A 72,089-nucleotide genomic window follows, 5' to 3' on the forward strand; every position below is an offset into this window, starting at 1 on the left:
TGAAACTTGACCTTTAATAAACTATTATATTTATGAACCTGAGATGAAATTTTAAATTTGGCCTCTTATCCCTAATGTATGTGCCTTGGAGCAATGGATAAGGTAAATTCCATAATTTAAATGTCTTAATCACCCAGCAGAGAGAGAGAGAGAGAGAGATTCATAAGTAAGTTAGTTTCTTCACAGAATAAAAGAAACCACTAGCCAATTTCTGACTGCAGTTCTAAGATATCTGAGCAGAAAGTAACAGCTACTTTATAAGCATGCAAGTCATTGTAATGTGAGTTATAGGCCTCCAAGTACTATTCCTTAGAGAAAACACAAGACTGTATTTTAGAAATTAAAGCCACACATGTACCAGTTTGTTACTTTGTGAAAAATGGGGTCATTATGAGAAAATGGAGACAACTGATGTACCTGCTGGTGATTAGTGGTCAGTGAGCAATTGTTGTTCCTAAGACAAGAAATGCATAGTCTAGCCCATAAAACTCCTTAAGCTGGTCATTTTGGTATCAGTAAGACTTATCACAAGATCCTGAATCCTTTTTATTTGCCGAAAATTAAAAGTGATGTTTATAAGTACCATAGATCTTGTCATACTTGTCAAATGGTAGGAAATCCGAGTCAGAAGATATATAAGCCACATCTGCAACCTATTACTGCCTTTGACCATTTGACAATCCATTTAACAGAAAAATGGTAGACTGTCGGTTCTTTTCCTAATACCAAGTCACTCAACGAATACTTGTTGACCATAATGTGTGCGTCCTTAAGATTGCTATAGTCTATTCCTTTGAATAATATTAAAGCAAAAACTATTTTAAAAGTTTAGGGAATGTTTTTAACACTTGTTTGCCTCCCCAAATCTGTCCAGCAAATTTTATGTTTGATTATTTCCAACAATTTATGCATGAATTAGACATCCAACAGTTTAATATTTCTGTCACCCTAAAAGTAACGGGGATAGCTCAAGACTGTCCAAAAACACTCTCACTTACCCAGGATACATGTATACCATTATAATGAATCAAACCTTAAAAAGGAAGTGATCAGTAAAATCATGCATTGTATAATTACAGAGTAAGATCAGGAAAGTTTTGTTTCCCCATATTGGTGTTTATCACCAATGAAAGACCCCATTACTACCCTAAAACAACAAAAGACTATCCCAAAAACCCCTCAACTACCCAGGATACATGTAGGCAATTAAATTGAATAAAACCAAATAAAAGACAGTGATCTGTAAAATTCTAAATTATAATTATCGAGTAAGATCAGTACAGTTATTCTTTAGCTGATACTTGCTAAAGACTGTCCCAAAACACACTCATCAACCCATGATACATATATACAATTACAATAACTTAATAAAATATGCAGTTTTGGTGCATTCTCTCTCTCTTTTACTTTCTCTCTCTCTTTCTTTGATCATGGATAATTCACTAAACTACTCTCATACTGCAAAGAGCAGCAAAATTAACAAGTCAGAATCAAACATCACTACATTCATATTTAAAAAAGTCTTTAAAGCATTTTTTTTTAATCTTTCATGTGACAAAGAGCAGCTGAATAATTAGAACTTAAGGGTGCTATATTTATATTTTTTAAATTCTTGAACTAAATTATTAATTTTAATTAGTTTGATAATGGTGAGAATTTCAATAAATAAAACTAAAATCTCATGTAACATCTTTTGTCTCTGATTATTTCCACTTTTAGAGACAAAAGTTTTAAAGGATGCAAACCAGTTTTAAAGCTGTTTTTTTTTATTTTTTTTAAAAATACATTCAAAGGTTGAGGTTCTGTACATTAACAATGCAAATAAGTATTGGAAAACAATTGTACACTAAATCTAATCTTTCTAATCGCAAGTAAACACTTTTATCATGATACGATCATGATTTTCCAGTTTGATTATTTCGGTTTTCGCTGCAAAATATGTTCCAAAATGAAGATAGTGATAAGAATAAGAACACCTTTAAGGAATGCTTAATTTTCTTCAAATGCCATTTTACCTATAAACTTTTTTTAAATGTGCTATTGTTGTTGCTCTGAAATATTTTATTTTCGCGGGAGCTTATGTACAAGAGTGTCACAGGAAAAGAGAGACGTCTGTGAGGTGCGTCAAAATGGGTGACGTACAATACAATCCTTACAACCAGAGTTCGTCTGATGAATGCTTGTTAAGAAGAGTACGAGGGAATATATCATTGTCATTTATGATCCTTACTTTGTTAAAATAACTAATGTCTCCAAAGTAGTGAGAGATATCACTATGAAGTAGATTTCTTAAACGTTGAAGGAAAATACTTAAGTGCGTCAAAACAGGGGTTGAAAAAGATTGACCACCCTGGTGTAGTCTATGCGTTTTTGTTTTCGGAAAGGTGCTATAAATCACTTAGATCTTCGAGAAAGCATATGGTTTTAGAGACGATTAAAACTGATGCTAACATAACACTTTAAAAATGGGATTGAAAGAGTTATCGACACAAAATGAATGTCGTAAAGCTCCGTGGGGAGCAATCATTATTTTTGGTAAAGGAAAAACAATTAGAAATTTATAGCGCCGTCTGTTGTCATAATGCCATGCTAATCTCTAGTATGCCATTATGACAACAGTTGGCGACACGAGTTGGATAACAAAGACGATACTGATAAAACTTAGTATTTACATTGTTGCAGGGCCAAATCTGTATGAAAACAGTAGTTGTAATGATGTAAGTGTACAGTTTACAAACAGAATACACACAACTTTTAATAACTGATATAGCGTTTGTCATACGACAAAAACTACAGAATCAATTCAGTAGTTTGCAAATCGCAAGATACAATGACAAAGAAGGAAAGTAGATCGAAAAACTTGCAAGCAACCATTTACAGCTTGGATCAATGTAAAATAGAAAATTCATGACTAGAATTATGAATGTAGCAATTGCAAGCAGTCATTTACAATAATGCAGAAGGAAAGTAACACTGGCAAACTGCTACGTACAATTTGCATCAATGAAAATACAATATACATTGATAGAATTATGAAGGTAGCACTTGCACGCAGCCATTTACAATAATGCATCAAGGAAGATTAGGAAATACACGCATAAAATTATGGCGGTAATCACCCTCCATAGATTTATGTATATTCTACAATATTTCGAAACAGTTTGGTTCATCGTATGCCGAAAATCCGAATACTTCCAGCGCACAGATGATGTATGCTTGCATAATCTGTGTATAAATGCCTCACAGTAAGACTAAATCTTCACATTACGGAACGTCTTGTCAGTGAGCTGTCTGATTCACTCTGATGTCACTCGAACATGAGAAATGTCAGGAATAGGCAAGGGAGGAAACTGAGCGGGAAAGCCCGACCATAATGCGAGAGTGAAACAGTTGGTACTTGTTAGGAAGTATAACCCATAAAACAAATGAACAATACCATGGCAACAAAACAGGAACGGATATGAACTTTGATTCATATAGTATGGATTAAATATATACAGGAATTCTAAAGTTCGTACTTGTCATGAAGTATAGCTCATAAAACAAAACTGCAATACCACGTAACGGCAACAGAACGGACAATCGATACGAGTTCATATTAAAATGAAAAAATAAAATTCTAAATTGCATCGATCGGTGAGTGTCCCAAATTAAAAGTCCCTTCCCTGGGTCCCAAGTATGTGTTACTGGAACATACCTAATATAAAAAGTGATTGTTGAAAGATCTTAAGAATAGAAAAATGTCTATGAAACCTGAATGCATTTCACAGGAATCAAAGAGACATCAACTATATTGGGTTGTCCTTACACTTGTTCAGAAATAACTCCATTACTCCAGCTCCTTCCATTTGACACCAATGTCGTATCTGACTGATCATAATAGTTCCTTTTTCCACTTATATAATTATGAGATTCATGTAAATTGCATTAAGGCTGATTATACATGTGTATATACATGTACTATGAAGAGAGGTTTTAAGACCCGCCAAAATTGTTTTAAAAGATCTTACAACACAGCAGTGCATTAAAGTTTTTTTTTATCATGCTGAGACAATTAATGCGTATTGCTTAATGACATAAGATGAATATAAGTTATGTACAATGATATAACAATATCAATGCTACATTGTTCAAGCAGTGGTGTGCAATAACTTATGTTCCCACCGCCCCAAAACTAAGTTGTATGGACCCATCCCAGTGAAAAGTTTTGTTGTTTTTTAATGGTAATTTCGGCTCCCAATCCCAGTTGTGGGGGTTGCTTGGGCGGATTTTATGCCACTTTGTTCATTGGACAATGTAATTTTTTATGTGACAGTTACAAATGTCCAATATTTGCCAAATTGTCACCCCCACCCTTCATAGAATATGGTTGGTATTTTGGTCTTAATGTTTGGCTAAATTTGGGTTGTCATGTAGAAAGATACATCAATATCAATGTAAAACTGATCCTGGAATCAATTACAAGCAGAACTTGTAGGTGATGGTGTTTCAGACATGCAGTACTTGACAAACGTATTGCCCCCTCCCACCTACTCGCCTTTGACGACGAGGGATTAGTTTGGTCTTAATCTTTAGCAAGTGAAGAGTGTTATGTATCACCTTATATCATTCCTGACGAGGAAACATCAATGAATTGATTGCATATGTAGAATTTTGCATTATGCAGTTGTAGTGTACAATATTGGAACAAATATTACACATTCACCCCCTCGTGCAAGAATGTTGGTATTTCAAATCTAATATTTGGCAAAATCTGAGTTGTCATGCAGAACAATATATTAATATTGATGTAAAATTGATAAAGGAAACGATAATATTTTAGATGACGCTGTGTGAAATGTGCAATATTTGCAAACCGATCGATATCATCAACTCCTTGTAAAATGGGGTAGGTAATTCATCTTAATCACTGGAAAAAAACAAAGCTGTCGTACATCACATCAAAATTGACATAAAATTTAGAAAGGAATTGATCGGAGAGGACGTTTTTGAGATAATGTTGTGGAAAATGTAAATTATTAACAAAGTATTATTCACTCATTTTTTCTTAACTTTAACGGTACATTGTCAGAATCATGTAGTATTTTTCGATACTGAACGGTTTCGTACTACACAACAGGTGTCTAAAATAGTATCATGAATTAGGAACTACTTGTGGACCATTTATGGTCGTTCAGTAGATGCTTTAGCCTTCGGTTTATTGGATTTATTTGTGAATAAACTAAATACGCTCTTTTGTTCACTTGAAAGTATAGATGATAAATTTAACGATGTGGACGAGTTCACTGAGTCATGAATACAACTTTCAAACAAGCAAAGGAATGAAATTGATATACGTAATGTTCACAACAAATGTGAGAGACACATTACTGAAATTCCATTCTGATGAAGTAAACAGTTACTTAGGAGAACTGTTCATCACTGTTCGCAAATAGAATGGTTCAGACTATGGATATTGCTCTCTAGTGTCTATAAAAATAGCATTCAAAATCATGCTGTGGCCAAGGGTTATATTCCATATATATCAGACATGTACCATTTTACAAGTCATTCAAAACATTAAATTCAAGAAAAAATGCAACTGACGGTTTTGGTTGAAAACTACGAGCTTCGGAGACAATAGGGCAAAACAATGAAGTCTTATTTCCGCTAGCTGTCACATAGGAACTGCTTTGCAAATTTCACTGTTTAAGGTTTTGATACAATGATTTGAATGTAGACTAGTGATAGAAGCCATGCAGGTCATTTACATAGCTTGGGTCCCTCCAAAAGTGAGCATGCAAGTGACGGTCAAAAACAAATATCTTCTTTAGCTGGTAATAAGAAAGACAAAAATATACTTTATTTTTGCATCTTGAATTTCCTCATAATGTATTTTCTTAGTTCTGCATTTCCGAATTGCAGGACCTACATCATGGGTTCCAAATCTTAATACACGCCGCATAATTGTACTGCAATTTCGACTACATTACCAGCAGAAAATCATTCTCTATACTGCACTCAAAACGAAATTAGTGTGATATTCCAAAACATGTTTTTGGGTGATAATTTCCATTTAAAGCATTAATGTTTCCCATATAATGATTCCACACAATCAAGTGACAGAATAGAAACAGATATGCAGTTCTTTCGAGTCCCTCCACTGTTCAAATCTCATGCACATTGTACGGAATCGGCTCAACTAATAAATCCAGTCCTTCACAAAGAGAAAAGCAGAATTGCAATGGATCAACTGAAGAAGAAAAAAATCCATCCATTCCTGAATAACTGGAAAAGTTGTTTAAATCCGCAATCATTCACAATATGACTCTAAATTTTAAGTAGCTCAGAACGAAGTGATGTTAACTAATGTTGGGCGTGCGACGACGTTTAAAGGTCGCTGGGCGGTGCTATGTGCGCATTAATATTGTTACTGTGTACAGATGAATCTACGGTTGTGTATTTATTTTGGAATACAATATAAATTCATTTACTTTATTTCTTGCAGTGTATTTTAATATTAAGCTTTAGGTAGGAAAACAAAATGCATAATGCAGTAGCTTATCAATACTGTTGTGTGTACCCCTTTCTTTCATCTTCTCCTGCAAGGACAAATATTTGCACAAAATATTTATAACCAATTTGCTGGTTAAGTCTGAACACATGATACTGACTGATATGGTTCAAATGGAAAATATTAGTAAAGTTTGCATTGTGTCACTAACAAATAAAATGTTAAAGAAATAAATCTGCCATGGTTGGATTACAAGATTTCTTCATCTGAAGCTATTTGTTTTTGATCATATGACAATATGGCGTCGGCGTTCACTTGAGTTCATATAGTGTAGCACATCGGAGGGAGCATAGAAACCAGGGAAGCAGAATAATTATCAGGAGTTGTTTTTTATTGATTGTATATATGTATAGCATCATTACTAAGATACTATAAAAAGCTATGCTTTATCTATGTGTTGTGTGTTTGTGCTTGTTTGTCTATGTTGACAAAAGCTAAAACTTAACAAAAATATTCTTTGTGTGAGCGTGTCTCTTTTCAACTTAAACTTAAAACCCTTTATCATTATCTTTCTCTTTTTACCCCATAAACACTTTTGACTCAAACGTGCCATATTTTAACCCTACAAGCATTTTTTGACTCCTAAATACCATTATTTTGACTCTATAAACACTCCCCCTAAAGTACCCCATAAGTATCATGTCCCATAATAATTTTTCATGTGATACCAAGGTGCTTTTTTGACCCTACATTGCCACATGTCACTACCCATATAGGTTGTGGATAGAGTTTCGAATACCTGACCTTTGTCATGATTGTAAGTTGCAAAGAAGGTGTTTACATAGCAAGAGTTCAAGGACAGTCTTGTTTGCAACAAGACTAGACCAATCAATGTTCCATTAGGATTATTGGCTTTTCCAGGACATCCTATTGTGTCGTAGGTCATGTCCATATTTGTGTATATAGGGATTTGGTAGAAAACTATTAATTCCTAAAAATTTCTATGGAATCATTTACAGTTGTGTTAGGGTATAATTTGAGATGAATTATTTAACCTGTTCCTTGGAATTACAAAGTGCGTATTGACATTTTGGACTGAAATATTACTTTGAGATTACTGAGAGGTTATTCAAAGACAGTCTGGAAGGCATCATTATGGTATATCATGACATTCAAGACTACTGAAATTCACTTGGAACATTATATAATTTTGGACTGTGATATGATATTTATTACTACTTTAAAAAAAAAAATCACAACACTCTTAAGCGTCCTTTAAATTTTCAGAGTATAACTTATTTATTGATTTTACTAAAGTAAACTCACAGAAGGCCCTGACCTGTCTCAGCTACCGAAAGCTAAACGCTTATTTGGACACTACGGAGCAGCCATTTTCATCAGCTATGACTTACATCATGCACATTTCAGCCACAGTACAAGAAAGTAGCATATATATTTGCCAGCATTCTCTACAATGTGCATGTTGAAATTGAAAACAACATTACTATCAACCCGTCACTCTGTCAGGAGTACGTAATATCTGTGGACCGCCATCATAAGACCTTCAGTGAACACCTATATACCAACTTCCATATATAAACACAGACAAAGTAACCAATGTAAACAATGAAAAAGACGGAAGGTACTGCATGACTTAAAAACAAAATGAAAATATTAATTTTTAACATCAAATAGATTGATTTTCACAGAATAAATTAAACCTTTATATTTATTCTATCAAAAGGTAATAATTTTTATTGGACTGTATGTGATATAAATCTGGTTAAAATGTTTCATATACGCAAGGTCAATCTCTATTATGTCGCCGGTTTTCTGCATGTGACTGTTGTTTTAGGAATGGTAAAATTTTGAAACTTTTGCCATATGAAATGAATTGTATGCATGGTGACACTGACTGATCAGTATTGACGACATGGGTGCGTAAAGTTGCTTGCAATTGGACAATACCTGGAAATAACGTTCTCGGGTTATCTCGCAAATACTCGTACTTACAAAACGAGTCGCTCAGTGCTTACAATTTACCTATATTGTTTGTGTTCTGTCGCGCCTTCTGAAGTGGGCGATATTTCACAAGCCGAGTTATAAAGCATTTCGAAGGAACCAACTAAACTTTATTCACTTGCCAATTACACAGCAGGATAAGTACAAAACCACAATGATTTCAATCTCTAAAGGAATCAGAACTTTTAAATAGAGACATATCACAGAGCTGGGAAACTCCAACTCAATCAAGAAAAAAATAAAATAAACCCACTGGGACTATAATACTTTAACTGGGGCATGTTACACATGAAATTTATACTTAAGATAAATGGATATAAGAATTGGGTGCCGGGTTGAGGTGATAAAAGATAATCTAATTAGAAAAAGAGCTCAGCTGTCCAGAGTGAAGATCTGACGACGACCGCTGGAGAATCGTGTTCTGGTGACCTTAGAATTAGCCAGTCGAAATGCGGCTTTCAAAAATCTGAAAGTGAATCAAATCGTTGGGTACAGGTTCATACTCTTCATCTACACAGGTCAGTCTCCAAACGCGAATATACAAGACTTCATCTGATTAGTTGATAAATTGGCGATTTTGGTAATAACATAGGTTACCAGAACATTACCCCTAATCGGTTGCTGTTAGATCTTCATGTATAAAAATGCAGATCTGAATTGAATCAGATTTTTATGAAGGACCAAGAATATCTCGTTAGCCCCTAGTCCTACCGTGTGATACGCCGACTTTAATAGTTGTGATGTGGCAGTGGGATGTAGATTCCGTGGCTCCCGTATCGTAACTGTCAGGTATAATTCTTATTCTCTATGATTTGTTGACCAATACCGCAATGGCCATTTACCGAAAGTCTTAATTTCACTTGTAAGAAGCCCTTGTGTGTAGCCTAGCCTGTTAATGAACACGAAAATATGTTTAAGAAATGAAAATTAGCCACTAGCGTGTCGAAATCACGCTGAACCTGCCTATTCAGAACCTATGACCAGATATTTTTTTTGAGACTACTTGTTCGATATTGACGCAGATTTATGGTGTTCATAGATAATTCATTTTACTATAACCAAACGTGTATCAGACTCCTGAACAAGTATTCGTACGCCGGAAAATGCTAAAATAACTGATACGATTTAATTGTAAAAAAGCAAAATGAAAATAAAGAAATCATTACAATAACAACGAATTGCAATTATAAAGGTTTCATATTGATTTTTTGAGTGGTGGGGATGGTTTTTTATTTTATCGTGATATAAACTAGACTCAGATCAAAATTAATTTTCCTATATAGTCTCTATATTTGACTATCAGTATTGACATTTCCACTGTGTGCCAATCAATAAAAATCATATGTCAATCTAATATAACTTAAAATATGGCTTAACAGTGATGTTATTGTCATAGGTTCACCTGCATTTCTTTGAGTGGCTGGGATATAAACAAAGCAATATGCAACAGAACACAGATTCCACTTCTGGATCATCGCCATGGCATTATTACTTACTGTGCACTGTTGCTGTTACGTTATAAGGAAGGAATACTAACCAGATTGCAGCATGTATATGCTAGACCCTGAGGCTAATTATTCGCTTCATAAATGTTGTGAGTGTCAGCCTTGCGAACAATGAGTGTCAGAGCGATGTGTACACAGCTGGCCGGCCGGCTTATGTTACGATAGTGTAAGCCAACATCAAAACGACGGGTGGGAAGCCAGTTGTATATAACATGGCCATAGGAACATGTTACTGGCGCCTTATTTGGTTGCGTGCGATTCACAGGTAAGTGGCATGAATTGCCGGTGTTGGGCTCAAAGGAACATCAGTTGGGGGTCGTAAATCCACCCTTGACAGACTGCCGGGGAGGGGGCAATGTCTGCTAATTATGTAGACCATTGGTTAATCGACATCCACTCGGAACTGAGCAAGGCGTGACCACCATTGGAATCGCAAGTTTAAATCTAGTGCTTAAAACTAAAGGTCAGTTGTCGCTAAACCGTTTTGTGTATTCCGTAATTTAACTGTAGGCATCGCTGACTGGGGGCTCGGAGCTTTGCATCTCTATCACTACTTCACTTTCTAACAACGACGAGCCAGGGTAGGTCTTCTGTAAAAATTAAAGATAATACTGGGAGCACCCCACCGCAACCTAAGGTAGTCTATGAGACCTTTACAGTTGCCGAAACACACACAGAGAAAACCACTGCAAAAGCTCATATTCTAAAGAATAAGCAATTACCATTAAATCGATACCGAGAGTGCCTAAATCTAACTCTTGTATCACCACCAAAAGGAGACAGGAAAAATCCTCTAAAAATAGACTTCTATTACAATTGTGGTTACCGAACCGGAACTAACAATTGGGAACTGATTTCAATTGTCATTTGCCGAATCACGTAGACTGGTTCCCTTCTTCGTATGCTCCCTGCATTGCATTCCTCTATAGGTATAGAGGAGTGCAACACAGTGATCATGCCAAGCAGGGAACTAGACTAGAATCACACAGCAAATAACGAGCTGTGCGGTTTGACAAATAACGGTGTATACAACGATAAAAGCAGAGAAAATAACAATACACAATTAAAATATTCATTGACGTCACATAAAGTAGATTAATTGCGATCTCTGACAGCAGCATAAGCATTAGTTTGAGAGTAGTGAAACCGAATGATTTATTCAATTATTATTTCACCACAAAGTTTAAGGAATGACACAGGTGATCGGCGCAAGCTTAAAACCAATAATCTGAAGGAAAAAACCATACCGAATTACAACATTACATCAGATTACCCAATGATCCGTTCTGACACAGGACCATGTCTATTATACTGACACATTACAAACACAATCTCCTTTCCTAGGTAGAACAGAACGGAATGGAACTTTTATTAATTAAAATAAATCTCAGGCACACATAGGTGGTATATGAGAATATTACAACTGCTACAATATTGTAAGTCCACGTCACTTAATGAGATACAAATCACATCATAAGTAAACATGTGCAATTATAGAAAGACTAAACATTAGGACGTAATGTGAGATCTTTTGGATACATAAATGTATCATTGTAGGTGATACTTCTGAAAAAAAAATATTGTGTACTAAATAACTTGATGCAATTAAAAATAGTTGCCATCCAAGTAGTATTTGAGATTTTATACTTGCCCTGAACCCACGTGTTTACTGTTATGGGGAGCTAGCTCTTGTTCATAGCCGACTATTAGTATTTCACTCTTTACATACTGCTGAGTAACCATGGGAGGTGCACAGGCCTCACATCAACTCAAGAACAGCACAGTTCCGAAACACCTAATTCACAAATATATTCATATCTTTAATTATTAAACAATAATAACCGAAAGATTCACACCATAGCCTAAAGTTAAGAAATTTGGGCTAATTTGCGAAACTATCCCCTGCCACCTAAACGTGTGACATGTGGATAATTGAAATTCACTCGGAGAAAGGTTTATTATATTATTAAACTTCCGTATTACTTAATGGAGCGTTAGGGGATGGGACATTAGCAAATGTTAATTCTGTAATCTAATTTGAATCTACTCAATGCCAACGATATATATTTTGTCACTTTAAACATATGAACAAGGAAGATAAAAGATCCCTTTGAACTAGAGACACTTTATACACTAGTCTGTTGGCAATCGACCTTGAATATAGTACATGTATTTATACTATTATTCCAAATAAGGGTACGGGTTGAGTAAGACATCAACATGGCTTTTCACAAAGGAAATTCACGGGGCGTGTAGAGAGTGATTTTATTAACAACGGACGCATTCATATATTAGTGAATTTTCTTTCAAACGTTTCTACCGCTCACCAAGTAGTCTGACGATCCTATGATATCCTTTTGAACATAAGCGCAAAGATTACTTCATTTACAGTTTTGACTTGTACTTTTTCGAACATACATGCCAAGTAAATTGTACTGATCGAAAAGGAATACCTGCACATTCTTGATGATGAGAAATGAGTTCTTCAACTGGCGCACAGTTACTTCGAGCATCCGTCACCAAAGAAGATATCTGTAAATTGCCAGATATTAGACAAGCCATAAAGTTAATTAAGGAAGTTGGTTTAGATCCTAAAGGAATACAGTCTCTGAACGAGGCCAAGAAATTTCTTTTGGATTTGTACTATGAGAAACAACGTGAAGGAAAGAAAATCATGTTGGTCCAAGGGAAGGTACGTTTGCTGAAAATTATTGTATCTGGAAACTTTGAGAGAAATGTATCTTTGCGTCGGATAAATTCTACAAAACCGACAATAAACAGTGCAAAACTAGTTGCTAATGAGTCTAAGAGCGTTTGACACTCTAAGAGACATTGTCAAAGTCTTTACTCTAGCAATTGGTGTTAGTTATCTCCCTTTTGTAGCAGTATGCAGTGCCAGATAGAAACTTGACAACATAACGTCTGTCGTTTATGCATCTCTTTAAATGTTGGTAATTACTATGTCCATCATCTAAAGATGCACTATACCGGCAAATTTTTGTGCTCCCGGTGTTTGTATAAGTTATGACCCTTTTTTATTTGCAAACGGTATGCAATACTTCACCGAATTTTATGAATTCAACTACTCTTGCAGTTTTTCGTGGATTGCTGGTCACCATCTCTAGAAATACGTGATGGCCAAACATTGTACCTCACAATATGTTAGTAGAGTTAAAGCCTTTAATTGATTATAGAGTCATTTTAATCATGGACGAGGTCTGGGATGTGCGAGAGGCGGGAGTAATTACATGTGTGCAAATTGCTCACCATTCCACCAGTTCTTGCTTAAGATTGTATAGTGACCTCTACCATACCCATCACCCCAGTTAGATCTGGTCAGAAACATATAATTATTAGTCTGAGCAATATTTTTTAAATCAATGATCGTACCATGACTTAGATGTTTCATGACCTAAATAGTGCCTCCAAGAAATAAAATAAGACATGCAGAAAATATTTATGCATCGCGATTTAGTGTACAATGTTACTTATCAATATCTCATTGCTACCATTGGGACTTGACGAAGATATTTTCCTTATTCAGGTCAGAAAGTCGGTATCTAAGACCATTAGAATGAACCAGCATTTAAAAAATGAGCCAAAAATTTAGACAACGAAAACATTTCTGTTATTTCGAAAAGTATTACTGTCATAATAACAAAAATCTTTCCGTGATTTTGAAAAGATCTTTTCGCAATAAAAATTATGTTTTCTCTATCAGGAAAACTACTTCTGAAGTAACGAAAACTTACTTTTCGTAAGGAAAGCGTTTTCCTGATATCCTTAAGCTATTTTCTAAAACACGAAAAGTTATAGATTTTGACGCAAACTGAGTTTTTGTATACGACATAAATTATATATTGGTGATGTTTTAAAGCATGATTTTGCAATACCGAACAACTTTTCATTATTTCCAAAAGATCTTTTTTGAAATAACGAATACGGTTCTAAAATAGTGAAAATATTTTTAATTTTGACGGTATATTTGTGATGCGACGAAATGACTATATGTTACTTTGAAAAGGCCTTTTTGAAATAACAAAAACATTTTCATGAAACATTCATGTTATTGTAAAAATATATGTTTCAAAATAAAATTTGAGTTCCGTTATTTCGGAAAGGTTTTTCCGTTATTTCGGACAGATCCTTTTAAATTAGAGAAAATAGTTTTCCATTCTTTATGACGTTAATGCTCCATTTTGTTGTAAATTGTCTCAAATCGGATTTTCACCAATTTTTGCAACAACAAAAAGTCCTATTTGGTATCTGATTAAATCTGTCAGTAAGGTATGCTCAACATGATATAATTAGATCGTATCAAAAGCGATCTTTTTATCACCCAGAATAACTTGTACTTAAGACTCAAAATTAACATTTTTTTTTTGCGATTAGAAACGTTATCATCATTGATGGTTTGTAACTCAATGCGTGTTATACCCAGATGGGGATCGTCGAGTTCCATCCCTCCTTTATATCCACCGTGTCGCCAGTACGATATTTGTCGCTACCCGTACCAAGTTTCCGAAACCATCTTAGTGCGATGTTACAACTATTGGACTTCGTCCCTTGTGACTTTACACATTTTGCGACTTTACACATTTTGCGACAATACACATTTCTTTATGCGGATATGATTAGATTTTCAGAGAATAAGTCAACTTTAAACTTTTTTCTTCTTCTCTTTTTACACATTGTTTTTAACATGTTAGACATGACAAAAATACTTTTAGCTTAGTTGAATAAGCTCGCCTCAGGAAGACGAACGACATTTGACAATTATATTAACCTGGTTAGATTTTTAGGTCATATATCAATGTTTTAGGTCTTTCTTTTTTGTTTAAAAAAAATTCAGTCAGATTATTTCAACAAGCATATTTTTAGCACAGGTAGGTAGAACCAATTTGACAAGTCTATTCATTTGAGATAGACAAGTAGATTTTGGTAAACATATTTGTATTCATTTGGGATATACAAGTAGATTGTGGTAAACATATTTGTATTCATTTGAGATAGACAAGTATATTGTGACAAACATATTTGTATTCATTTGAGATATACAAGTAGATTGTGGTAAACATATTTGCATTCATTTGAGATAGACAAGTAGATTGTGGTAAACATAGTTGTATTCATTTGAGATAGACAAGTAGACTGTGGTAAACATAGTTGTATTCATTTGAGATAGACAAGTAGATTGTGGTAAACATAGTTGTATTCATTTGAGATAGACAAGTAGATTGTGGTAAACATAGTTGTATTCATTTGAGATAGACAAGTAGATTGTGGTAAACATAGTTGTTTTCATTTGAAACAGACAAGTAGATTGTGGTAAACATAGTTGTATTCATTTGAAACAGACAAGCAGATTATGGTAAACACATTTGTATTCATTTGAGATAGACAAGTAGGTTTTGGTAAACATATTTGTATTCATATTTTCATGACTATATTACCTTGTTAGTTGTGGCCCCGAGTGGCCGAGTGGTCTAAAGCGCTCACCGTTACGAATCAATGCCATCTCACCATCTGTCTGCGTTGTTTAGAGTGTCGAGCTCGGTCAATGTGGGTACGTGAGAAAGCTTGCCAGTAGCTTCTTGTGGGTCGGTGGTTCTTTCTGGGGGTTTCCTTTGTTCTTCCTCCACCATTTTATACTGGCCGCCATGTGTAGCATTTATTGTGCTGAAAATGGCGTTAAACCCAACAACAACAACAACCTTGTCAGTTCATGAATGAGGTCTTTCAATTATCTGTATGTTTTGAATTTATACCTTTTTCTTTATTTTTCAACAAAAGACTGTGCACAATTAAGCAACAGCCACCATACATAGGCTAATTCAAGTGGATAGTTATAAATGGATTCATGCGTAGATGACTTAATTTAAGAATATAACATCATTTTGGATATATGTATTTCTCATGTTTACAACTTTTGTGAAATTGTTAAGGATCAATAAATATGTGTGCACAAGTTTAATGGTAGACAAATTAAATTCGATATGATTGTTTGTGTGCATACGTAGATGATCTGAAAGAACTAATAAGGAAAAACAACTAAGTACTGTTACAAACCTAAGGTAAGTGGTATATGTAACCACGTATTCGTTTTACATTGTTAGATGTGAGTGAATATTTGATTGTGGGAATTGGTAATGCGAAGTTATTTCTCAAACGTAGTGATTACCTAATTATTAGGTGTAAACACCATTCTTACTGAACATTGTTTACGGGATCTTAGGGTAGGATTGATTTATTTCTAAAATGGCACATGCATTTTTGCAAATCAACACAGTGTTAAGCAATAAAAGGCATGCAAGGATAAATTCTCATAAATGTGTGGTACTTAGTTCGATTAGAGAAAACTCACTGTGGTATTAGCCCGTTTACTAACTCATCAATTGGCAACAGCTGTTGTATGCGGCCCTTGTTAACGTAGGATGCTAAACACTGATTGGTTTCTCTCGGTCTTGAGGTGATATTACACTATTTACGGTAACTCTCTCAACTACATTATCTTCTCTACGTAAAAAGTGTTTTGTTAGGAATACATTTTATGAGTTTGCATATGTCACTTTGGGCATGATGTAAAGGCTAGCTAGTTCTTGTTGAATGATGTCCACACCAAATTTAATATAAATATCTTTTTTTCAAAGATATTAGCTACAATTTTTTGTGGACAATATCATACATATTTCCTTCTGAACCCTTTAAGTTATGGATTGAGTAATGTTTGACAAAAAGTTACCATTAAATTTTTTGGGTTGGAGAGAGACTGCAAGTGTCATTATTGTTTTTGAATGGCCGTACCCCAAGCTAGCTGTAAAATATTTCTTTCTCCTATCGTGCTGTAAAATTGTTGTTTTTTTGTACACAAATTTTACCTTACATATTGGTGTGTGCGAAAGAACACACCATACCCAAAATTATTTGCCCATCTCACTATTTCCTCTCCGTGGTACACATTTATTACTCCATGATATATCAAAATAAACACTAACAGGTATTTCTGATTCTGATTCAAGGGACACAACTGCGGGAAAAAGCAGCCTCGTCAACCTCCTTCTAGGTGTAGATCTTCTTCCCACCAGTTCGTTGTCTTGTACCGCTACGATCTGTGAGATACGGACGGACAAGCAAGGATGCAAGGAGGCTATTGCTCGCTACAGAATAAATAATGTTGAGGCAAACGAAAGTAAAAAAGCCCATAAGATACCTCCTCGTATTATTGACCTTAGTGACAAGGAAGGAAAGGGTATAGAAGACCTTCGCAAAGTCCTTCAAGAAACGGATGAAGATGGAAATTCGCCCTACTCCAAGGTGGAACTGACGTGGCCCTTCTCAATGTTAGAGGTATATGGATTTTAACTAGATACTCAGCTTTCTGAAAATACCATAATTTTAATCAGTTGAAAATTGTCAAGGGCTGGACGTACATGGTGAACCTTTTGTAGCATTCATTAATAATCATGTTGAATGAATGTCCTTTAGTATCGTTATCACTGAATACTATAAAAAGTTTAAACAATTCATTGGTGACTGGGAATTATATAATCCAAAACAAATAGGAACGGAACTCCTTTGATGGGTTTTTAATATTTCTAAACAGTCTTTGAAATTATTCCAATGTTAGTTCAATCTGCTACTGTCACACCCCAATTCCCAAATATAACTGGGCATGTGCACATGTATCCAATTCTATACAGAGCAGGGTTGTGGTGCACATGGGCAAAATACCATTACTATTTTTAGAATGCAGCGGAAGGGATCTTTCTATCTGCACAGGGTGTGACGTTTTTTCTGCACAAAAACCTATAATTCCTTACAAGTATGGATGGAGACATGAAATTAGTAATTTAAAATTATAATATATTGGAAAATCTAAATGGAAACACTTACATTGAAATAATCACACACACACACACACACACACACATATATATATATATATATATATATATATATATATATATATATATATATATATATATATATATATATATATATATATATATATATATATATAGTCACTCCTGTATATTATGTAGCAAAATAAGCACATCTATGTGTACCTTAAAAATGAGGGATGTATGTTTAATCCTGCTTGTGTGGTAATTGTTGTATGTTTAATTGTGTAATAAGTCCAATTACTTACATGCATCGACTTGCAATGTTCTCATTCAACCCTCTTCTTATTATTGCTCCATTTTAATCCATCATAAGCAACATATTGTTCAATATATTTAATAAATCTGGACATGTAAACCTCATAGATAGTTACGGAGACTTTTTTCATCCAACATGTGCATAACATAAATAAGGGCATACAACCTGCAACTTACAAGAAAGTATTATATGAGCATTGTCTACATTTTATAGTATACAAAAAAATGGAAATGATTTACATTTTAATTTTAAAATTTTTAATGAAAGACAATTTATACATGCACTTAAATGTCATGAAAATAATGTGAGGGCATTAGTATAGGCCCAACCATTAATGGTCACTGTTGACAAATTGACAAGATTTGTATAGGCTCCACCAATAATGGTCACTGTTGACAAATTGACAAGATTTGTATGAGCTTTACCATTATTGGTTACTGTTGATAACTTGACAAGATTTGTATTGGTTCAACCATTAATAGTTACTGTTGATAAATGGACAAGATTAGTATAGGCTCCACCAATAATGGTCACTGGTGACAAATGGACAAGATTTGTATAGGCTCCACCATTAATGGTCACTGTTGACAAATTAACAAGATTTATATAGGTCAAACATTAATGGTTACTGTTGACAAATTTCAACATTTGTATAGTTTCAACCATTAATGGTCACTGTTCAAAAATTGACAAGATTTGTATGGGCTCAACCATTAATGGTCACTGTTCAAAAATTGACAAGATTTGTATGGGCTCAACCATTAATGGTTACTGTTCAAAAATTGACAAGATTGCAACCGCAGGTTGAACTCTCTCATTAGGGAGATAGAACACCGCGATGGCTGGTTTTGCCCTCCCATCGAGGAGGTAGAGCACTGCCTTAAAGGAGGCCGAGCACCAAAATCATTGATAACACCCTCCCTTTGAGAGGTTGAGCATAACTTTAGTGGGTTGCTTCCTCCCATCAAAGAGTTTGAGCAGCGCAATACATTTTGTGCCTTTTGCAAGGTGTTGGCCCCTTCAGTTTGAGAGATACCACAGCACACCCATGATGCACAGAGTGAGGGATGAGGTCTTCTCCATGTATCACTCATCGACCTCATGGTATGGGGACAGGGTCGGGACCAGCACCGATCTTTTTCCTCTCCTCCTCCACCACCCCAATCTGTGAAGGCTTTACAATCCATACACAGGAATGAAGCTAGGGATGGAGACTGCTTCGGTGTCTCCTCCCTCTACCCAATTATATATATGAACTCTTTTGGGTTTTGGGGCCATCCACCTCAAGGACCTTAGTCCATTATGCCCCCTTGCCATACCAGTCCAAGTGATGCTGCGGCTCATGCCCCACCATCACCTCACCAAGTAATTTCCTTTCGGAAGGTTAAAGATGTTACATCATCGAGGATAGATAGACGTTCTCATCTCCCCTCCTCGTCTCCTGATAAACCAGGGACTGCGACACATAGTGCTACTATGCCCCCTCCATCAAGGAACATAGTGATGCCCAGCCACTCTCCAACTCAGAGTGTTCTTGACTATGAGTCTGACGATGCTCTCTCCATCGTCGTTGACTCCAACGAGTTTGAGACAGAAGCTGTGGCAATGACAACTTATCTCAGGCCCACTCCTTCATCTCAGGTGCACGAGGAAGAAGAAGAGGTCTGGTCCTTTGATATCTTCTGTCACAACACCGGGGATCCCTTCTCCAGAACAGCCGACAGTCTCCACCTTCACAGCGTGTTACTCAGAGACATGAACATTCTATAGAAATGGACCTCTCCCGCTGCGGTGAGTACAATTAATTTCTGTTTTTGATCAGTTTGATATCAGCCTACCCACCTTACTGACACATTCAGCTAAGCAATAGCGAAAAGATAAGTAATTGCTGTTTTTAAAATGTAGTTCTTTTGGGAGGGTAAAATTAATTGCAATTATGCAATACTTACCTGTCGCTATTGCCACTCTGCTCTTGCGTAAATATCGTCTGTAAAAAGAATATATAGATAAAAGGGATACAGCAAAACTTATATTAATTAATCCCAAACTTCAAGTACAATAGTGCAAAGCACTAACCCACTCTTACATGGATATAACAAAAATGAAATGAAATAACATATTATGCATTAACTGAACAGGATTCTAGGGTATTAATTTATAGACAGACACTAAAAGATAAATTTGGGCCACCACAATGACAAAGTGAACAGTGTCGAGGGAGGCATACATTGTATTGTATGGAATATATCTGGATAAAGAACCAAGTTTAGTAGATGTGAAGACTGTCTTGATAAAGAGAAAGTTAGTTTGCAAGTATGTCATTAATGGTTTCGTACAAACATGGGCTTATAAATGCCTCCTAATTTGTCACATTGTTCTAAATAGATTTGCTGTAGTCATGGATAATCCCATTCTAAGATAGCCTTGACCTTACCTTCTATAGGTTTAACTTCACAGTGTCCCACAATATGTCCTAAAGATGTAACACAAACACGACAAATTTGAAACAATCACTATTAATTCTTTTCCAAATTTGCATCCCTGAATTTCCGAATGGTTTCCAGGTAATCTTTCCAGCTGTCACAGTTGTTTAGATCAGATTTAATATTGTTCATTCAATGCTGGAAAGATGAAGGCAAACCTTTTATGCAAAATGATATAATTTTATACCTATAAGGTACACATGGAGCCACAAATCCCGAAATTTTCTTTACTCTTTCTGTGAAAGAAGTTTGACAAATTCATTTTAAGAGGTCAAACTTGGACACATAGTTTGCATTTCCAATTTAGTTAATGCAGTCATCAATTCTTGGCATTGGAAGTGAATCTGTTTACACTTGTAAAATTGGTACACATACGGAATGTATTATCTGGCTTCAGCACAAGAATACGTGGCTATTTACAGTAACTTTTACTTCGTTCTATGAATTATTCTCCAGCTAATATTGAAATTTGTTTTTAGAACTTTCTGCTTTAGACGATTCATCCCATCAGGCTGCTATTTTACAGGTCTAGAATCCACAATGTCATAGTCATGGTAGATTTTATTTGTGTTGAACACAAGTACTTATATTCATATAATAATAAATTCCTTCGTTTCTCGTGGATGTAGATGTGAAAATTTCTGGTACCAAAATCTGTACAGTCTGATTGCATGCCATCGTTTAAATCCTACAAGTACAACTAAACTGACTAAATGTTTAACAGGGATACCAACATACCACTCTAGCAGATTTATATGGCAAAGTTGTTTTGTTTTCACCTCCCATAATGTATTTATGATATAATTAAGTCACATACTTTCTTTTCAACGATACACAGACCATAACAATTAGCCTAACAAGGATTTTGAGGTATGGCAAGAGAGCTAGAATTCTCTCACAAAACTCCTGTCTGTTGTATTTCTGTCACACCTAAATTTCATTTTTGACTGAGTAGAGTGAAGATTAGTTCTTACAAGTTAATAAACCTTTGACAACTAGCATTTGAAATTCAAAACAAGAAGATCAATCTCTGAATCTTTGGTTGAAATATATTTCTCTTTTAATAACTGCAATAGTCTACGAACAATATGTCCAATATCTAGTTCAAAAGGATTAAAACCTAGATTTGTCACACTTGTCAAATGGTAGGAAACCCATTCTGAAGATACCTAAGGATCATTGCAACCTATTCCTGCATTTGACGAGCCATTTAGCAGAATAATGGTATACTGCTTGTGTTACATCGTTAGGAGATTGTGTTTTGTTGTATTCCTATTTACTTATAACTCACCTTGGCTATGCAAATAATTTTCTACTTGTCTAATTAAAAGAAAGGAAAAAAGAGACAGCTGGGTAATATGAAACTCAACACTGTTTAGTATACCATTATTTATATTCATTGTACACGTAATTTCAAAAAGTAACAACACACAAATTATATTTGTTTAAAAAGTGATTCTGAAGCAGAAAAAAATCCTAAGTTTAAATTCACAAGGATACAACAAACAGTAACACCATTTAACCATTAAATCAACTTATAAAGGTACTGCAAAATGTTTTTAGAAAGTGTTGATGCAATTAAAAAAGAATTTCATTAGAATCAGACTAGTTTTATTAAAGGCAGGTATAATGAAAGGCCTTTTCACTCCCCCAGATCATTGGGTTGATCGCATCACAGAGTGGGCGTATGAGCCGAAACTCTGGCCTGAATTGCAGGATCTCATATATTTTGTTAAAGATATTTTGAGTAAAACATAAGTCAATTATACAAATTCTAGAGCCCAAATAAATAGATGTTACATCACAGAGGCGATAAGTGGGAAATAAGGCAGCAGTTATACCGATTTTGTGGGACGGATAGTTTTGATATTTCGTCACGATTCTGTAGAAAAAAGTATCCAGAGGTATTTGAGCTCTTTCCAGATATCGCCGTGACCAACTTACATGTTTTCTAAAACTGAATGGTGCTTCTTTACTATAATTTATATTTCACTACATCTAATTTTTCTTGTTACTGAAGGTACTTTCTTCCGCGTCGGGCTTTTATTCATTTGTTTTCATTGAAAGATTCTGGTCTGGTACAAAACAGTTCAATTCATATCTTTCACTTTTTTCGTTGTTGTCTCCAAGATAAATAATGCTGATACCTTATTTGCTCGACTTCTTTTATTTTTTAATTGTTGTTATGGGCCACATATTGATACCGTGAATGTCTGTTTTGTTAAATACAGACAAATAACTTAAGTTACTAAAATATTCTATTAAGGCTGATACTTCGGAACACTCGAATCAGAAGTATTTGTTGTAAGGTTTATACTAGAAACACTCCTGATAGGAGTATATATACAGCATAAACAATATTTGCGAAAAAAGCAACGAAAACAACTTATGTTTTTTAATAGAAATTTAACTGTTTTTCGTTTTCTTCAAAAATATTTGTTTAAACAGTTTAGCTTGGGTTTTTTTACTGGTTACTCTGGCAGTTAATTATCCAAGATATTAATATTACATTTACAATGTAGACATCCTTTTTGTTCAATGAAAACGGCGTATTTTAGATTCCATACGAAAGTTTTATAACGACATCGCAATCAAATTTTCTTTGAGGGTGTACATTGATGAATATTAACCACATATGGACTTTCTTATATGGAAGATGCAATATTGTTACGAAAAGGGATGTAAAAACAGAATGTCTCCGTCCTGGATAGAATTCGGTTCATCTATATCCCGGTCGTGTTCATACACCACAAGACTAAAAGAGATGGACCAGAGAAGCTGGTCAGTAAGTTGCCTCATGTACTTCTATCATTACGCTCCTTCGCCCACCTCTTTCTTTGACATTTTTCGTCAAATGTAATGTAAGATAAACTCTCAGAATGGTAGTTTCCTATGTTATACCTGCTCACTAGCTACTCAGACCCCTTTAAGGCCTTCAAGTACCCAGACCACTACAATGTAAGTTATAAATTGTGCTTCTACTGATCATCACAAAATCTATAAATTCAAGGAACTTTTTTCAGCCTAAACTAAAACGCACAAATATTTCAATTATACGTTTTAGGTATGTTTCATTAATGTCCCTAAACCAGTGAGGAAAATAGATCAGTTTCAAAAATGTGAATTCATACATGTTCTATAGAAAATCACCCAGGTAACAAAGTACTTTAATAGAGTTCGAATAATAAGTTCTAAAGCATGGAAACGTGTTAATGGATGGACAATTTATTTTTGTGAGTAAAACTATGCTCTTTTATGGAGTAGGTATTCGTCTAGTCTCAAAGACCTAAAGCTTCGCTTGTTATATAAAATAAACTTTAAGTGATAGGCATTCCGTTTGTTATTAAGGGTATATACAATAAGTAAGTAGATTATGTTAGTACAAAATGATTAAATATAACACAGTAAGCAGATATTTCACATTTTAGTTTTGCTTTTTCATAGATAAAAATTAAACACATAAAAAAGTTACGTGAATCGTTTTATGAAATTTTTATGACTTTTTAAATAATTGAATTATATGCGTGCTATTCTATTATTTTGTGTTGGACTAAGCTGCTTTGTTGGCAGTCTTAGATTCTTTTAGGTGTTTTTATGCGAAAATTTGAATGTTATCTTCGTTGCTTTTGTGAGGAAAACTTATTAAACGAGTGATCAAAAAGAGACCTCACACAAGTTATTAGAATGATTACAGTTATAAAATGTACAGCATTGTCTAACACGAGCCATCAACTTCTGTCCTTATGAAACATTCAAAAGGATTTCTAATCGAAATTAATAATATATTTTTTAAATTCATCTTGAATAATTCATTTAATAAAATTGAAAGAAAAGTTGTTGGAAATGATTATGATTTGGGAAGTTTGAGAAAAATGGATGTATTTAGATTCATAGAAGCATCAAATATAGCTTGGATAAGACGAAGTACAACTACATATAAAAGATGAAAACACAGCTTAGTGGCATCTTGTCAAAATGTCAATAACTTTGATCTGTTTTGGGGTAGACTATCTAATGACTAAAATTAAAATAGCTAATGTTTTTTGCACGGATGCTTTTGCTTGAAAATACTTTTTCAGTTGATGCACCAATTTAACCAAGCTTTATGTCAGCAGTTGCTGCTTAAGTCAAAATGACAAGTCAAATATGAAGACATCTGACAGATGAACATTTTATAAGGATCAATTTTGTATTGAAAAACTGACAAATTTCAACACTGTACCATAAGAAGAGACATTTTTATATGGAATGGAGTGAGGTGGGATGGAATGACAACAATGTGTTGCTTGAGTACTCAACATAACGACATCAACAATGAAAGAAAAACATCTGCATCATCAAACTAATTGTGACATTAACTAAAAGAGGAAAAGATAACCAAGGATCATCCAGTGTTTAATTGACTTCTGCATGTGTGAAAATCATTCCAAACAAGCCTTTAGTTCACATTATATACAAACATCTTGTTGACAAGATATATATATATATATATATATATATATATATGAAATGTTTGAAATTCCTTGTCACATAAAATTATGTTAACTAATTTGAATTGTTTTCAAAAGATTTTCACACAAGAAAATAATGATTTATTTTACTTGTGTAAAAACAATTAAATGAAAAATGTTTTTTAAAAATATTTATAAAGGCTATTTGGAAATGTGAAATTCTTACTTTAAATATGTGAAAATCTTTGTAACATTTGTGAAAAAGAATCATATAGGCATGAAATAAAATATTTTATATTACATGTGTAAAATAAGCCTTTGTTTCATATATTTAAATTCTTTTTCGCATATGTTAAATGGTTTTTCCATATATGATAGGAAAATAAGAATATATTTAGTCCCAGAAAATAATATTGTCTTCTTTTAGTTTCTGTAACAGTTAATACATTGCCCACATGGTGATATTTTTCTGATGCAATTTTATAAAGCAACATGTTCTTTTAATTTTTAACCAGACTATTTGTTCAAATCAAATGAATGAATCTTTTAAAGCACACTTTGACACTTGGACAATAAGTTTAATGAAATTATTCAGTGTGGTTCATAAATTTCAACTCTGATAATTCATCTACTTTATAAATTAGTAATTCTGATTCTGTTCCATGAACTGAAAAGTCTTGTCATGATTCTTAAAGTTTATCCTATTTTTGTATTGTGCCAAATATGTGAGATTTGTGAAAGTTCTCGTCAAGGGCATCATGTTTGATATGTTATTATTGCACCCAAATTTGAGCCAAAGTTCATTGTATTGAAACATTCCAGGTTCACAAGAAACTCGGTTACTGTCCCGAGTTTGATGGTCTGATAGATCAGATGACTGGCCGCGAGACTCTTACGATTTTTGGCCGCCTGAGAGGAATCTCCGAAGGTCAAATCAGTGATGTTGTAAAGGAACTGATCGATGTCTTGATGCTTAGAGAACATGCAGACAAGCAGACTGCCTTTTATAGGTATTAACATGTAACAGTGCCAGTAATATAAAAGTTTTATAAATTAAATGATTAAATTAAATGATTATGCTTCATCTTGAGCTGTTTCACTTGCTACTCAGAGATGACAGTTTTAAAAACATATCTCAGAATATTTTATTTACTTGAAGAAATCATCTGAAAATTATACAAAATTTTAAATTAAATCTGTTTGTGACTACTTCATATTGAAAATACGTTCTCTGAGTCTCAAATAAGTTACTGGAATGCCCTTGAAACAAGTTTTTTTAGCTGTATATAGGTCATTTCTTATCTGTTTGTTCCAATTTTATTTGCTGAAAATAGTTGTTTCCTATCTTTGTTTCGATTTAACTGGATGGTACTGTTGTTTAAAGATCATGTTGAATATTTCAGAGCATTCAAAATGCTATTTCTCCTGAATGACAGATATCAATATGGTGTTTGCATTGTGTAAGACGTATAAAATTTTTCCCATTGCAGCTAAGCTTCACAAAGTTAACTTCCATCAACCAGAAGTTCTGAAATTTAGTTTTGCTGGTCATTGTTCACTTTACAGATGGCATATCCTTCCCTGAATCAAAGCTGTGTTTCGACATTTTTGCCTTAAAAAATGAATCACACTTATGCTCAGTACCCAGCTTGAACATTCCAACCATCGAAATAATCATATTTTTGTGAATGGAGTAAAATCCAGCTGCTGACCACAAACTAACCAATAAACTATTTACAAAGATGATCAAACATCTTCATTCAAGGCAATGAAGTGCAGTAACTTGTTTCTTCATCATGCATTTCCCATTAACTGAACTTCCTTTGAATTAAATTTTGTGTACTTTTGCAAATTAGCCTCATGTGGTTCCAGATTGCTTTCTTCAAAAGGACTGTCAAGCAAAAACTCACTTTGGCTATTGACAGTCAATTTTCAAGTCTGTGGAATGTTGGTTGTTTTAACTGACAGCCAACCACTCTGGTGTCCAAGTGGTTAGAACGTTAGCCTCAGATGCGGGAGGCTGTGTGTTCGATCTCTGGCTGAATCCTATCAAAGACTTATAAAAATGGTACCAACAGCTTCCTCGCTTGGCCCTCAGCATTAAGAGGTTAGTGTTAGGACTGGTCAGCCTGGTGTCAGGATAATGTGACTGGGTGGGACATCATGCTACATGTCTGCGACATGATGGTCCAGTGCCAGGCATCACTACAAACTGCCACACTGCAGACATCGTAGCAATATGACTGAAAAATTGTTAAAGCTACGTTAAAAATCTAAATAACACACACACATTAACTGACAGCCTATATCTTTTAATCTCCACAATATAAATTAATTGTATAAACTGCCAATTAGCATTAGGCATCAAGCCATGCAGATCATAGCTGTTTGCTGTCTCTTTTTATCACAAAATTTACTTTCACGTTGTTATGAACAGAACCGTTTAAGGTAGTTTGTGAGTACAAAAAGTCATTTTAGTATGTGAAATTTCATGTTCTGTCAAGTTTGGTTAATATTCTTTGTGATTATAATTTTATGTTTTTGTTATTGTCCTTTGGAGAACTGTATTGTTGTATGATATGTATGGTACCAACTTTGTTACCTGTTATTGTATGATAGGTATGGTACCAACTGTGTTACCAGTTGTTGTAAGATAGGTATGGTACCAACTATGTCACCAGTTGTTGTATGATATGGATGGTAACAGCTGTGTTACCAGTTGTTGTATCATAGGTATGGTACCAACTATGTCAGCAGTTGTTGTATGATAGGTATGGTACCAACTGTTACAAGTTGTTGTATGATAGGTATGGTACCAACTATGTTACCAGTTGTTGTATGTTAGGTATGGTACTATGTTACCAGTTGTTGCATGTTAGGTATGGTACCAACTGTGTTACCAGTTGTTGTATGATAGGTATGGTACCAACTATGTTACCAGTTGTTGTATGTTAGGTATGGTACCAATTGGGTTACCAGTTGTTGTATGTTAGGTACGGTACTAGTTGTGTTATCAGTTGTTGTATGATAGGTATGGTACCAACTGTGTTACTAGTTGTTGTATAATACGTATGGTACCAACTGTGTTACCAGTTGTTGTATGACAGGTATGGTACCAACTGTGTTACCAGTTGTTGTAAGATAGGTATGGTACCAACTGTGTTACCAGTTGTTGTAAGATAGGTATGGTACCAACTATGTTACCAGTTGTTGTATGATAGGTATGGTACCAACTGTGTTACCAGTTGTTGTAAGATAGGTATGGTACCAACTGTGTTACCAGTTGTTGTAAGATAGGTATGGTACCAACTATGTTACCAGTTGTTTTATGATAGGTATGGTACCAACTGTGTTACCAGTTGTTGTAAGATAGGTATGGTACCAACTGTGTTACCAGTTGTTGTAAGATAGGTATGGTACCAACTGTGTTACCAGTTGTTGTATGATAGGTATGGTACCAACTGTGTTACCAGTTGTTGTAAGATAGGTATGGTACCAACTGTGTTACCAGTTGTTGTAAGATAGGTATGGTACCAACTGTGTTACCAGTTGTTGTAAGATAGGTATGGTACCAACTGTGTTACCAGTTGTTGTAAGATAGGTATGGTACCAACTGTGTTACCAGTTGTTGTAAGATAGGTATGGTACCAACTGTGTTACCAGTTGTTGTAAGATAGGTATGGTACCAACTGTGTTACCAGTTGTTGTAAGATAGGTATGGTACCAACTGTGTTACCAGTTGTTGTAAGATAGGTATGGTACCAACTGTGTTACCAGTTGTTGTAAGATAGGTATGGTACCAACTGTTACCAGACTATGCTACTGGTGAAAGCATTACAAGGATAAATGTACAATTGTGCGCACGCCACTATAATTAAACTCAACAACAACAAAGGATAAAGGCAATAGTAGATTTGTTTTGTATTTCATATGATGTAATGTGACATATGATGTCGACGCATAGCATTGGTACTCACTGAAACGGGAGTGATAGCTTATGTCAGATATAGTATCTTGTAGTCAATGGGTAAAGCGTGCAGATTCATTGGGGTACAGGATTATTTGGGTAATCATTAAGTTCTATATACAACACAAGGAAAAATTTCCCTTTTCAGCGGTGGAAACAAGAGGAAATTGAGTATTGCTATCGCTCTTAGTGGAGACCCACACTTTATATTCCTGGATGAACCCACTACCGGAGTAGATCCTAGTGCCAGGAGACAGATCTGGAATGTCCTGTCTCAAATCATGGCTAGAAGACGCACAATTGCTCTCACCTCTCAGAGGTATGATTTAACTGGAATATTTCTGCAGGGAATCTTCTAGAGTAATTGGAATTGTGAACAAACCATTCTTTATGGGGTAAATTTTAGTCAGATGGGCATAAAATATATTGGGATACACTGCTGAAATACAGGATTTTGCATGATTTTAAATATCAGATTTTAGTAATGGAGCCATTTAGCTGCAATTAAAACCAAATTGTTGCCCAAATGCCTCTTGAGACATTTATTTTAGGGCTAAGTGTTAGAGACTGTAAGTGCATATTCAATGGTTCTGTATATGTTGTTTCTCCATCATCAGTTATCCAGTCTCCATCATCAGTTATCCAGTCTCCATCATCAGTTATCCAGTCTCCTGCATCAGTTATCAAGTCACCATCATCAGATATCCAGTATCCTGCATCAGTCTGCAGTTGTTCATTATTGCTGCTCCGCCCAATGACTTTAAAGAATGTCTCAAATCTTAGTACACTGTCTCATCTTGAGATCTGGACGGTCATATATGAAAATGGTTCCCATCAGACATAGTACTGCCATGGCCAGTTTGAAAATCATGTCAATGTTATGTGGAATTTTCAATGTAGCTGGCTTTGAATAAGAAGGGTGCCAAATGATCTCCAACATTGCCATGAGAGGAACTATCAAGAAAATCATATTGCTTGATGATCGCTTTTGCCCAGACTTTGTATTTAGTTGCACAGACTCTATATTTAGTTGTCCAGATTCTGTATTTAGTTGCATTGTAGCAGACAAGTTAACAAACAACACTTAGATTTTCATGTCAAGGTTAAAGGTCATTGTATACAAATATATTGGGTTATGCACATCATAAAACAAGCAATAATGAATTATATTTTTTATTTCAAACCTGATTTGTACACTTTATCTGAATTATCTCAAGTGACTGCCTTTTCAGATGTTATAATTTGGGCTTTTGATGGATACTGGTTTGTGAATGCAACAGTTCAAATGAATACGGTAGTATTATCAGTTTTCGTGGGGAACCAATTGTTTTGGTTTTCGTTGTTGCCCCAAACCGCGAATTTAAATCCCCAATGAAAAATGAGCCACGCAGGATAATGACCCTCTCCCCGTTTTCTTAGTGTTTCATTTCTAGCGATTAACACAGCTACTGGCATTTGATAAATCAAGGTCAATCCTGTAATCTGCTAATTATATATCAGCGGTTTTATATTTTATTTTAACCTTTTGAAACAAGATATATAAATCATTTTATATTGTTTCAATGCACACGTTCGATAAAGAATAAGATAGCGGTAATTTAACACTTACTGCGTTAAATCAATATGTGAGGTAAGTAAGGATGGATAGAGAAAAGAGAAAAAGCATAAGGTATTCAAACAACAGTAATACTGAAAACGAAAGAAAAAATAATACAAAATAACAGCATACAAAAATTGAATTTAATACTTATTTGATCATTCATTTAAGTACAACTGTTGTTGAAACGTTTAAATCCTTCTCAAAGCACATTTCATTTTATCCTTGTTTTCTTTTTTTTTTTTTTGGGGGGGGGGCCACCAGACAGATGGCCCCCCCCCAATTTTTTAATAAATTATTTTATGTGTATTTGTTTTCCCCCAGATGCGTTGTATTGTATTATTTAATCGTTTTTTGTAACGAAAAATAGGATTTGGGTATTTGTATCATCCCTAGTGTATCTATAGAGGTGTATCTCCGAGAATGATTTCAATTTTCCTCTCGGGTTACTTCCCCTAGTATTTTGGTGACCTTGCTAGGGTCTCCTAAGTCCCGTGTTTGTTATATGTTTGTGGTATACGTTATGTTTGCTATAATTGTGTACTTGTTGGGACAGCATTTTCTATCAAATTCTTGTCGTGTATCAGTTTTCCTATCTAATTCCGTGTTTTAATTACAACGGAATTTATATCAATTTTGAATTTCGAAGATTGGTGATATTCCCTTTAATTTTTGGAACCTTAATGGTTCTTATGTTGTGTATTAAAAATCACCTCTCTATTTATAAGATGAGAATGAGCTTCAGGAGGGGTTCACACTTTTTTTTAATTTTTTTGTATGTCTCCCCCATGGAGCAGGTCTATCTTTTAATTATAAATGATTCAAAAAGTCATCACGTTAGTGATGGTTGAAAAAATGATTTGTTTTGGAAACAATTAAAAAATTAAAAATTAAAAAATTTCAAAAAATCTTTAAATTCAAAGATTTAAATTTTTTTAAAGTAAAAATTGTTAGTATAAGAGAATAGACATTCGATATATATTTTAAATTTTATACTGTCTCAAGAGGTTTCTTTTCCAGACTCTTCCATGGGCCTGTTCACTTCGCGTAGCGCCATGTGACATAGCCCCATGACGTCATTATCCGTACTTTTCCTCTTGAGGGATGTTATTTATCATAATTAATAGGTCCACATATTTTTATTGTATTCACTATATAGTTTGATATTTTGTACGTTTGTTTATTAAAGTTACCATCCAGGTATAAAAGACATTGAGGTTTAAAATTATCGCTTAGATTTATTTCATCTATTAAAATTTTCCTAATATCAGAAGTTTCCCTACAATTTAAAATAACGTTTTTTTGTGTATGGGGCTATTTTACACAGCGGACATTTTGGCGGTACTCTGACCATTTGCCGTCTCGCTGCTGCCTCTCCTGTCAACCACGCATCATGCATGTGTTTGAAGGCGAGGCTTTGTATTTTGAGAGAACCTAATTGGGACCAGTGCCCCCATGCTCTTTTCCAATTGACATATAAATTTTCCTTTTCTACTTTACATTGCATATTTTTGGTAATGTCATTCCGAATCCATTTATACGATAGTTTCTCGTCCATGTCCCAAAATTCTTTTTTTATCCCTATTTTTAAATAATAAGTCTTTAATACTTTTAAATTTCTTTGGCGTTTCTAATAATTTCACAAGTTTGTTATTTTTATAAATCCCCACCCTGTTTCGTAAAACGAAACCAAACCAATATATATATATCCCTTCCCACGGTAATTAAGGTCGTCATTTAGTCGTTTAAATCTATTTAAAATATTCGTTATTTTTTAAATTATGGGACTCGGTATCCCTATCCCCCCATTTGTTTTGATTTGTATAGTGTTTCCTTTATAACATAGTGTAATTTAAAGTCCCATATATATTTAATTATTAATTTGTCTATATTATTAAGTATTATATTACTTATGTTGCTAGATTTCATTATATAATTCAAGTTTACGTACATATATGTTTTAGCCACTTGGGCTCGTTCCATTCGACATAACGGCGTGAGAACCCAGATGTCGACATTCCTTTTTATTTCGCTTTCCATTTTTTTACAGTTATCTTTCTCTTCGTTTTTCCCAAAGCATACTCCTAGTGCTTTAACGGTATCTTTAAATACATGGACTGGTATGGTTGAGTGCCTACCACGCCAGTTGCCTATCTCTAATATCTCTGTTTTATCCTGATTTATTTTCGATCCCGATGCCTGTCCAAATTGTTCGTATTCCTTTATTAAGTACTCAAAAGATTTCGGATAATCTAAAAAGTTGGTGCAATCATCTGCTTGTTGTAGCATTTACACTTCGTCTTTAATATTTGGAACTTTTATACCTTTAATTTCTTTGTTTAGTTTTATGCTAATGCTTAGCATTTCGATTGCTATTACGTATAATAGCATAGATAGTGGATACCCTTGCTGCACTGATCTTTTTATATCAAATTTTTCTGTCATGCTCCGTTATTTTGTACTCTAGATGTTATATTAGTGTATAGTATTTTGGTCCATTTTCGGAAAGTTTCTCCGAATCCAAGTTTCTCTAGGACTTTCTGCATATAGTTGTGTTCAATTCTATCAAAGGCTTTTTCCTGATCAAAAAGTACCATAGCAGCTTTTTGTCCTTTGTTCTGTAGATAATCTATTATTGTACTTATGTTTAGTATATTGCTTTGTATATCCCTATTTTTTGGTCCACAAGTTTGATTTATGTTAATTATATCCCCTATTCCCTTTTTTAACCTATTACTTAAAATTCTACTCAATATTTTATAATCTATATTAAGGAGGGAGATGGGCCTCCAGTTTTTTAAATCCTCTCTATCCCCTTTTCCTTTATATATCAATATTATAATCCCTTCTTTCATTGTCTCTGACATTTCATTATTTTTTAAAAGAATATTATTGTACAACCATTCGAGAATGGGCAACAACCCTCCACAAAAATTCATAAAGAATTCTGCAGAGAGTCCATCTCCTCCCGGTGATTTTCCCTTATTCATATTCTGTATACTTTCTAAAATTTCTTCCTGTGTTATAAAATCATCGCAAAGTTTTTTAAAACCATTGTTAATTTTATCACAGGGAATTTTATCTAGGTACTCATCTATTTTATTCCCTGCTATATTTTGAGATTTATATAGTTGTGCATAGTAACCTTTAATGTGTTCCATAATTTCCCCTTTTTCTGTTAATATTGTATCCGCTATTTTTAGTTTGTCTAAAGTTTTATCTCCCCCCATCCTTCTCTCCTCTCTTTTATACAACCCCTCTGCTTTTCTATATATCCCCGTGAATGTTCCTGCCCTAATTTCCCTTCCCCTACTTTCTATTTTATGTATCTCCTCCAATCTGTTTTTTAATTTGGTTTCTAGATCATTAGTATTTGGTTTTTGAAGTTGGTGTCTAATTGCTTCCCTTTCCATTATTAGTGTCTTACTTTTTAAGTTACAGTGTTTTATGGCTATTTCTTTAAATTTAACTTTTAGTTTTTCCCATTCCATCATTACATCTATATTTTCACTACTTTTAAAATTTTCTATCTCCTGTTTAACATCTTGTATAAAATTTACATCATTTAAAATCGAATTATTCAGCATCCATCTTCCTTGCCCCCATTTAATCCTGCTTTTAATTTTTACAGTCATATTTATAAGCTTATGGTCAGATATTTTAAAATCAGTTATGTTTGTTTCCTTGTGCATATTTTCATTATAATTGTTACAATAAAATTTATCCAGGCGACTTCCTTTATTTATTTTATAGTCATAGGTATACTGTTTTCTTAGCAAATTTTGTACTCTATATATATCTGTTAGTTTGTACTTTTTAATAAAAAAATCCATTTCCGTTTTTATTCTAATATCATTTGGTGCCAAATTTCACTCCCTATCTATATTTTCTCCCACCCAATTAAAATCACCCCCTATAATTACATTCCCTGTAGCATATTTTGCCATGTATTTAGTTAAATGTTCTAAAAAAAACTTTCTTTTGTTCTCTATTTGCTGGCATATATATTTTGATTATATGTATTTCTTCGATTATGATGTGTAACATCCTACCTTTAAAAAAAAATGTCTTCTACTCTTTCCCACATTATTCCCCGTTTATTTCTAATTAGTGTTGCTACCCCCTCCCCTTTATATCTGTATGTTCATAATTACTTGTTAATAAAATTCCATCTAAGTAACTTTCAAAAGTGGCTTTCATACCATTTTTAAAACCGTTATGTGTTTCTTGTATAAAGATAACGTCATATATTAGGTCTTTTGGAAATTTAATTTTTTTTTTCCTATTTATACCATTTATATTTATAGACAGGAGCTGCAAGTTTTTTCCCTCCATTCCTGTCTCTTACCAGGGTGTTGCTTTTTTATATTTACTTTACAGATTGTTATTAGATAATTTTATACTTATATACTAAGTAATGAGTTGTCGGGGGGGGGGGGGCACTGGTTTCCCCACCCCCCTCAGATGAAATTATTGTTTTCACTTTCAACTGTACTTGTTACTGTTGTTTGTATTGTGCTAACATAAATAAGTCGGTTGCCAGACTTGATTGGGGCAAATCCCCATATGGTTGCCATTTTGTGTGTGATGATTTTTACCCCCATTTTTTTCTGTAGCTTTGCAATCAGTTCTTGGCTGCTGACTCCCAGTGGCAGGCCCATCACATGAACCTCCGTTGCTCGTGGTTCTATACTTCTGATGAATGGCGGGGTTCTGGATACTTTAGCCACCATCCCTTTTATGGTTATTTCCTCCCCTTCTAGCAACGCTTCATTTCCGTTAGGATATAATACATATTTGTTTAGGCCCCCGTTCTGCAATGCTTCGATCTTCCCAATGTCGACACCCGCGGTGTGCAGAGCCATCAGTACTTCACTTTGTCTTGGTGTATTCGTTGCCCCTTCAAAATCTATTGTCTGACACCCGGCCGGGTGGTTCACAATCATTCTGGATTCTTCTATGGTGGTCCGGAAGTACTGTTTGATCTTGGATACACGTGGGCCAGCTTGTCCCTCCTCCCGATCCATTTCCATTCTGTTTTGTATTTGTACAACCGAAAGTGGGTCGCACACTACTAATGCTACTATACCCAATCTTAAATTTGGTTTTTAAGGCTTTAGGGCCGGACAATGCTCTCAAAATATATAATGGTTTTATAGAATATCCTAATTTACTGTGATACAAAAGTATAAACAGGCAAAAACAACGTTCGCTACTGTCTATATATATGTTAAATACAGCTCACTCTGTTCTGTTGCACCTTAATCCCAGCCGGGATTAATCTTATGCAGCAGGACGGAATAAGTTAAAGTGTTACAATCACTAAATGAAAAATTACAAAGATATTAGTATCAAAAACTCTTTCTACCTCTCTCTGCTATATACAATCCATTTGCTTTGTCCTTTTTTTTGGGGGGGGGGCACCAGACAGATGCCCCCCCCCCCCCCATCCTAATTATATTAATTATTTATGTGTTTTTGTGTTCCCCCATATTTGTTGCAATGTATTATTTCATCGTTTTTATAACGTGAATTAGGAGTTCGGGTATTTTTCCAATCCCTAGTGTATCTATAGAGGAGTGTCTCCGAGAATGATTTCACTTATCCTCTCGGTTTAACTTCCCCTAGTTTGTTTTTCCTGTGACCTTGCTAGGGTCTCCTACATCCCATGTTTGTTATATGTTTGTTTGTGTTATGGGTTATGTGTGCTATATTGTGTTTCTGTTGGGATAGCTTGTTGGATCAAATTCTTGTTCTGTATAAGTTTTCCTATTTTATTCCGTGTTCATATACAACAGAAGTTCTTTTTTTTTTTTTTTTTACACTTTTATGAATTTGGAAGAACGGTGATGTCCTCTTAATTTTTGAATCTTATTGATTCTTATGAATGTGTTAAATCACCTTTCTTAGTAAGATTAGATTGAGCTCCAGGAGGGGTTCACATTTTTTTTAATTATTATGCTTCTCCCCCATGGAGCTGGTCTATCTTTTAATTATAAATATTTCTAAATTGGTCCAATAGTAAAAAAAAAAAACAAGATAAAAAATTTTTACTTTTTTTTTTTTTTAAAAACTTTAAATTTAATTTGATTTGAGTTGCAATCTGAAAATTCTGATTGCATACATTTTTTTTAAAGTTTAAAATTAATTTAAATTTAAGTTCCAATTTCAATTTCAATTCACAAGAATATTTGTTGAAGTTAGTGATAGAAAGGATAGATATTCAGTTTAAAATTATTTTCAAGAGGGGTTCCTTTCCAGATTCTGCCCTGGGCCTGTTCACTTCGCGTAGCGCCATGTGACATAGCCCCATGGCATCATTATCTGTACTTTCCCTCTTGAGGTATTTCCTAAGTTAAAATTTAATTGGGCCACACTTTTTAATATTATTGACAATAAAACTTGAAATTTTATATAAGGTTGTTTTGCTAAAATCACCATCAAGATATAGTATACACTGTGGTTTAAAATTACTGTTTATATTAATTTCATCAATTATAATTTTCCTATCGTTCTGTGTTTCTCTACAATTTAACGTGTTTTTTATTAAAAGTGCCTATTTTACACAGCGGACATTTTGGCGGTGCTCTGACCATCTGCCGTCTCGCTGCATCCTCTCCTGTCAACCACGCATCATGCATGCATTTGAAGGCGAGGCTTTGTATTTTTAAAGATCCTAATTGTGACCAGTGCCCCCATGCCTTTTTCCAGTTAACGTATAAATTTTCACGTTCGACTTTACATTGTATATTTTTGGTTATGTCATTCCGAATCCATTTATATGAGAGTTTTTCGTCTTGGTCCCAACATTCTTTTTTATCCCTATATTTCATTAATAATTCTTTTATACTTTTATACTTCCTAGGTGTTTCTAATAGTTTCATTAATTTATTATTTTTGTATATCCCCTCCCTGTTCCGCAAAACGAAACCTAACCAATATATATATATATCCCCTCCCATGGTAATTTAGGTTCGTCACTCAGTCGTTTAAATCTATTTAAAATATTGGTAATTTTTAAAATTATGGGACTTGGTATCCCTATTCCCCCCAATTCTTTTGCTTTGTACATAGTTTCTTTTATTACATAATGTAGTTTAAAATCCCATATATATTTAATTATAATTTTATCTATGTTATTCAATATTATGTTACTTATGTTGGTCGACTTCATAATATAATTAAGATTTACATACATATATGTTTTGGCCACTTGGGCCCGTTCCATTAAACATAACGGCGTAAGTGCCCAGATATCGACATTCCGTTTTATCTCATTTTCCATTTTTTTACAGTTATCCTTCTCTTCGTTTTTGCTAAAGCACACCCCGAGTGCTTTAACAGTATCCTTGAATACATGGGCTGGTATGCTTGAATGCCTACCACGCCAGTTACCTATCTCTAATATTTCCGTTTTATCATGATTTATTTTGGATCCCGATGCTCTTCCGAATTTTTCATATTCCTTTATAATGTTCTCAAAGGATTTCTGATCCTCTAAAATGTTTGTGCAATCGTCTGCATATTGTAGCATTTTCACTTCATCTGTAATATTTGGAACTTTTATACCTTTAATTTCTTTGTTTAGTTTTATGCTAATGCTCAGCATTTCGATGGCTATTACGTATAATAGCATTGATAGTGGGCACCTTTGCCGCACTGATCTTTTTATGTCAAAATGTTCTGTCATGGCTCCATTATTTTGTACTCTGGATGTTATATTATTATATAGTATTTTAATCCATTTTCGGAAAGGTTCTCCGAATCCAAATTTTTCCAAGACTTTTTGTATATAATTGTGCTCAATTCTATCAAAGGCTTTTTCCTGATCAAAAAGTACCATAGCAGCTTTTTGTCCCTTAATTTGTAAATAATCAATTATTGCAGTTATGTTTAAAATATTACTTTGGATATCCCTATTTTTTTGGCCCACAAGTTTGATTTACATTTATTATATCCCCTATCCCCTTTTTGAGTCTATTACTTAGGATCCTACTCAAAATCTTATAGTCTGTGTTAAGGAGGGAGATGGGCCTCCAGTTTTTCAAGTCTTCCCTGTCCCCTTTCCCTTTATATATTAAAATGATTATCCCCTCCTTCATCGTCCCTTCCATTTCCATATTTTTTAAAAATATATTATTATATAACCATTCGAGAATGGGCAACAATTCTCCGCAGAATGTCATATAGAATTCTGCAGAGAGTCCATCTCCTCCTGGCGATTTTCCCTTATTCATTAAATTTATGCTTTCTAACATTTCCTCTTGTGTGATAAAATCATCACAGAGTTGTTTTAAATCATGATTAATTTTTTTACAAGGTATTTTTTCTAAATAGTTATCAATTTCATTCCCTGCTATATTTTGCGATTCATACAGTGTGGCATAATAGTTTTTAATATATTTCATAATTCCCTCTTTCTCTGTTATTGTTGTTGTTGTTGTTGTGTTGATTTTAATTTTTTCCATAGTTTTATCTCCCCCCAATCTTTTCTCCTCCCTTTTATACAACCCCTCTGCTTTTTTATATATCCCCGTATATTTCCCTGCCCTGATTTCTCTACCCCTGCTTTCTGTTTTATTTATTTCTTCCAATCTGTTTTTTAAGTTGGTTTCTCTATCATTAGTGTTTAATTTTTGCAGTTGGTATCTAATCGCTTCTCTTTCCATTTTTAGTTTCTTACTTTTTAAGTTACAGTGTTCTATCGCTAATTTTTTAAATTTGACTTTTAATTTTTCCCATTCTAATATTATATCTATATTTTCCCTACTTTTAAGTTTATCTATCTCTTTTTTGGTATTTTGTATAAAATCTGTGTCTTTTAGAATTGAGTTATTTAGCATCCATCTTCCTTTCCCCACTTTAATTCTAGTTTTAATTGTTACAGTCATATTTATAAGTTTGTGATCAGATATTTTAAAATCAGTAATATTAGTTTCTTTGTGTATATTTTTATCATAATTATTGCAGTAAAATTTATCTAAGCGACTTCCTTTATTAGTTTTATATTCGTAAGTGAACTGTTTTCTTAATAAATTTTGTACTCTATATACATCTATTAGTTTGTACTTTTTAATAAAATATTCCATTTCTGGTTTGATCCTAATATCATTTGGTGCCAGATTTCCCTCCCTGTCTATATTATCTCCCACCCAATTAAAATCACCCCCTATGATAAGGTTCGATGTCGCATATTTTTCTATATATTTATTTAAATGTTCTAAAAATTCTTTCTTATGTTCCCTGTTGGCTGGCATATATATATTAATTATGTTTTTTTATTCAATTATTACATGCATCATTCTACCTTTAAAATACCTTTCTACTTCTACTCTATCCCATGATAATCCCTTTTTTATTTTTAATTAAAATTGCCACACACCCCCCCCTTAATGTCTGTACTTTCATAATCACTAGTTAATAAGATTCCGTCCAGGTGACTTTCAAATGCTAATTTAATGTTGTCTTTAAAACCATTGTGTGTTTCTTGTATACATAGTACATCATAATTTAAGTCTTTTTGAAATTTAAACACTTTTTCTTTATTTATACCATTTACATTAATAGACAGGAGCTGTAAGTTTTTTCCCTCCATTCCTGTCTCTTACCAGGGTGTTGCTTTTTGATTTTATTAAAAATTTATTAAAGAACTTTATTTTATATACTTAGTTGTGAATTTAGTTGTGAATTTTCGGTCGGGGGGGGGGGCACTGGTTTCCCCACCCCCCTGTGTTGAGTCTATAGTGCTTTCACTTTCGGCTGCACTGGTGATTGTGTGTTTTATTGTACTTTTTGTTTCCATGCTGCTTGTTTGTGTTGATTCAATTGTCCCTTTGGTCCCTGTATCCTCCCTTTCTGTCTCATACTCCGTGTCTGTTTCCGGTTCCGACATTTCGTTTTCATGACTTTCACTGTCCTTTTCTCCCTCTCTGTCCTCTCTGTCCCCTCCTTCTTTTTCTCTCTTTTCTTGTTCGTTTAGTTTCATCCTAGTTATCGATCTTTCTTCTGGCGAAATGACATCCGTCTTTCTCTTTGACCTCCTCCTCCTCCTAGGCATTGGAGTTGATGTTAAGGGCGTTGCAGATTGCAGATTTTCATCCTGCTGCTTTTCTTCTATCTCCAGGCCCTCATATCTGTTTCGCGTATGTATTGCATCAACTCTCTCCCCTTCTGCTCTTGACGTTTTGTTGGGGCTTAAATACCCCTCCCAATCTAGAGTCCTGTGTCCCTCTATTTTTGTCAAATCTAACTCTGGGAGTTCTCTTATTTGTTCTTCTCTTGCCTCCCTGACATTCTTTATTAGTTTCAGAATTTCTTCTGTCTGTTGTACTTGTTGTTGTTGTTGTTGTGTTGGTCCTTGGCCCGCTGTCTTGCTAGCATATGTCGGCCCTTGTTGTCTTTGCTGGTCATTCCCTCCTTTACAGTCTCTGGGTCCGTGGCCTGTCTGGTGGCACATGGGGCAGAGTCTGTCATGCTCACATCCCCTTTGTCCTCGCCATTTTCAGACGATAAAATTTTATTTTATCCATGCATTTCTAATCCAAAAGAACAACAATCCTGTAAAATACCATAACTATTTCTTGAAACACTGTTATTAACGAAACGATATATATATATATATATATATATATATATATATATATATATATATATATATATATATACACACACACACACACACACTAATTACAGCAGAGTATTAAAGCTCACACTTCACATGTTTTTGGACAAAGCCACTGTATCAACATCGTGTCATTCAAGTCTCATGGTACTCACAGATGCTACGCATATAAATAACTTGCCAGGTCTTTGATTTGTGCTCATACAGGTGGTAGTATTGTTTTAATCATTAAAGTGACCGCCGTTTGTGTTGGCATAGTTTTATTCTTTTGTATGCTTTATTTTGGGTATTTGTTGAGGTTAAACCATGAAAATAAATACCTACTAATATGAAAACTTTGACAGGCAAAAACCACAAATTTAAGTATCCACAAAAATGCCTTTTACTTTACAAAACCACAAAAATTGAGCCCAACAAAAATAAATGATACTACAGTAGTAGTTCTGGATTAACTGTAGCTTGAGGGGACACATCATGTTGTTGTTGTTGTAGGGTTTAACACCATGTTTCAGCACACGATTGGCTATACATGGTGGCCAGTATTAATATGGAGGAAGAACCCGGAAAAACCCCGGAAAGAACCACCGACCCACGAGAAGCTACTGGCAAGCTTTCTCGCATACCCACATTGGCTAAATCCGAGACTTGAACCCAGGCAGACAGAGGTGAGATGGTAGTGATCCGTAACGGAGAGCGCTTTAGACCACTCTGCCACTCGGGGCCCCTGGACACATCATGACAGTGTCAGTAATGAATTCAATCATCTGTGACATGAGGGTACAATGTTTAAGTTCACGATTAAGATTCTTGTACTGCACTTATCATAGATACGTTAACTCAAGCATATATGCAAGAAAATGTTCTTTGATACTAATTTCAAGAATTTTGCATGATTTCAGTTTTTGACATGTGCATATCTTCAGATCTGATTATCTGGCACATTCTTAACTTAAAAACAGGGTTTGTAAACCAATAGGCCTTGGTTGTAAAAGTGTGAGGCTAGGCTTCCTTATCGAAACCATCAAATACCTATTGAGATGTGCTCAGTGCCACAGCCATAAAACAAGAATGACACAGCGAGGCGAATACTCTACCCGATCCATGTTTAGACAGCATAATTTCAACAGGGTTAATTGGATTCTGTGGACATACTCTATGTATTTATGTACCGTCTGTACTCGCGTACAAGCCGAAAAATTTAGGAAAAAAAATAAGGCCTGGAAGAAGGGGGGTCAGCTTATCTGCGGACCAAGGTCCAAGTCCGAAATTTTTAACGCTTTTTCCCCTCGATTTCCAGTATTTATTGTTTCTGTCGATCGCCGAAGATGAGATCACATGCATAATGATGCCACATGACTCATAAGATTTGTGCTGTCGTGAAGTGAAACAATTTTTTTTTTCTAACTTAAGTGGTAGGATAATGAATGAAAAACATGTTTTAACGTACTTGACATCTATTTGACAGATGTCCATCCACCAGAAAATGCAGCCATTCGTGTTATTTGAGTCACGGTGGTACGTGTATTTTCCAAAAGAACCGCCATATTAGTAATCTCCAGTCAAGTATTTAACCCTCAGCTAATCAGTAATCATTAAACTCTACTGGATTGTACAACTGCACGCTAGCTTTTTCAGTGTAACTACGAAAAGAATCTACGTAAAAAAATAAAAGAATTACGATACTGAAGATATTTACGACAAACATTTTGATCGAGGGTAGAATAATCTTAAAGGTACAATAGCGAGAGGCTCCATAGGGGTTTGTTGCGCGCACGCTTAGGAAGGGTAAATAACAAGGCAATATACGAGTCAGCGTGAATAATTGGAATCCAATGGGAGAGAACAGAAGAGGGTAAAGATTTTAACGGGAGACTACTACATGTCAAAATTGGGAAAATACATTTTATTAACCTCTATATGCCTTCCAAAAAATATCTAAGACAGGAATTTGTTAGAAATCTATCAAAATATCTAGAAAGATATACAATGGAAGACGTAATATTAGGAGGGGACTATAACTGGGTAGGGGATAATATAGATAGGGAGGGGAAACTAACAACCAATGATATAAGATTTAAGATAGAAATGGAAAACTTCATAAATAGGCATACATTTAAAGATGTATACCGACAGTTAAATATACTTAGGAAACAATATACGTATGAATATAAAATAAAGGGAGTAGAATAGATAAATTCTTGTGTACAAACTTTAAGGAAGAAACACACAGAGGCAGGAATTATTGATTTTAAGATCTCTGATCACAAACTTATATAGATGACAGTAAATTTTAAAGCTAAAAATAATTGGGGAAAAGGGGGCTGGAAATTTAACAATAACTTATTGGAGGATCCCAATTTTATAAACGAAATTAAAAATAAATTAAAAAGGTTTATTGAAGCACGGCAGAAAAAGAAAATTTATACGTGAACTGGGACAGAGCATGGGGGCACTGGATGAAACTAGGCTCCCTTAAAATTCAAAGCCTCTGCTTCAAATGCATGCACAATGCATGGTTCACAGGAGAGGCTGCAGTGAGACGGCGCCTGGTCAGAGTACCGCCAAAATTTCCACTGTGTAAAAGAGGCCAATTTTCTAAATTCCATGTGATAATACAATGTGAAAAAACAAAAATTAATAGGGAAAAGGTAATAGCTGAAATAAACAAAACAGATAACTATAAACAACAAAGCATTTTATATCTTGATGGGAATTTTACTAAAAATACGCTATATAAAATTACTGACTATATCGTTACAACAATGATGGCCTGTGGCCAAATAATAGTCATAGGAAAATAAACTAGAGTGAGAGGCATATGTAATGATAACTACCAACGGTAGTTACCCCAATGGGACATTACTCCTGCCTACTCTTGATAAATAATAGTAGAACATATACCTCTCCATTTATGCTTAAGCAAATGTATATTGAGTACTAATACCTTTCTTTTAAATGTGAGAATTATAGGAACGAAACACGGACAGAGACCTACACTCACATGGAGCTAGGAAGGAAGGAACAGACATGCGACATGGTCCGGAAAAGTAGACATACAACATAATAGAAACCAATATATACTAACACCTATACTGTCACTCAACTGTATAGGAAATACAAAAATTTGGCGACCCTTTTCGGAAACATAATAAATAAATAAAGGTAGCCAAGTTCGAGAGAGTGAAGTAAAAAAAAAAAGTAAAGTAAATATGGAGCTCTCTCGAACACAGCTGACCTCAGCAGAATATAGATTTGCGAAGAAAGACACACATAGCACACACTAAAACAATAGGGTTTTTTTCCCTAAAAATATTAATACACCGTAACTTCGCCCAAAATTCAAAATTCTTATTCTAAAAACTTGGAAATATAAATATGTACAAAATCTAGAAGATTCATGTTATAAGGATCGCAGGACAACTGGGGAAGAATTCGATATAGACGGCTGTCCCAACACGAACACAATTATAGCACGAACAAACATATAGCACATTCACACATAGCAAACACGGGTCGTAGACGACCTTTAGCCAAGGTAACAAAGAATATTAGGAGAGGGACTCCAAGTCAGGTGATCGAAACCGACTCGGAAGAACAATCCTATAGAATACACTAGGAAATAAATACCCCGTCAAAAATTCGTTTAAATTTTTTTTTTATCGAAATTCTGTTTAAATTAAAAAACAAAGCAACATATCTGGTGGACTCAGTGAAACATAAAACACTTTTATTCTTTGCTAGGTGGGGGTGGGGGCATCTGTCTTGTGCCCCCCCCCCCCCGAAAAAAAGAATAATTGTAAAACAATATAATTTGTGGGATTTCTTTGACAGGTGTTTTAGAAGTAATCGGCATCCACAGTTTATATACAACTGTTGTTTAGTTGTTTGTAAAGCAAAGTGGTTTGTTAGCGGTAGAGTGTTGTACAATAGCTACCATATGCTTAATCTGTGGTAAATGCCTCGGGGATAACAGGTTTGTTTTGTTGCACAATGCCAATAATTTTACTAATACATGCCGACTCTCAGATGTTTTGTTTAATGAGATATGGTAGTGGACATGTTTTCTGCTCAAAGTTATAAACTGTCACAATACTTGAATAATGTCCACGCTGAAACCAATCATATTTTGATCATTTGAAGTAAGACCAATGAAGTAAAAAAGGCCGCAAAGAAAATGAAAACAACACTGTTTGTGATACCAGGAGGTTTAACGTCAGTGTTACAACCTGTTGATGTCTGCCTTAACAAACCTTTTCAGGACAAGTTACGAAAGATGTGGGCAGAATGGGTTTGTTCAGGGGCTGTGAAAATGACAAAAGGCGGGAATTTAATGAGGCCGGACATCGATTTGGTCGCCAAGAGGGTAAAAGAAGCGTGGGACTCAATTCCATCGGAAACGATTGCAAAATCATTCAGGAAGTGCTGTATCAGCAATGCCATGGATGGAACAGAGGATGATGCTATATTTCAATCCGACAATGACGAGGAGAGCGAGAAGGAGAACGACACACTATCGGATGACCATGATGACAATGACGACGTATATGATGAAAGCACGCCCGTAACAGAAGCAGAGTTTCGTGAACTGTTTGGCGAGTCTGATACAGAGCCAGATTTTGAAGGATTCTAAAAGTGATAGAACTTTTATAATTCATGATTTTAGAATGAGGATTAATTAAATTTCCATTAAGACTTAACGCTTTAGAATTGTTTTTATTTCAGCATATAAATTAGCTTTCTTACTTTCATTTTTTTTAATCATGTGATTTGCCTAAATAAACGTATTAAGAACTCACTTTGTGCATCTTGTGATGTACCGGTAGTCTAGAAATTATGGGTCGGCTTATACGCGGGTCATGCAATTTATAACAGTTTTACCAATTCAGTTGGGGGTGGGGGTGGGGGTGGCGTCGGCTTATACGCGAACGGGCTTATACGCAACAAAATACTCTATATGTTTATATTTTATACAAAATTTTGTTTTTTCATATTATACTGAAGAAAGAACTATTTTATTTACATAAATCATTTGGGGGGCCCCGAGTGGCCGAGTGGTCTAAAGCGCTCTTCGTTACGGATCACTGCCATCTCACCTCTGTCTGCGGCGGTTCGAGTCTAAGATTCAGCCAATGTGGGCATGTGAGAAAGCCTGCCAGTAGCTTCTCGTGGGTCGGTGGTTCTTTCCGGGGTTTTCCGGGTTCTTCCTCCACCATTAATACTGGCCGCCATGTATAGCCTATCGTGCTGAAAAATGGCGTTAAACCCCACAACAACAACAACAACAACATAAATCATTTGACAAATACATGCACATTTTTCAGTATTATTGAACAGGCACTGTTACTAGAGTTTACTGACACTTTTTTCCCTCTGGTATGCATCTAGTGACACTGTTCTGGTGGTATGAGTCTAGGGACACTTTCCTCGTGGTATGAGTCATGTAAGACTTTCCCAATGGTATGAGTCTAGTAATATTGTCTCAGTGGTATGAGTCTAGTAAGACTTTCCTGGTGGTATGAGTCTAGTGATATTGTCCCAGTGGTATGAGTCTAGTAAGACTTTCCCGGTGGTGTGAGTCTAGTGATATTGTCCCAGTTGTATGAGTCTAGTGATATTGTCCCACTGGTATGAGTCTAGTTATACTGTCCCAGTGGTATGAGTCTAGCAAGACTTTCCTGGTGGTATGAGTCTAGTGATATTGTCCCAGTGGTATGAGTCTAGTGATATTGTCCCAGTTGTATGAGTCTAGTGATATTGCCCCAGTTGTATGAGTCTAGTGATATTGCCCCAGTGGTATGAGTCTAGTAAGACTTTCCCGGTGGTATGAGTCTAGTGATATTGTCCCAGTTGTATGAGTCTAGTGATATTGCCCCAGTGGTATGAGTCTAGTAAGACTTTCCCGGTGGTATGAGTCGAGTGATATTGTTCCAGTTGTATGAGTCTAGTGATATTGTCCCAGTGGTATGAGTCTAGTAAGACTTTCCCGGTGGTATGAGTCTAGTGATATTGTCCCAGTTGTATGAGTCTTGCGACACTGTCTCAGTGGTATGAGTATGCTGACGCAGGGAAGAATGGTTTTCATAGCCATGTCACCATAGTGTTGCTGTCCGATTTAAGCGATTTTCACTTGGATCACTGTACCAGTTGAGCACGGTGAACCTGATCCAAAACCTAAAGCAAAAACAAAAAGACTGTGCATTGATATAATGAACACACAATAAATCACTAATTACTTGCATTATTTCTGACCAGACCGCATTGCACTAATGCGGCAGTGTGACTTAAAAGTTATATTAAGCAGTAATGATTTTCTTTCTTCTTCCACATTTTTGGTCTTGAATTCATACATTTGACGTTTCTAAAGGGGAGGGACCTTCAGAATTTAAGCAGTGCTTCCCATCTTTATTTCCCAATAGTTAACAAAAATGTTTTCCTACAACAACAAAAAATTATTCATTATTAACAGGTCTGAAATTTTTTTCTTCTCTCTCTCTCTCTCTCTCTCTCTCTCTCTCTCTCTCTCTCTATATATATATATATATATATATCCTTTTTGTCTGTGTTAATAATCTACCATCTAGTTTGGTGATAAAAACAATAAACAATTTAATCAACCTAATTGCTATATATAAACATAGTGAAGAAGACAGTGACAGGATGTAATTAAAAGATATTGACAGTTCCTACAAATTCAAAATAATCCATGTATGTCACACCATAAACAATAATTTTTGTTGAAGCCTCCAATTCCAAAATTGTAAATGTCAGAAAAATTAAGGAACAAGTAATAAATATATATTGGGTGAGGTTTGCAGCAGTTCAATGAAAGGCTTTTTGGTAGATGTTTGTAAATCGACTCTCTTTGAAGTGTTTGAGCCTGTATATGCCCAAAATAAACACCAAGTCCTACACAAAGTTATAATGTGCCAAAATTGGCATTAGCTAAATAAACAAGACATGCTTTTTTTTAACCTTTTTATCTTGTATAAATGCACAAACAAATCAATACATGTCCAAATCGCTCAGTGATTGTTTATATATAAATGAACAAAATCCATCAGTCAGTCTTTCTGATTTTGCACCAGTTGCTATGCATGACCTATTTCGCCTCTTTTTCTTCCAGACCCATATATGGTGACCACGTGATCATCTGGAAATAATCCTGCACTTAGTATATCCAATAAAATTTCTTGTCTGAGAATAAGCTTAGCATGCTGCTAAAATGTAACATCTTTGACAAAAGTGCGAAACAATTAGAAGTAATATTAAAGATAACTTCTTATACTCCTTCTTGAGAAGTTCAGTCTGTTGTTTTATCGTCTGAAAATGGCAAGGACAAAGCAATAGACTGATATATGTGAATAAAGCAGACGCCAAAATAAATACCCATATTTTTCTATGTATTAGGGTTTCGAGTAAAAACCTGGTACCGGGGGTCTGAACACGACAGAGCGTGCCCCTTATGTCACTACAGCGGGCATGGTCCTAGAGACTGTCCCGGGGCAAAAGAAGCAAGAAGAGCACAAGGTGAAGCAGCGAGTCAAGAAACCCAGTAAGAAAAACAACCACAACAACAACCACCAAAACAACAACAACAACAACAACACCAGGAGGAGATAATGAACCTGATAAAAACTGTTAGAGAGAGAGAAGAAACTATCCATACTCTCCCAGAACTGGACATTACAAAAATTGAGGCCCATAAGACCCTAGATTGGGAGGGATACTTAAGCCCCAACAAAACCGGCAAATCAGAAATACAAGTCGAGGAAGGCATACCCATAAGGAATAGATTTGAAACCCTGGAGGTAGAGCCTACTCAGCAAGAGGATAACACACCACAACTAACCTCAACACCTATGCCGAAGAGAGGGAGGCGAAAAAGAAAAACGGATACAATCTCACCCCAGGAAAGATCGACCTCGAAAAGGAAACAAAACAAAGAAGAGGTAAAGCATATAGAAACGGAGTCCTGTGAGGAAAAAACAGACCTAGACAGTGAGGACGAAGAAAAGGGGACAATGGAATCGGAAGGAAATGAAACAGAGGACAGTGGAGAAAAGAGAAAAGATTTGGAAACGGACACGGACACAGATACAGGGACCAAAGAATCAACTCAAATGACTAACACAGACAGCTCAATACAACATACAAGCAATAATACGGCCGAGAGTGGAAGCACTATGGTCTCAATACAGGGGGGGTGGGGAAACCAGTGCCCCCTCCAGTGAATTTTCACAATAACATAAATAAATTATAATTGATAAATAACCAGTAAGAAATGAAAAGCAACACCCTGGTATGTGACAGGAATGGAGGGAAAAAACTTACAGATCCTGTCAATAAATGTAAATGGTATAAGTAAAGAAAAATTGTTAAAATTTCCAGAAGATTTAAAATATGATGTGTTATTAATACAGGAAACCCATAATGGATTTAAAGGTAACATGAAATCACTAATAGAGGGCAGACTAAACGGAATATTAATAACTAATGATTATGTACACACAGATGTAAAAGGGGGGGTGGTGGCAATACTATTTAAAAACAAAAAGGGCCTAGTATGGGATAGAATGGAAGTAGGAAATTTTTTCAAGGGGAGGATGATACACGTTGTAATTGATGAAATACATATAATTAACATTACATGCCAGCAAATAGGGAACAAAAGAAAATATTTTTAGAACATTTAAATACATATATGGCGAAATTTGCTACAGAAAATATTATTATAGGGGGTGATTTTAATTGGGTAGGAGATAATATAGATAGGGAAGGGAACTTAGCACCTAACGATATTAGAATAAAACCGGATATGGATTACTTTATTAAAAAATACAAATTGATAGATGTGTATAGAATACAGAATTTATTAAGAAAACAATATACGTATGAATATAAAACAAACAAAGGGAGCCGCATAGATAAATTTTATTGTAATAATTATGATAAAGATGTGTATAAAGAAACTAACATTATTGATTTTAAAATATCAGACCATAAACTTATTAATATGACTATAATAACTAAATCTAGAGAAATATGGGGAAAAGGTAAATGGATGTTAAATAACTCAATTTTAAAAGATGAAGAATTTATACAAATTACAAAAAATGAAATAAATAAGCTTAAAAGTAGGGAAAATGCAGATATAATTATAGAGTGGGAGAAACTTAAAGGCAAAATTAAAGAAATAGCGATTGAGCACTGCAATATAAAAAGTAGGAAACTAAAAATGGAAAGAGAAGCGATTAGATATCAAATGCAAAAACTGAATAACACCCATAATACAGAAACTAGATTAAAAAACAGATTGGAAGAAATAAATAAATTAGAAAACAGGGGTAGAGAAATTAGGGCAGGGAAATATACGGGGATCTACAAAAAAGCTGAAGGGTTATATAAAAGGGAGGAAAAAAGAAAGGGGGGAGATAAAACTATGAATAAAATAAAAATTAATACAACAACAACAACAACAACAATCACAGGGAAAGAGGAAGTAATGAAACAAATTAAGAATTATTATACTACACTATACGAAACTCAGAAAATAGCAGATAATGAAATTGATAACTACTTAAATCAAATACCTTGTGATAAAATCAAACTTGATTTTAAAAAACTATGTGACGACTTTATTTCGCAAGAGGAAATTCTAGAGAGTATAAACTCAATGAATAAGGGGAAATCACCAGGAGGAGATGGACTCTCTGCAGAGTTCTATATGACATTCTGCGGAGAGTTGTTGCCCATTCTCGAATGGTTATATAACAATATTTTTTTACGGAATAAGGGAATGACAGAAACAATGAAGGAGGGGATCATTATTTTAATATACAAGGGGAAGGGGGATAGGGAAGAATTGAAAAACTGGAGGCCCATCTCCCTCCTCAACAATGACTACAAGATACTGAGTAGAATATTAAGTAATAGAATAAAAAAGGGGATAGGGGATATAATAAATATAAATCAAACATGTGGGCCAAAAAATAGGGACATACAACATAATATTCTAAACATAAGCACAATAATCGAATATCTACAAAATAAGGGACAAAAAGCTGCTATGGTACTTTTTGACCAAGAAAAAGCCTTTGATAGAATAGAGCATAATTACATACAAAAAGTCCTGGAAAAATTTGGATTTGGAGAGCCCTTCCGAAAATGGACTAAGATACTATATAATAACATAACTTCTAGAGTACAGAATAACGGAGCAATGACAGAAAAATTCGACATAAAACGATCAGTGCGGCAAGGGTGCCCACTATCCATGCTATTATACGTAATAGCAATTGAAATGCTGAGCATTAGTATAAAACTAAACGAAGAAATTAAAGGTATAAAAGTTCCAAATATTACAGATGAAGTGAAAATGCTACAACATGCAGATGATTGCACCAACTTTATAGATGATCCAAAATCCTTTGAACACCTAATAAAGGAGTATGAGAAATTTGGACAAGCATCCGGATCAAAAATAAATCAAGACAAAACGGAAATATTAGAGATAGGCAACTGGCGGGGTAGGCACTCAAGCATACCTGCCCATGTATTCAAAGATACCGTTAAAGCACTCGGGTGTGCTTTGGCAAAAACGAAGAGACAGAAAACTGTAAAAAAATGGAAAGTGAGATTAAACGGAATATTGATATCTGGGCACTTACGCCGTTATGCTTAATGGAACGAGCACAAGTGGCCAAAACCTATATGTACAGTAACCTTAACTATATAATGAAATCAACCAACATAAATAATGTAATATTGAATAATATAGACAAACCTATAATTAATTATATATGGGATTTTAAATTACACTACGTAATAAAAGAAATTTTGTATAAAACGAGAGATTTGGGGGGATTAGGAATACCAAGCCCATTAATTTTAAAAACTACTAATATACTAAATAGATTTAAACGACTGAGCGACGATCCAAAATTACAATGGGAAGGGATATATATATATATTGGTTTGGGTTCGTTTTACGGAATAGGGAGGGGATATACAAAAATAATAATGTCATGAAATTACTAGAAGCACCGAGAAAATATAAAAGTATAAAGGACTTATTAATGAAATATAGAGATAAAAAAGAGTTTTGGGACTTAGACGAAAAACTATCATATAATTGAATTAGAAATGACATGACCAAAAATATAATAACTAAAGTAGAAAGAGAAAACTTATATGTGAACTGGAAGAAAGCATGGGGGCACTGGTCTAGATTAGGGTCCCTGAAAATACAAAGCCTCACCTTCAAATACATGCATGATGCGTGGTTGACAGGAGAGGTGGCAGCGAGACGGCGTATGGTCAGAGTACCGCCAAAATGTCCGCTGTGTAAAATAGGGTCTTATAGTAAAAGACATATAATTTTATACTGTAGAGAAACACAAAATGAAAGAACAATAATAATAAATGAAATAAATAAAAATAGCTCTTTTAAGCCGCAAAGTCTACTATACTTTGACGGGGATTTTAATAAAGAAACGCTATACAAAATTTCTAGTTTTATAGTAAACACCATTAAAATATGTGGCCCTATTAAATTTTAATATAGAATAGATTTCAAGAGGGAAAGTACAGATAATGAGGCCATGGGGCTATGTCACATGATGCTACGCGAAGTGAACAGGCCCATGGCAGAATCTGGAAAGGAACCCCTCTTGAAAAATAAATTTTAAACTAAATTTCTATCTACTCTATCACTAACTCCAACAAAAATCTATGTGATTTGAAATTGAATTTTAAATTAAAATTTAAATGTAAAACTTATCTAAAATTAAATAAAATATATATAATCAAATTTTGGTTTGCAACTCAAACCAACTTAATTTAATCTTTGTTTTTTTTTGTTTTTTTTTTCCTCTTTCCACTTATCTCTCAAATATTACTTTTAAACTCATTTAGAAACATTTATAACCAAAAGATAGACCAGCTCCATGGGGGAGAAGCATAATAATTAAAAAAAATTTGAACCCTCCCTGGAGCTCAGTCTAATCTTATTAAGAAAGGTGATACAGCACATTCATAAGAATCATTAAGATTCAAAAATTAAGGGGAAATCACCTTTCTCCCAAATTCAAAAAGTACAAACAGGATCTTCCGTGGTATGTGAACACGGAATATAGTAGAAAAACTTATACACTACAAGAATTTGATTTAACAAGCTATCCCAACAAAAACACATTATAGCATACATAACAAATAGCACAAACATATAGCATACATGGGATGTAGGAGACCCTAGCAAGGTCACAGAGAAAACGAAATAGAGGAAGTTCAACCGAGAGGATAATCTAAATCACTCTCGGAGATACTCCTCTATAGATACACTAGGGATTGAATAAATACCCGAACTCCTAAATTCACGTTACAAAAACGATGAAAGAATACATTACAACATATCTGGGGGAATACAAAAACACATAAATAATTTATGTAATTAGGAAAGGGGGGGCATCTGTCTGGTGCCCCCCCCCCCAAAAAAAAAGGACAAAGCAAATCGGATTGTAAATAGCAGAGAGAAGTAGAAAGGTTTTTTTTTTTATTTTTTTTTTTATTTTTTATACTAATATCTTTGTATTTGTATTTTTGCATTTTGTGATTGTAATACTTCAACTTATTCCGTTCTGCTGCATAAGACTAACCCCAGCTGCAATTAAGTGCAGCGGAGCTGAGTGAGCTGTATTAACCATATATATAATCAGTAGCAAACATTGTTTTTGCCTGTTTACATGTCTTATTTCATAATTATACAGCATTTCCTATAGAAATAGCATACATTTTGAGAATATTGTCCGGCTCCCAAACTTTAAAAACCGAATTGAAAATAAGTGCAGTAGAGTTAGTAGTGTGCGACCCACTTTCGGCTGTGCACATAGAAAATAGAATGGAAAGGAATCAGGAAGAGGGACAAAGTGACCAAGGGCGATCGAAGATCAAGCAATACTTCCGGACCATAGTGGAAGAAGACAGAATGATAGTGAACCACCCGGCCGGGTGTCAAACTATAGATTTTGAGGGGGCAACAATTACACCCAGACAAAAGCGAAGTGTTGATGGCGCTACACACCGAGGGTGTAGATATCGGGAAGATAGAAGCCTTGCAAAATGGCGGGCTAAACAAATATGTTATATACCCCAAACGTGGTGAAGCTCTGTTGGAAGGGGAAGAAATGACCGTAAAAGGGTTGGTAGCCAAAATATACAAAACTGCGCCTTTTATCAGAACCATTGCACCAAGAGCTACGGAGGTACACGTGATGGGCCTGCCTTTGGAAGTAAACAGCCAGGAGCTGATCGAAAAGCTAAGGAAAAAATGGGAGTAACAACTATAACACATAAAATGGCAACAGTATGGGGATTTGCCCCTATCAAGTTTGGCAACCGACTCGTATATGTCAGTAGAGAGGACGCCAAAAAGATTCCTATATTTTTTTATGTCCTAGGGTTTAGGCTTAAAACCTGGTACAGGGGAAGTGAGCAGGACAGAGCATGCCCCATGTGCCATCAGACGGGCCATGGACCCAGAGACTGCCCTGGGGGAAATGAGCCTGCAAAACAACAAGGGCCAACATATGCAAGCAAAACAGCGGGTCAAGCAACCACGCAAGAGATACTGAAACAAAAAAAAAAAAAAAAAAAAAAAACAAGCGAAGAAATCCTGAACCTCATAAAACAGGTCAGAGAGAGGAGGGAAGAAACAATACAAAATCTTCCAGAACTGGACATAACGAAAATTGAGGGTCACATGACCCTAGAATGGGAGGGATACTTAAGCCCAAATAAAACCAGCTGATCAGAGATCCAAACTGAAGAAGGCATACCCACAAAAAACCGGTTTGACATCCTAGAGACAGAACCTACCCAACAGGAAGATGGTACTCCACCTCTAACATCAACACCCATGCTCAAAAGGGGGAGGAGAAAAAGGAAAACAGAGGCTATCTCACCACAGGAAAGATCAACTGCAAGAAGGAAACAAAGCAAGGAAGAGAGGAAAAATATGGAACCAGGGTCTCTGGAAGAAACGGACCCAGGTAGCCAAACTGAGGAGGAAGGAACAGAAAGAATGGAATCAGAGAACGGACAGGAAACAGATAACGAAACTGGAACAGAGGATGACACAGAGGAAAACAAAGAGACAACGGAATCAATCCCGACATGCGTCACGGAAACCAATAGCACAATACAAACGACAGTAACAAGCACAGTTGAAAGTGAAAACACTATAATTTCATCTGAGGGGGTTGGGGAAACCAGTGCCCCCCCCCCCCGATAATTCATTACTTAGCATATAATCATAAAATCATTTAATAACAATCTGTAAAGTTAATATAATCATAAAAAAGCAACACCCTGGTAAGAGACAGGAACGGAGGGAAAAAACTTGCAGCTCCTGTCTATAAATGTAAATGGTATTAATAGGGAAATTTTTTTAAATTTCCGAAGGATCTAATTTATGATATTATATTCATACAAGAAACACACAATAGTTTTAAAAATGATATGAAAGTCACCTTTGAAAGTCACTTAGACGGAATCTTATTAACAAGTAATTATGAACAGACAGATATAAAGGGGGGGGGGGGTAGCAACACTAATCAAAAATAAACGGGGATTAATATGGGATAGAGTAAAAGAAGACGTGTTTTTTAAAGGTAGGATGCTACACATTGTAATCGACGAAGAGATACATCTAATTAACACACACATATATATATATATATATATATATATATATATATATATATATGCCAGCTAATAGGGAACATAAGAAAGTTTTTTTAGAACATTTAACCAAATACATGGAAAAATACGCTACAGGGAACGTTATCATAGGGGGTGATTTTAATTGGGTGGGAGAAAATATAGATAGGAGGGAAATTTGGCACCAAATGACATTAGAAGAAAACCAGAAATGGATTTTTTTATTAAAAAGTATAAACTGACAGATGTATATAGAATACAAAATTTACTAAGAAAACAGTTTACCTATGACTATAAAATAAATAAAGGAAGTCGCCTAGATAAATTTTATTGTAATAATTATAATGTAAATATGCACAAGGAAACAAACATAACCGATTTTAAAATATCTGATCATAAACTTATAAACATGACTATAAAAATTAAAAGCAGAATCAAATGGGGTCAAGAAAGGTGGATGTTGAACAACTCGATTTTAAAAGATGTAAATTTTATGCACGATATCAAACAGGAGATAGAAAATTTTAAAAGTAGTGAAAATATAGATATAATGATGGAATGGGAAAAACTAAAAGTTAAATTTAAAGAAATAGCCATAAAACACTGTAATCTAAAAAGTAAAAAAATAATGATTGAAAGGGAAGCAATTAGACACCAACTTCAAAAACCAAATACTAATGATCTAGAAACCAAATTAAAAAACAGATTGGAAGAGATACATAAAATAGAAAGTAGGGGTAGGGAAATTAGGGCAGGAAAATTCACGGGGATATATAAAAAAGCAGAGGGGTTATATAAAAGAGAGGAGAGAAGGATGGGGGAGAGATAAAACTTTACATAAAATAAAAATAGCGGACACAACAACAACAACAACAACATTAACAGAAAAAGGGGAAATTATGGAATACATTCAAGATTACTATGCACAACTATATAAATCGCAAAGTATAGCAGGGAAAAATATAGATGAGTACCTAGATAAAATTCCCTGTGATAAAATTAACAATGATTTTAAAAAACTTTGTGATGATTTTATAACACAGGAAGAAATTTTAGAAAGTATAAGTAATATGAATAAGGGAAAATCACCGGGAGGAGATGGACTCTCTGCAGAATTCTTTATGAATTTTTGTGGAGAGTTGTTGCCCATTCTCGAATGGTTGTACAATAATATTCTTTTAAAAAATAATGAAATGTCAGAGACAATGAAAGAAGGAATTATAATTTTGATATATAAAGGAAAAGGGGATAGAGAGGATTTAAAAAACTGGAGGCCCATCTCCCTCCTTAATATAGATTATAAAATATTGAGTAGAATTTTAAGTAATAGGTTAAAAAAGGGAATAGGGGACATAATTAACATAAACCAAACTAGGGATATACAAAGTAATATACTAAACATAAGTACAATAATAGATTATTTACAGAACAAGGGACAAAACGCTGCCATGGTACTTTTTGATTAGGAAAAAGCCTTTGATAGAAATGAACACAACTATATACAGAAAGTCCTAGAAAAACTTGGATTCGGAGAAACTTTCCGAAAATGGACCAAAATACTATATACTAATATAACATCTAGAGTACAAAATAACGGATCAATGACAGGGAAATTTGACATAAAAAGATCAGTGCGGCAAGGGTGTCCACTATCTATGTTATTATACGTAATAGCAATCGAAATGCTAAGTATTAGCATAAAACTAAACAAAGAAATTAAAGGTATAAAATTTCCAAATATTAAAGACGAAGTGAAAATGCTACAACATGCAGATGATTGCATCAACTTTTTAGATGATCCGAAATCCTTTGAGCACTTAATAAAGGAATACGAACAATTTGGACAGGCATCGGGATCGAAAATAAATCAGGATAAAACAGAGATATTAGAGATAGGCAACTGGCGTGGTGGGCACTCAACCATACCAGCCCATGTATTTAAAGATACAGTTAAATCACTAGGAGTATGCTTTGGGAAAAACGAAGAGAAAGATAACTGTAAAAAAATGGAAAGCGAGATAAAACGGAATGTTGACATCTGGGTTCTCACGCCGTTATGTCTAATGGAACGAGCCCAAGTGGCTAAAACATATATGTACGTAAACCTCAATTATATAATGAAATCCACAAACATAAGTAATATAATACTTAATAATATAGACAAACTAATAATTAAATATATATGGGACTTTAAATTACATTATGTTATAAAAGAAACTCTATATAAATCAAAACAATTGGGGGGGGGATAGGGGTACCGAGTCCCATAATTTTAAAAATTACGAATATTTTAAATAGGTTCAAACGACTAAATGACGATCCTAAATTATCGTGGGAAGGGATTTATATATATTGGTTTGGTTTCGTTTTACGAAACAGGGTGGGGATTTATAAAATAATAAACTTATGAAATTATTAGAAACGCCTAAGAAATTTAAAAGTATTAAGGACTTACTATTGAAATATAGGGATAAAAAAGAATTTTGGGACCTGGACGAAAAACTTTCATATAAATGGATTCGGAACGACATTACCAAAAATATACATAGTAAAGTAGAAAGGAAAAATCTATATGTCAACTGGAAAAGAGCATGGGGGCACTGGTCCCAATTAGGATCTCTGAAAATACAAAGCCTCGCCTTCAAATACATGTATGATGCGTGGTTGACAGGAGAGGCAGCAGCGAGACGGCAAATGGTCAGAGTACCGCCAAAATGTCCGCTGTGCAAAATAGGCCCATATACAAAAAGGCACGTTCTTTTAAATTGTAGGGAAACTTTAGATACTAGGAAAATTTTAATAGATGAGATCAATTTAAATGATAATTTTAAACCTCGATGTCTTTTATATCTGGATGGTAACTTCAATAAACAAACATTGTATAAAATTTCAAGTTATATAGTAAATGCGATTAAAATCTGTGGGCCAATTAATTTTAACAATTAATAGCTCTCAAGAGGGAAAGTACGGATAATGACGTCATGGGGCTATGTCACATGGCGCTACGCGAAGTGAACAGGCCCATGGAAAAGTCTGGAAAAGAAAACTCTTGAGACAGTATAAAATTTTAAAAATATATAGTGAATGTCTATCCTCCTATACTATACTAACAACTTTTTATTTAAAAAGAAATCTTTAAATTTTAAATTTGAAGATTTAAAATTCTTCCAATTCTTTTTTGTTGTTGTTTTTTTTCTTTTTTTCTTCTTCAAAACAAATCCCTTTCAACTATCACTATTGTGATGAACGTTTGGATCAATTATAATTAAAAGATAGACCTGCTCCAGAGGGGAGACACACAAAAAATAAAAAAGTGTGAACCCGCCCCGGAGCTCAGTCGCATCTAATAAATAGAGAGGTGATTTTAATACACTACATAAGAACCACTAAGGTTCAAAACAAATAAAAGGGAATATCACCAATCTTCAAAATTCAAAATTAATAAAACTTCCCTTGTATGATAAACACGGAATTAAATAGGAAAACTGGTACACGACAAGAATTTGATGGAAAATGCTATCCCAACAAATACACAATTATAGCAAACATAACATATAGCACAAACATATAACAAACACGGGATTTAAGAGACCCTAGCAAGGTCACCAAAATACTAGGGAAAGTAACCCGAGAGGATAATTGAAATCACTCTCGGAGATACACCTCTATAAATACACTAGGGATGAAAAAAATACCCTAATCCTATTTTTCGTTACAAAAAAAAAACGATAAAATAATACAATACTACGCATCGGGGAGAAATCAAATACACATAAAATAATTTATTAAAAATTAGGAGGGGGGGGGCATCTGTCTGGTGCCCCCCACCAAAAAAAAAAGGACAAAGCAAACGGATTAGCAGTTTACCAGTGGACAAGATTTATCGTGAGAAGTATTTACATTTGTTTACATTTTGACTGTGTTAAGTATTTTTCACAAACTGTTTCGCGTGCTAGCGCCCAGTTTGGGGCTAGTAGGCATTCTACAATTTTGTATTTTTCATCTATATGACTTGTTTCGCCTACGTTAAATAGGTGATTTGTTTCAAGAAGTATTCAAAAAACATATTGACAATCCCCATTGATAGGCATCACCGTCTTCAAAATCTCCAATTACCTATAGATTTGTAGTTATCCATCTTATAATGGTGTGAGACCCACCTTGGTGAAATTTGTTCACACTACAACTACAAACAATGGATACAGATACCATGCCGGTAAGGGCAGCACAGAAGGGATCAAAGCTCGGTAGATTCTTCCATACAAGAGTAGAGGAAAATAAGCTCATTGTTAGCCATCCAGGAGGTTGCCAGACTTTAGATTTCGGAATGGCACCCACGGCGCCCAAACAGGCGGAAGTACTAACAGTGCTCCATACACTGGGGATAAATATAGGCAAGATTGATGGAATAGAACATGCAGGGATAAATAAGTACGTCATTTATACTAAGGACCAAATACCCCTACCGGACGTTGGAGAATTGGAAATAAAGAGAGTGAAAACTATGGTGGCGCCCAATGAGCCCTTCATCAGGCAATTAGAGCCAAAGCTCACAGAAATTCAAATAATGGGACTACTATTAGAAGTGGACAATGAAGAATTAATACAGAAACTAGAGAGGAAGTTCAGAGTGAAAATAGTAACCCACAAGATTGCAACGGTGTGGGGTTTTGCCCCAATAAAATCGGGCAACAGAACCATATATGTAAATAGAGAAGACGCAAAAAAACCCCGATTTTCTTTTATGTATTGGGTTTCAAACTCAAAAGTTGGTATAGGGGATCTGAGAACGATAGAAGTTGCCCCAGATGCCAGCAGACCGGACATGGGCCAAGAGACTGTCCGGGCCAGGGATCACCAGCTGAAAACACCAAAGAAATAGAGACCTACGCGAGTAATGCAGCATCACCCAAGAATACTTCAGGAAACACGTCGCAACAACAAAAACAACAACAAGAACAACAACTACAATAACAACAACTTTGGCAACAACAGAAAGAAATACTGAATATGATTAAACAAATAAGGAAAGAAACAAAAGGAAACAAAGTAGGAGAAACAGACACAACGCTTCCGGAAATAGACGTGACAGAAATACAAGATTTACAAACAACCCCAGAATGGCAACAAATTTTGAGCCCTAGTAGAACTAGGGCAATAGCAACACCAGCGAAAGAAGGGATCAAAGTTAAAAATAGATTTCAAGGATTAGAACACGAAGAAATTCAGGAAGAAGAGGAAAAAGAATTAACTGGAATAGAACCCTTAGCACCATTGACATTTACACCGATACCAAGAAGACACAGACAGAAAAGAAAGGCTGAAAGTGGAATAGAATCGCCCCAGGAAAAAGAAGAAGAAAGAAAAATGGACAGGACAGATATAACATCACACAAAGAAAAAGAAATAAGGAAAAAAAAAAAAAACAGGCACAAAAGAAAAAGAGGGAAACAGCAATTGACGAAAGCGGGACAGAGAATGAAATGGAAAAAAATGAAAACGATGAAGAAGATGAAAGAAATACACAGACGGAATCCGAATATGAGAGCACGGAAGAGACTACAGGTATGATAAGGACCGAGACAACAAAGCAAGAGACTGAAATAACGGAAAACACTACAACCCAGACGGAACATGAGACAATGGAAACGTCGCCAAATGACACTAACAGCACCATGGGGGGGGGGGGGGCTAGTACCTCCACCTGAAATATTCAAATATAAATAATATAACCAGACCCAAAACAAATTACAAACAAATAAAAATATAAAAACCATAATGTGACACCCTGGAGAAGCGGAAAAATGGAAGGAATGAACTTCCAAGTTTTATCTATAAATGTAAAGGGCATAAACAAGGAAAAAATTAACAAATTTAGTCCAAACTTAGAATACGACAGTTTGTTTTTTCAAGAAACTCACAATGGGTTTACTGACGAAATAAAAGCATATTGCGAGAGTTACTTAAATGGGATTTTAATTAAAAACGATTATGAAGGTAATGATCTAAAAAAAGGGGGGGGGGGTAGCCATTTTAATAAAAATAAACCGGGTTATAGCTGGGAAAGGGTAAATAAGGGAAAAAAATTAAAGGAAGAATGATTCATATAAGATTTGGGAAAACACATTTTATTAATATTTATGTACCCGCAAATAACTATAAAAAACATATCTTTATAAAAGATCTATCTAAATATCTAGAACAATACAACATGGAAAATGTAATACTAGGGGGAGACTACAACTGGGTAGGAGACAATATAGACAGGGAAGGGAAGCTAACCACTAATGACCTGAAATGTAAATTAATAATGAAGGACTTAGTTAATGCACATAAACTTACTGATATATATCGTAAACTAAATATACTAAGGAAAGAATATACTTTTGAATAGAAGAATAATAAAGGGAGTAGGATAGATACATTTTTATGTACTAACTACAAAGAAAATATTTATAAAGAAGCAAAGATAATAGATTTTAAGATTTCAGATCACAAATTGATATATATTAAATTAACAGTACCAAATGAAAACAAATGGGGAAAAGGTACGTGGAAATTAAACAATAAACTACTAGAGGATCCTAAGTTTATTTCAGAGATTAAAAAATTAATAAATGAAATGATAGAAAATGGAAGTATGGACATAACTAAAGAATGGGATGATTTGAAAATTAAAATAAAAAATATAGCAATCAAATTTGCACAAATAAGGAGCTTGAAACTAAAACTAGAACAAGAGGCCATAAAACTACAACTTAAAAAAGATAATTCAATAGAACTTGAAAATAAACTTAAAAATAGACTAAATAATATAGATGAGGAGAAAATAAGGGGTAGAGAAATAAGAGCTGGAAAGTTTACACACATATATAAGAAAGCGAGAGGGCTATACAAGCGTGAGCAAATTAGAAGGGGTGGGTGGAGAAAGTAATGGATGTCTTAAATGAGGCTATGACGGAGAGTATGAGGGAGGGAATAATAACATTAATATATAAAGGGAAGGGTGATAGGGAAGTGCTTGAAAACTGGAGGCCCATCTACCTCCTAAATACTGACTACAAAATACTTAGTAAAATTCTAGCAAACAGGATAAAGAAAGGAATGGGAAATATAATAAATATAAATCAAACATAAACGATACCGGACAAAAAGCTGCCATGGTACTTTTTGATCAACAAAAAGCTTTTGACAGATTAGAACATAACTATGTACAAAAAGTGCTAGAAAAATTTGGTTTTGGAAATAACTTTCAAAGATGGACTAAAATCCTGTATAACAAAATAACTTCAAGAGTACAGGTAAATGGAGCCAAAACAGGTAAATTCGAAATTAAAAGATCAGTGAGACAGGGATGCCCACTATCTATGCTATTATACGTAATAGCCATTTAAATTCTAAATAGAAGTATCCAACTAAACAAAGATATTGAAGGTATTAAAATACCGAACATAAAGGAAGAAGTCAAGATGTTACAACATGCTGATGATTGTACTAACTTTATAAAGGATGCAAATTCCTTTAAGCACCTGACTAAAGAATTTGAAAAGTTTAGTAAAGCGTCAGGATCACGGATTAATCATGAAAAAACTGAGATACTTAAAATAGGCAACTGGAAAGGCAATCACCCAGGGCTGCCCCCACATCTAATCAAAAAGCAGGTTAAAGCGCTAGGGATATATTTTGGAGAAAATGCGGAGAAGGAAAACTGTAAACAAATAAAGGAAGCAATTGAACAAAATGTGAAAACCTGGGCTCTAATGCCGTTATGCTTAATGGAAAGAACACAAGTAGAGAAAACGTATATGTATGTGCAAATGAATTATATTCTAAAATCTACCGATATAAGTAATGAAATTTTAAATAAAATAGATAAAACTATAATAGATTACATATGGGACTTCAAATTACATTATATAAAGAAGGAAATATTGTACAGGACTAAAGACTAAAGGGGGGGGGGTAGCACTCCCCAGCCCCATTTTAATGAAAGCAGCACATATTTTAAATAGGTTTAAAAGAATAAGAACAGAACCGAAGAGTCCATGGGAAGGTATTTAAATATACCGTTATGGATTCTCCATGAGAAATAGAGACGATATATATAAAAATAATAAATTAATTAAACAGTTAGAAGTCCCAAGGAAATATAGAAATATTAAAGAGCTTATTTTAAAATATAGAGACAAAAAGGAACTATGGGAAAAAGAAGAAAATCTAACATATAACTGGATTAGAGAAGAAATTACAAAAAATATAAAGAGCACAATAAAAAAAGAAAATATATATGTTAATTGGGATAGGGCATGGGGTAATTGGAAAAAATTAGGATCTTTGAAAATTCAAAGCCTCTGCTTCAAATACATGCATAATGTATGGTTGACAGGAGAGGCTGCAGTGAGACGGCGTATGGTCAGAGTACCGCCGAAATGTCCACTGTGCAAAATAGGACCTTTTCTAAAAATCATGTTATGTTACAATGTAAAAAAAACACTTGAAGACCGTATAAAAATTATAAATGAAATTCAGAAAACTAATGCATATGTGAAACAGAATATTCTATATTTAGATGGTAAATTCAGAAAAAAGACATTGTATGAAATTAGTAATTACATTATAAAAACAATGAGATCCTGCGGTCAGGTGATAGTTATTGGGACTTAAAGCGGAGGAGCGAGTGCAATGAAAACTATCCATAGGATAGTTACCTTAAAAGGACTTGCACTCGCACCGGCTGCCTCTCTTTTTTTCTTCTTTTTTTTATGTATACGGACACTGGTATAAAATCATATTCTGGAAAACGTTTGACTTTAGAAGTAAAGAAATAAATAGAAGTAACCTATTCGAGAGTATCAAAGAAAATATGGAGCTCTCTCGAATACGGCTAAATTTATACAAAAACCTGCGAAGGGCGACACATATATAGCACACATCAAAACACTAACAGTATTATTTTGAATAAAATGTAACACACCGCCACTTCGTCTAAATTCCAAAATGTATTAAATTAATTTTTGAATAATTTTATAAGATCCGTTTATGAGGATCATAGGACAACTGGGTATGATGCGACATAAGGCTATCCCTACACGGAAACATTCATAGCACAAACAAACATACAGCATAAACACCTATAGCAGACACGGGATATAGGGACCTCTAGCCAAGGTCACAAAATAAAAATAGGAGCGGGACTCCGAGTTAGGTGATAGAAATCTACTCGGAAGAACAAACGTATAGAATACACTAGGAGTTTAAAATACCCCGTCAAAAATTCATTGAATTTTTGAACGAAATTCTTTTTTTAAAACACATTGCAACATATCGGGGGAAATCAGTAACACATAAAAACATTTACTCTTTGGCTAGGTGGGGGGGGGGATCTGTCTTGTGCCCCCCCCCCCCCAAAAAAAAAACAAATATTAAAGGTAACTTGTGCCAGAGTTCAAATAAATGAAGATGGCCCAGTTTGCCACTTTTTTTCTCAAAGCTGACTGAAACACTGCAGTTTGGTACATTTATGTTTTTGAAGAAAATAATAAATGAAATCTGTGTACTACTATTGTATGCCATGATGTTTAGTTTGTTTTAAATCTACTAATATAATGTTTGCTAGTGTTGAAGTGATTTTTAATGTATTCTTGTATACACACACGTCAGTTTGCTGTTGTAATATTTTTATTTCATTGTTAGCCATCAGTCATATTGCTTTAAAGTTGCATTCCCTCAAAAAAATTAGTTACTTCATATACTCACTTATAAGTAAAGTTCAACTTCAGATAACTCAGACCTTGATCTGCTGTCACATAATGTACTGTCCGATCAGGGTCTATGACGTTTATTCTACTGATTACGTCTAAGAAACTGCATAGACTCAAATCTGCTGGAACACTATATGATGGCAGATTTGGGTCTATGCAGTTTCCAACTTATAATCGGGTTTATACAGTATTGAAGATAACAGCACACCATGACCTAATGGCTATTCCAGCAAGGAATATCTAAAACAGTATTAAGAAAATGTGCACCAAAACTGATTGAAATAATGGAAACTAGACAATGTTTGGTCCCTAGAACAGGATTTCTTCAAGATTTTAAGCAGGCTGAATTTGGTGATCTCTCAAGGTGTCACTATTGATGGCAAGGTACAATCGTATTACACAATCACGAGTAGTGTTACTAGGATAGCTCTTGTCATGGGATGGAATGCAGCTTTAATTAGTTTTAAGAAAAAGAGAAAAATAAAATATTTGCTTTTATTGATACATGTCCGAAACTAGGAGTTGTAGATAGGGCAAGTAAAATATTTTCATTGGATAGCAGTGCTGCCTTCCATGCCTTCTCCATTATCAAAGCAGTGCTGCCTTCCATGCCTTCTCCATTATCAAAGCAGAAGTGATATGCAGTGTAGTGCAGAATGAGATGGTGTAACAATGTGATTTAACTTGAATAAGTAGTAATATTGTAAAATATGAATAAATGTGTAATATTTAATGTTATCGTACATCGTACAGATAATGGACATTTGTAAGGATTTTGATATACATACTTATTAATTACGTAAGCTATTTAAATCAAACTGAAAATGTTTTTAATAATTATTTGAATTGTCCTTTTTTATGCTGAAAATTTAGGATCATAAAAATCCTACCAAATGGAAATTAAATTATAGGAATTAAAAGTATACTTATTTGCCCATTATGGGCTATAGCATGCATGAGAGATGCATGAAGTTCACTATATTATCGGTCTGTACATTGTATTATGCATGTATTTCAGTTTCTGGGCACTCACATGTATGAGAGATACACAGAGTTCACCTTTATATTAGTCTGCATATATAGACAAACCTGAAACAATCAATACAAAGTATAAACATAGCTCCAGTCCTTTATGGAGCTGTGAGAATTTGTGCTGTTGTAATTCAGCAACATGTATGAAAGTTTTTTAAAAATATATTTACATGGCAATACAAGATATTCTATCACCTCCCTATGTTGCATGCACAATACAGAATAAAAACTGAATGTGATTCTGGAAGTTTGTAAAATTGAAATTTGCAAGCTAATGAAGTTACTGAATATGTAGATGAATCTTAAATCTAGTATTCAAATAATTGCTTATGTGGACAATCCAGCATTGTGGCTTTTAACTTGGATAATGTTTCGGGGAATGTTGCAGTTTCACTGCAGCAATGTGGTTTTATTATATCATATCCGAAATGAAGATCCCGTCATTCTAAGCAATAAAGTTCTGATAAACTATTATGTTAATGTTCTGAAAGAAGTTTTGTTAATGTATGTATATTAACACCAGGTGAGCTTTTGATATGGTCATATACATTACAAATTCATCCATGTTAATGATCATATTGTTGGCGAAATCATCTGCTTCTCTTTTGGCCTTCACGAATTCATCACGTGATTTTATTTTCTCCAAAATCTTCAAAGCAATGCTGGATCATCGATTTCCGTGCATGAAGCACTATATTGTATCACTTTAAAAATTGTTCCATTGTTTCAATTTATTTTCAAAACTTCCGTGAATACCGGTGAAAAAGAACAACAGTTAGCTTCCATATCTCAGCCGTCTTTGTGTATTCAAAAAACATAAATCTGTTAAAGCATTTTGCTACTCCAAAAACTGGATCTAAATGGAAGCAGACTAATTCTGATATGAAAATATTATGAACAATCAGCTCGTTGGATATATAATGTTTTTTCTTTTTGGATCATAAGAGATTATTAGACAGTTTTCAGTGTACAGATTGAACTTCATGCAGACATCGTACATGTGAGGAAGTGAGAACAAAACTGAACCATAACCATAAAAAAACCTTTCAGAGTTATAGAAATGGTGCTGATCTGTCATGAAATATTGCTGCCTTACTAAAAATAGAAAATACTGCTAAGGGACTTTTCAAACTCTGCTCAGCAGAATTCACTCAGATTTGACAGATAGCATTCTGGATTAAAGGTGTTTACGATTTGTTAAATGATGCCTATCCACCATCAGATATGGGCACCACCACTAAAACCAGAACTCGTGAAAATTTGCAGGCATTAGACTCATTTTGAAGAAGCATTTTGTTATGTAGGCCTTTCAGTTTTGTACAAATCACACTGATGTATCATCATATATGGCCACAGTAACTAAAGATAGTTCTTTTTAATAGCATCTTGTAGCATACTAACCAATATTTATGGTCAGTTGCCCTTATTTCATCGCTTTTAGGCAACTATCAGATAGGTGAGTGATCTCATTCCCACTTTGGGCTCTTGTAGGATTGTGCAGTGTCAGAGCAGGAGATATATCATATTCCATGGAATTCTTGTTTTATGGTATTGAGCTGATTCGTATTGCTTTTGATATATTTATTTTTTTGTCTTTGAACGGTGACCTTGTTTTTTTATTCAGAATCTCCTAAAAATATTTTTAAACTGTGCTTTGTATGTTGTTGTTTGTTTTTTATTTTTTAAATCATATGTTAAACTAAAAAAAAAGAAATGGTCTATTAAAACTTGTCATGAGTTTCATGGCACCCTTGTGTCTCTTGTTTTATTTCTATTAATTAGATGGGCAGAAGACTATTTACATAAGTAATGTGTTGTTGTTGTTGTTGTTGTAGGGTTTAACGCCATTTTTCAGCACACGATAGGCTATACATGGCGGCCAGTATTAATGGTGGAGGAAGAACCCGGGAAAACCCCAGAAAGAACCACCGACCCACGAGAAGCTACTGGCAAGCTTTCTCACATACCCACATTGGCTGAATCCGAGACTCGAACCCACGCAGACAGAGGTGAGATGGCAGTGATCCGTAACGGAGAGCGCGTTAGACCACTCGGCCACTCGGGGCCCCCATAAGCAATGTGTGTTTTAGGTAAGTAGTATTGGTTCATTTTAATATTTTCACAACCAACCCATACACTAAGGATACAATAATAATAATATAAACTATAGATGGACAGGGAAATTTTGCCAGATACCAGGTCCTGGTACCCAGCAGGAAACAACCTGGCCAGGTCAGTCTTTACCAGGGAGTGCAAAACATGGCCAGGCCAGGTACCCATCCATGCCTAACATAATGTAGTCCAAACTTCACAGTACACTAGTGCCAGGTCATTCTTTACCAGGCAGTGCAAAACTTGGCCAGGCCAGGTACCCATCCATGCCTAATATAATATAGTCCAAACTTCACAGTACACTAGTGCCAGGTCATTCTTTACCAGGCAGTGCAAAACATGGCCAGGCCAGGTACCCATCCATGCCTAATATAATATAGTCCAAACTTCACAGTACACTAGTGCCAGGTCAGTCTTTACCAGGGAGTGCAAAACATGGCCAGGCCAGGTACTCATCCATGCCTAATATAATGTAGTCCAAACTTCACAGTACACTAGTGCCAGTTCATTCTTTACCAGGGAGTGCAAAACATGGCCAGGCCAGGTACCCATCCATGCCTAATATAATATAGTCCAAACTTCACAGTACACTAGTGCCAGGTCATTCTTTACCAGGGAGTGCAAAACATGGCCAGGCCAGGTACCCATCCATGCCTAATATAATGTAGTCCAAACTTCACAGTACACTAGTGCCAGGTCAGTCTTTACCAGGGAGTGCAAAACATGGCCAGGCCAGGTACCCATCCATGCCTAATATAATATAGTCCAAACTTCACAGTACACTAGTGCCAGGTCAGTCTTTACCAGGGAGTGCAAAACATGGCCAGGCCAGGTACCCATCCATGCCTAATATAATGTAGTCCAAACTTCACAGTACACTAGTGCCAGGTCATTCTTTACCAGGCAGTGCAAAACTTGGCCAGGCCAGGTACCCATCCATGCCTAATATAATAGTTTAAACTTCACAGTACACTAGTGCCAGGTCAGTCTTTACCAGGCAGTGCAAAACTTGGCCAGGCCAGGTACCCATCCGTGCCTAATATAATATAGTCTAAACTTCACAGTACACTAATGCAAAACTCTAATCCACTTGTACAGGGATATGACAACAACTAGCACACCAGGAATAAAGGGTGTTAATTTGCGGTCAATCAAGGGTGTTTATATACAAACAATCACTGCAAACATAATTGTGTTATTCCAATGTCTGTGTGAACAATTTCAAGGCAGTTATACATATTGTTATACGGAATGTATCTGGATTTAGAAGCAAGTTTTGTTAATGTGGGAGCCCCGAGTGGCCGAGTGGTCTAACGCGCTCTCTGTTACGGATCACTGCCATCTCACCTCTGTCTGCATGGGTTCGAGTCTAGGATTCGGCCAATGTTGGTATGTGAGAAAGCTTGCCAGTAGCTTCTCGTGGGTCGGTGGTTCTTCTCGGGGTTATCCCGGGTTCTTCCTCCACCATTAATACTGGCCGCCATGCAAGGCCTATCGTGTGCTGAAAAATGGCGTTAAACACAACAACAACAACAACAACAACAATATTGTTAATGTGCAGATTGTCTTACCAAAGAGGATTTTATAATTTCATTTGCAAGTGTAATGTTAATGGTTTAGTAGTAACATTGGCTTCCTATACCATAGAATTTGTCATCAGATGATTATAAATATTTTGCGTGAGTGAGGGATAAGTACGTTAACACAATATGATATAACAAGGGTTTATTTTTATACAGCATTATGTGGCTGACTTAATAAATGCAGAATATTTTGACATCATGTTGATATTATGGTTAAAATTTGTCACATGAATCACTGACCTTGACTTTGATATTATAGTGTTTGGTGTAATACATGTTGCACTATAGAATTGGTCTGTTCATTTTGAAAAGGAGAATATTCTTATTGATGACAATGAAATAGCCCTTTTAAAGATAAAATAGGGGCCCTGGATGTCATAGTGTTCTAAAGAGCTTATCTTTAAGGATCAGTGCCATCTCACCTCCCTCCTCCTAGGTTTGAGTCTTGGGGTTCAGCCAAAGTAGGTATGTGAGACAGCTTGCCGGTAGCTGGCTGCTGTGTATATAGCCTATCATGTGCTGAAAAATTGTGTTAGGCTAAAAAAAACCAACAAAGTTGAAATATTCCAACTGACAGTTTTGATAAAGCTATGACATCACTGGTTCAGACTCTTCAAAATACTGCTGACAATTTTGGTATGAAAAAACTCAGAGAATATCTGATAATAATTATGGAACACTCCATAATCCATTTACTGCAAGACAATAATGGTTTGATGTATCATGAAAAATGCACAAAAGAATGAAAGAGCAAAGTAAAATTGTAGAATTTTTCCATCCTGAGATTACATTAAGGACTTTTCTCAAGCTGAAGGATTTTCAAGAAATTTGACTTCTGAAAGGAATATAGGAAACCAAAATATGCTTCAACTGTGTGTCAGTGTAGTAATTTACATACAAATCTTACATTTTGCTTGCCAGAATTTTCTTTGGAAAAGAAACTGCAATTTATATGGACCACCTCAGTTATATTTTGACTGAATTGACTATAGAATTGACCAAAAATTTGCAAATGGAAGGAAAATGGACTACAAGAATCAATTACAAATGTGCTAATGAAAGAAGACGCACTGATATTTTAAAACTTATCCGGAGACAGACACACTGTTGGCTGCAGCAGAATACTGCATTTTATAATTGACCTTTATTCATAACTGAGGGTAGGAGTTGGGCCTGCATGTCTAATATGATGTAGGATAATATGATTTCAAGATAAAGTTTGATTCTGACATTGCAAGTTTCTAGAAACAAAGTCTTTCTTTAGTTTGATGGAACATTCAATTAAGATGACTGAGTAGTGGGAATATATATGATCGTTTATACCTTAGGTTGTTCTGGAAATGAAATTATGACCCTCATCCTGGTTCTCAAATTGTGTCTGGTTTTTATATGAAGGTTGATTCTATTGAAATTACTCTTTCCTATCTTAACATTCAGAGTGGAGTCTGTCCTAATGTTGTGTTCAGATTTTATGAGAGGATGTATTTATTTAAATTATTCCTTGGAATTACAAGGTGCTCAATATTTTCAGACCAAATTGTTATTTTGGAATTATTGCGAATTCATTCAAGGACGTTTTGGATTATA

At 34.8% G+C, this 72,089-nt stretch overlaps 2 protein-coding genes across 2 annotated transcripts; both read left to right on the forward strand.

The window, feature by feature from the left end:
- Positions 1 to 12,309: 12,309 nt before the first annotated feature.
- Positions 12,310 to 18,274, forward strand: LOC149804107 (uncharacterized). Its single transcript, XM_089951481.1, has 2 exons — positions 12,310 to 12,712; positions 17,040 to 18,274. The coding sequence occupies exons 1-2, from the start codon at positions 12,666 to 12,668 to the stop codon at positions 17,380 to 17,382; spliced, it is 390 nt and encodes a 129-aa protein (XP_089807607.1). The 5' UTR covers positions 12,310 to 12,665; the 3' UTR covers positions 17,383 to 18,274.
- Positions 18,275 to 23,555: 5,281 nt separating this feature from the next.
- On the forward strand, positions 23,556 to 30,907 carry LOC149804108 (uncharacterized). The gene is made up of 5 exons (XM_089954040.1): positions 23,556 to 23,621; positions 25,937 to 26,124; positions 26,971 to 27,050; positions 29,211 to 29,400; positions 29,699 to 30,907. The coding sequence occupies exons 1-5, from the start codon at positions 23,556 to 23,558 to the stop codon at positions 29,862 to 29,864; spliced, it is 690 nt and encodes a 229-aa protein (XP_089810166.1). The 3' UTR covers positions 29,865 to 30,907.
- Positions 30,908 to 72,089: the final 41,182 nt, after the last annotated feature.

Source organism: Sinohyriopsis cumingii, chromosome 3, assembly GCF_028554795.1.
Source record: "Sinohyriopsis cumingii isolate HCF-2022 chromosome 3, ASM2855479v2, whole genome shotgun sequence".
NCBI lineage: Eukaryota > Metazoa > Mollusca > Bivalvia > Unionida > Unionidae > Sinohyriopsis > Sinohyriopsis cumingii.

What these genes read in the sequence shown, in the direction of transcription:
- LOC149804107 (XM_089951481.1), top strand. Translation starts at nt 12,666, where the DNA reads ATGAGAAACAACGTGAAGGAAAGAAAATCATGTTGGTCCAAGGGAAG. An exon ending in TCATGTTGGTCCAAGGGAAG is followed by an intron (nt 12,713 to 17,039) that starts GTACGTTTGCTG and finishes TTCTGATTCAAG; the next exon opens with GGACACAACTGCGGGAAAAA.
- LOC149804108 (XM_089954040.1), top strand. Translation starts at nt 23,556, where the DNA reads ATGTTATACCTGCTCACTAGCTACTCAGACCCCTTTAAGGCCTTCAAG. An exon ending in AAGCAGACTGCCTTTTATAG is followed by an intron (nt 26,125 to 26,970) that starts GTATTAACATGT and finishes TTTGCAAATTAG; the next exon opens with CCTCATGTGGTTCCAGATTG. An exon ending in TATTGACAGTCAATTTTCAA is followed by an intron (nt 27,051 to 29,210) that starts GTCTGTGGAATG and finishes ATACAACACAAG; the next exon opens with GAAAAATTTCCCTTTTCAGC.